Genomic DNA, 60,948 nt, shown 5'->3' with positions numbered 1-60,948 from the left:
CATGTCGATTTATGTCATTGATAAAAATGCCATTAACACTGATTGAAATTCATAGCCTGTTGTTAAATCAATACCAAACAATAAAAACGGAATATAATTAAACATAACGCGATAAACAGCAATTTGATGTTTACTAGAAAAATGAAACATAAATGCAGCACGAGGAGAAAAAAATTGGCGAATCTTTTTAAACGGTTCGTTTAAACGAACCATCCAAACGAATCGAATCGCTAAAATGAATCTAACATCCCAAAGTTAACATTCAACATGTCCAATGACATCTGCCGGCCAAAATGCTTACTGCATGCCACAAATAAAAATAAAACCCTCTGCAAAAAAGGGAATAGTTGCTTTACAAGGCAAACGACGGTTTTCGTAATTCTCTAACACTGTGTAATGAATGAAGTAGTAAGTTCTTCTGCGCCTCTCTTGGGTGGAGACGCGCCGTCACCTTTAAAAACACTAGCACGAGATGTGATTGACAGCTTCAATGTTCTACCGCGGCTGTCCTTAAAGGGCGTTCCCAACTGTCAGTCATCCAATCAGCGTCGAGCGTATTGTCCAGGACGGAACTTGTGACGCAAGCGGCCAAGCACTTTCGTCACCATTCTGTGCGGACAATCAATAACAGCTTCTGCAAAGTGTCAACAAAGCCAGCTATTGAGCATTTTGGAGGATATTTATTACAGATATGGACTCCACATCGGTAAGCGAACATTGTGATGATTCAGAATCGCTCATTTGCCTATTGCAAAGCTTATTGCATTGCTATATTAGCCTGTCGAACTTGGATAAAACATGATAAACTGTGACAAGTGCGTCAAGTTTCTAGAGACCGGCAGCATGCCTAAGCTTCACTTTGTGCTTGTTAAAGCTTTAAGTTATACAGTCATTGTTACTCTAACACTTTAAGATCGCAAGGAAGTGTGCAGTGGGCCTATAGGCATCAGGAAAGCCTCTCGGGACTTCCATCCAAAACATTAGTGATTTTAGATACTTTAGCTGCATGCATTTGCATGAGCTTGTCAAGTGTATATGTATAATAGTCACATAAACACCCACCTAAACAACACTTTTTGTATGTTGAGTGGTTTAAACTGTTCTTTTTAGGTAGTTTTAGAGTTATGCCTTGGCCCACTCACTTTGGACTTGTTTTTAACATGATCTGATAGATAGAAATAAAAATAATAATAATAAAAAAAAAACAAAAACAAGTAATTTGCATTGGAATTGAAGCATGATCTTGTTGCTCAAAATATTCTAGGAATAGGAGCTTATGTAATTTAAGATTAAAATAGGAAAAATTGGTTGTATATAAACTGTCAAACACGGCACTAATGGATGCACCATATGATTACATCAACTGTTACTTTTTTGTAACAATGTATAATAAAAGTTATTATGTACATTAAAATGTGAAAGTTTGATGGCATTCTAACTATTTGATTTTAAGACTAACTATTTTTATTTTTTTTAGACTATTGGGGGGTTCATGAGAACCCTTACTGAGATGGGTTTCAGTGAAGATCAGATTCAATCGGCAATGCAAGCAGGTTTCTTCTCTGTACCAGAAGCAGCTGAATGGTAAATACTTTTAAGACGTCGCATACATATTTTTGCTTTTTATAGCCTACCTAAAATTACTGTTAAGAGGTGGGAATAAGTTTATATAGGTTATATCAGTCTGATTGAAGGCACACAATCTATGTTAATGATCGAAAATTGTATACCCTGCGTTGTATAAATGCTTGAAAATCAAAACAATGCAAGAGCATTCTGTTGGAAGTAATTTTTAATCAAGTTATTACTTTTTCCATTATTAATACTGTATAGCTTGCCTTTAGCATGTACAGTATGCAACATACTCGCCTTTCTAGTTTAATTCAGTGCCTGCAGGACATAATAGCAATGTTAATAGATAGCATTGTGTTTTATAATCAGACAGAACATTCCCTCATTTGTTCGTCCATTTGCTCTGAAGGCTTTTACAGGGTGGGAGTCCACGGCATAAATTAGTCAAGCAGTCTTCACAGCCACTAGAGACGGCGTTCTCCGCGTTCAACCCTCCCAAAGATGCTCAGTGCTCCAGCAACTCACAGTCTGAAACAACAGGTAAAAAAAAAACAAATGCCACACACTTTCAGTACAGTTTGTTGGTTTACTCATTGTTTTTGGATGGCATAGGTCCACTTCTTTTTCACAAGAGGGTCAAACTTCTGCTGGGAAGGAAAATGTGATTACAAATAGCCTCACATGTGACTCAGAAGTCATGTGGCATTACGCAATAGTATACAGTGGATTATTAGGAGTACACTTACGCCAATACTGGATTCTGATAATTATGTAATGCCGAGGAATGCTGTTTATTTATTTTTGGAGGTCCTTCTTTGGTTTTGGCAACCCCCTCTAACACTCCCACAGGAAATGAACGTCCACCCCTGGAAACACGGATCAAACAGGACAAGAGTAACTTCCATGAGCAGCAGAGGCAGCGAGTTGCCCAGGAGGCACGGGCAGAAAGGAGACAGAAAAAACAGGTAAATCTGTGTTAAGTTACACAGTGTATGAAAATCAACAAATGATAACGGAATAGTTTACCCAGGAAATGCAAGCTCTGGGACTACCTCTGTGGGACAGAAAAGGTCAAGAATGTGAAGGTGAAGAATAGTTTAGTTTTTTGAAGAAAAAAAAAAAAAAGAAAAGTGGTCAACCGATATTTGGTATTTTTACAGTGCATCCGGAAAGTATTCACAGCGCTTCACTTTTTCCACATTTTATTATGTTACAGCCTTATTCCAAAATGGATTAAATTCATTATTTTCCTCAATTCTACAAACAATACCCCATAATGACAACGTGAAAGAAGTTTGTTTGAAGTCTTTGCAAATGTATTAAAAATAAAAAAAAACGGGGGAAAAAAAAAAAACATGTGCATAAGTATTCACAGCCTTTGCTCAATACTTTGTTGAAGCACCTTTGGCACCAAATACAGCCTCAAGTCTTTTTGAGTATGATGCTACAAGCTTGGCACACCTATTTTTGGGCAGTTTCTCCCATTCTTCTTTGCAGGACCTCTCAAGCTCCATCAGGTTGGATGGGGAGCTTCGGAGCACAGCCATTTTCAGATCTCTCCAGAGATGTTCAATCGGGTTCAAGTCTGGGCTCTGGCTGGGCCACTCAAGGACATTCACAGAGTTGTCCCGGAGCCACTCCTTTGTTATCTTGGCTGTGTGCTTAGGGTCGTTGTCCTGTTGGAAGATGAACCTTCACCCCAGTCTGAGGTCCAGAGCGCTCTGGAGCAGGTTTTCATCAAGGATGTCTCTGTACATTGCTGCATTCATCTTTCCCTCGATCCTGACTAGTCTCCCAGTTCCTGCCACTGAAAAACATCCCCACAGCATGATGCTGCCACCACCATGCTTCACTGTAGGGATGGTATTGGCCAGGTGATGAGCGGTGCCTGGTTTCCTCCAGACATGACGCTTGCCATTCAGGCCAAAAGAGTTCAGTCTTTGTTTCTCATGGTCTGAGAGTCCTTCAGGTGCCTTTTGGCAAACTCCAGGCGGGCTGTCATGTGCCTTTTACTGAGGAGTGGCTTCCGTCTGGCCACTCTACCATACAGGCCTGATCGGTGGAGTACTGCAGAGATGCTGGAGCTCTGTCAGAGTGACCATCGGGTTCTTGGTCACCTCCCTGACTAAGGCCCTTCTCCCCCGATCGCTCAGTTTGGCCAGGCGGCCAGCTCTAGGAAGAGTCCTGGTGGTTCCAAACTTCTTCCATTTACGGATGATGGAGGCCACTGTGCTCATTGGGACCTTCAATGCTGCAGAAATGTTTCTGTATCCTTCCCCAGATCTGTGCCTTGATACAATCCTGTCTCGGAGGTCTACAGACAATTCCTTGGTCTTCATGGCTTGGTTTGTGCTCTGACATGCACTGTTAACTGTGGGACCTTATATAGACAGGTGTGTGCCTTTCCAAATCATGTCCAATCAACTGAATTTACCACAGGTGGACTCCAATCAAGTTGTAGAAACATCTCAAGGATGATCAGTGGAAACAGGATGCACCTGAGCTCAATTTTGAGTGTCATGGCAAAGGCTGTGAATACTTATGTACATGTGATTTTTTTCGTTTTTATTTTTAATAAATTAGCAAAGATTGCAAACAAATTTCTTTCACGTTGTCATTATGGGGTATTGTTTGTAGAATGTTGAGGAAAATAATGAATTTAATCCATTTTGGAATAAGGCTGTAACATAATAAAATGTGGAAAAAGTGAAGCGCTGTGAATACTTTCCGGATGCACTGTAAATACAATATATTTACCCGTTTGGACGGTAAGTTTTGCGAGCCGTGACGGCACCGAGAAAAGCCTGCTTGCATGTGAAAGAACCATCTGAAACATGTAAACGACATGTAAATAAAACTTTTATAATACAGTATACCATCTAAACAAAATGATTGAATATCTTTTAAAGATTTAATTCACAAACATCACAAGCTTGTGCAGATTTACACAAGTGAGCAAGCAAGCAACTTTGAATTCAAAGCGCAAAAATCTGGTCAAGATTTTCACTAAATAGTAAATAAGATTACAGTTTGTTTCTTACAAACCTTATCATATGCCTTTAGAATAGGGCATGAGATGCATTAAATAATTTATTAGACTTCTGCGTCCTTTTTGAAGTTTGAAGGTGAGGTGGTCACCATCCACTGCCATTGAATGACAGCACTGAGCAGAATACAGAATATGCTATCTACCATCTAAATTTTTTTAATTTTAATTTTAATTTTGAGTAACTATAATGCAAAATAAAAGTGAATTTTATTTCTTGCAATTTTATGTAAATGTTATTTACTATCATATTAAATTGTGTGATTTCATTTACATGTCAACATTATATCAGCCCATCGGCATTGGCCACAAAAAAAATCCACCGGCCGATAACTAGAAAACACTCTTGGCCACTCTTTTATATATGTATATACTGTATAATGGGTAATGAAATTGAATGGGGACTGAGGCTGTCAAGCTATATTCCAAAATGTTGCACTAAAATCCAATATTCAGAAATGTAAGTTGTTATTCACTGAAAATCTTGCCCTCCTCTGTAGCTCTCAGATCAAATATGGACCCATTAGGCACATCACGTTAGGTCTGACGTCAAACATCATTAGTTTGCATATCTTTTGCCACATCCATGATCCATAACACCAACACCCTGCTCTCTCTCTCAGGTTTTATCAGGTTTGAATTTGTTGTCATTTTTAAGCATGACAGCCCCAGTCCCCATTCATTTTCGTTGATTAGAAAAAAAGCTGTGTGGATATTCTGCCTAACATCTTTTTTTTGTGCTCCACAAAAGAACAAATTGCATGGATTTGGAGTAAATGATGACAGAATTTTCATTTTTGGGTGAACTATCCCTTTAAGTGTTTGCTTTGTAATAAGGAGCGTGAGTTGGTGTTGAAGAGGATAGCGGAGGACCGGCGCAGTCAGCAAGAGAAGGCCCATTCTGAAGCCACTGCAGAGACCTCTCCATCCAGTGGACAGGGACAGAGACTTGGTGGACTTGTGGATACAAGCGTGGACAACCACTGTACCCTCATGGTAACTGATAACAGTTTAAGGGTTCTCACGGTCGATATTGCTCTTCTGTAGGAAAACTTGCTGGCAAGCCATAGTGATGTCTGATTTATAAGCAAATTGTTCTTCTGAGTCAATGAATAGGTCAAAATCAAAATGTTTAAAAAAAAATCTGTATCCAGCAATCACAAATGCCTGGAAAAATCATGGAATTTCATTGGTCAAAAAGGGTGGGAACCCTAGTGTATGCATTTTCTTACAACTGTTGCTGCCAGTTACATAAATAAACTGCAGAGTTATTTGGTTTAAAGTCTAACCTGTTTGATTTGTTTGTGTCTGACGTTGTAGATTCGTCTTCCCTCTGGGGAATCTTTACGTGAACGTTTCCCTTCAGACACTCCTCTAAGCCAGGTTGTTGAATACATTGCTGGTCGCCACCCTACTCTTCCTGCCTTCTCCCTCCTGCAAGGATTTCCTCGCAAACGCTTCGGTGAAGCTGAGCTGGCCTGCTCCCTCCGGTCTTTAGGACTAACTCCCAATGCTGCACTATGCATACAGACCACACCCCCTGAAACACCCCAGGACCCGCCCAGTCCAGCCTCCCAATTGGCTGTTGTAGGGCAGCCAGAAGCAGAATTACATGAAGAGCCAGTGGGGCCACCCAATGAACTGCCCCAAGAGGAGGCCAGAGCTTTAGAGGAAATGGTGGTAGCCCCACCCCTGCCTCATCAGCTGTGGGAGGAAGCAGTGGGGTATGCTGGGATCCCTGGTGTTGGACCTCCACTCCCAGGACCTTCTCACTACTGGGGTAAGAATACTTAAAGGAGTAGTTCACCCAAAAATGAAAATTCTCTCACCATTTACTCACCCTCATGCCATCCCAGATGTGTATGACTTTCTTTCTTATGCAGAACACAAATGAAGATTTTTAGAAAAATATTTCAGCTCTGTAGGTCCATAAAATGCAAGTGAATGGTGGCCAGAACTTTGAAGCTCAAAAAAGCACATAAAGGACACCTCCAGTGGTTTCATTAAAGCCTTGTGAAGCGATTGAATCGGTTTTGGGTGAGAACCGACCAAAATATAACTTTTTTCATTATATATCTTGACAGCAGTCTCCTTGGCGATTTCAAGCTCGGTTACACTTCCTAGCACCATCTAGCACTGTGTATGCATGAAGCAAATAAATAGTGTTTAAAAGCAATCAAAAACCAGGTTACATAAAAAAACAGTCTAAAAACTAGCCGTTTTGGTACTAACAGCAGTACCTACTCCCCTCCCTGAACAATTGAGGCCGAGTATATTTGCACTCAAGCAGTGATTGTATAACCTTGTCCATGTACTCAAACACTTGCCGTCCATCTTTTTTCCTAATTTAAATACACAATTTTTCCGCCTTTGCTAATTGGAACAAACCATTTTTTTTAAATAAAATTAACCCTCACCTCCCCATTTTTAAATACGAAATCTTTGAATAAATACATAAGAATTAGTTAAAATGAGAGTTAAAAACAAAACCAATTTATAGTACGGATAACACAACAAAACCCCTATACAACCCCTATACAAAATGGTGAGTAAAACAATAAATAAGTCCATGGAACACAGTAAAATTCCGTGATTGAGACCAATTCACAGGCTCTTCATCACAGATGTATTTAGGATAGTGTGCTTATCACTTTTTAAAGGAATATTCCAGGTTCAGTTCAAGTTAAACTCATTCAGCATTTGTGGCATAATGTTGATTACCACAAAAATTGATTTCGACATGCTTCTTTTCTTTAAAAAACAAAAATCTGGGTTACAGTGAGGCTTTATCTCAATAATCCCCTTTAATTGGACGCTTGCATTCATGAAATACATTAATCATGGCTGACTGCAAATTGCAAATTTCTACAGTGGCATGGGAAACTGAAAGCGTTTTTGCAATATGCATAAACAAAATTTTTTACTGAGTGCACCTTTAAAAACTGGTAATGGGTTTGCCGTTGTGTTGGGTCTCCGCTTGATGAACAATGTAAAACACTGAAGTACTGTAAAATCAGTTGATTGCACTACTCTACACAACTGTTCTTGTCATTTGAAAATTCAAGCGATCTTTTGTTAAAAATAAAATAAAAAAATAGCATACTTTTTTCCCCAAACTAATAGGACGAGGCCAGAAACTGGTGCAAGGTGATGCTGAAGATGAAGAACCTTTGGAAAATGAGGAGCAACCAGAAGAAATTGTTTTACCTCCTTATGATTTCAACGGTAAATACCATTTTCATTTTGACTAGATTTTTACATTTTCGGAAGGAAGTGTGAGTGTTGCTTGCCCAGGCATTACTGTCCACTCACTAAGGTGTATGAGGTTATCATCTTTGGGACTCTAAATAAAAAAAAAAATGTGTACGGGAATGATAATGAATAGACTGTATGCCAAATTTCATTAAGGGCTTGTCATCTAAATTAAAGGATTATTCCCCCAAAAATGAAATTTCCCTCATCATTTACACACCCTCATTACATCCCAGATGTGTATGACTTTCTTCAGCAGAACACAAACAAAGATTTTTAGAAGAATATCTCAGCTCTGCTGGTCTGCACAATGCAAGTGAATGGTGACCAGAATTCAGAAGGTCCAAAAAGGATATAAATTCAGCATAAAAGTAATCCGGATGACTCCAGTGGTTAAATCCATATCTTCAGAAGCGATATGATAAGTGTAGGTGAGAAACAGATAAACATTTAAGTCATTTTTTACTATAAATCTCCACTTTCACTTTTATGTTCTTTTTCTTTTGTTTTTAGCGATTCACATTCTTCATGTATATCTCCACCTGCAGGGCAGGGAGGGGAATTTATAGTAAAAAAGGACTTACCCACATCTATCATGTCACTTCTGAAGATATGGTTTTAACCACTGGAGTTGTATGGATTACTTTTATGCTGCCTTTATGTCCATTTTGAAGCTTAAAGTTCAGGCCACCATTCACTTGCATTGAATGGACCTACAGAGCTGAGATATTCTTCTTAAAATCTTTGTGTTCTGCAGAAGAAAGAAAGTCATCCACATGTGGGATGGCATGAGGGTGAATAGATGATGAGAGAATTTTTATTTTGGGGGGAACTATCTCTTTGTGATCCAGCTAATCATAAAGAATCCTTAAAAACATCCAGAGAACTGCAGGTTTGTGTGCTCTCGCTGAAACTCACGGTTCATAACTCCAAATTAGAAAGAGACTAAACAATTATGGTTTCATTGGAATGGTTTGGTCATGGTTTACTGCTAGTATTGCCTTAGAAAGGCAAAACTACACCAACATTGAAACATGGAAAATGGCAAAAATTAAAATAAATGTTCAACTAAAGTTATTTTAGCTGTGAATATTCACATGGCTTTTGTCAGAGTGACAGAGACAGGCTTTCGTGTCACGGATCATGAAACATTGGGTTATTGATTTCAGAAATATCAATATTGCTGCCATTGCAGATTTGCTATTTCTATACTCAAGTCAGAGTCATAGATCTTTGTTCCATAGTCCCACATAGGACAACACGTGGTTCCTTAGTGAATGACCAAAGTGTGAGAAACCCAGGGAACTCGGGCAGATTGGGAAAGAGGTGAATGCCCTTGCTTGTCCCAGTTTAGACCCTGTTTATAAGTAAAAACCCTTTCACCTCTTTCCAATGACACAACTTGCAACCGGCAAGCGGTAGAAGAACCGTATTGACTCTTTCCATTGGAAAATTAAATCTGGAGATTTCAGATGCTGCCACAGAACATATCTGACTAAAGAAGTGCTTTGGACCTAATTTTAAGATGCTGTGAATTGACAGTGGTGTTCATACGTTAATTTATTTGCAAGAAACTCGAATTATCTGCAGCTGCATTGATTTAGCACACCGTCCTGTAACTATGCTAATATATGGTAATTATCCTCTGTTCTTTCCAAGGCAACTGTTTTCATATTGAGGCTGTGTAATTGAATGCTTGCTTAATTTGCTATCAGCAAGTTTTAATTTATGTGTAATTAGTTTACTTGATGTGCCTTTGGATTGTTCAGGTAAATCTTAATTGTTCTTTAAAATAAATATTTTACATAAATAGCAGTCTAATCTACGTCCCCATTGTAATGGAAAACCTGAACATTTATATTTTAAAATTCATGGAAATTCATAAAATCTTTAAAAATCTTTGAGAAGTTATGGAACTTCTTTAGTCAATATAATGTTTTCTAGTCTTGCTCATCTTTAAAATATTTTATCGGCTAGTATTTGCATTTTTTTTTTTATTTGTGAGTGCAATCTCTTTAATCTCTATGCAGTTTCTATCAGTACATGGTTAAAGGTGTGGTAAACATGTCCCTTGTACCACATTTTTGAGTAAGATAGAATAAATTGTGTATCTTTCGGGGGGTTAAACATATTTTCAGTAAAAATGAAAATGCAATATTAAGAATACTCCATCCACATTGTATAGAATTGTAAAGAGAACTTGTTCTTTCTCTTACTTTGGCAGGACTGCCTCGGTTGCCCTTCTTCTTTGAGAACAGGGTGAGAGGGGGACTGGAGCCGAGACATCACTGGCCAGAACAAGGCAATAGACTCAGGTAAGACTTAAGCCTGAAATTAGAATTGGGCTTTGTGGCTTTAAGTCCTTGTCTGTTAGCTCTGAGGTCATCTAATGCTAGCACACTTCTAAAAGTTGACCAAAAAACTTATCTTGAACTCATAGCATATACACATTTATATAGCAATTAAATGCTCTCTAGAATGAAAAAGTCAATCCCTCTAATACCACCTGCATCTGACTAGTAATACTGTAATAAGTAGCAAATCGTGGTTCATGGCTGTGACGTAAACTTGGCTATTTCAAGGAGATTTTTAAAGAGGACTAATAACATGTATTGATATGTCTAAGGCTCTTTGAAAATTTTTTATTTTTCCATATTCCATTTGTTTGATTTTTGTTTTTTTCCTACATTATTTGTTTTCCATGTAATTTTTTCTGAATTCCATGTTTTAAAGTTCAATTACATTTTATCATCAAAAGGGTGTCTAATCAAATTAATTCACAAAACTTTAATCAAATGAAAATGAAACAATTTTCATTTCAAATTTATCAAAGTGCTTCTTTACAGATCCTCTCCGCACATTCCAAAAAACAACACTCGTGTAATATTTTATTTTATTTTATTTTACTTTACAAAATTGCTGTAAAACAGAGTATTATAAATGAAAACATTGATGAAAACTACTTTTCAGTACAACAGCACACTTGCTTGTGAGATATTGCTTAAATATAGTTATTTATATTAGTATTACATTAAATATAAATTTGACTAAACAGTAGTAATATATTTCTGTCGTAATTTCTGCAATTTCATGGTTAAATCGAGCTTTCATTTTGGCGTAAACTGAGTGAAGACTTTTCACAGGGTTCCAACGCGTCCTAGAAAACCTGGAATTTTGCAATGCAGTTTAGTCATGGAAAATTAGAAAAATACCTAAATGTCCTGGAAAATAATTCTTTGTCTTGGAAAATGTTTAGTATAATAGAACTGTTTGACTGTGTTGCTAACAGGGTTTTTGTGACGTACAAAAACATGGTAACATTTGGGGTTTTGGGATAGGAGTCAAATACACATTCGTATCGTTTTGTCACTACCAGCGGCTGCGCATTGTGAAACGACGTCATCGGTTAACTGTCATGAATGAATCCCTGTCATATACTTTCTCATCTCTGATACTTAGCTCTGATTAAATAGTTTAAGTATTAATATGCTGACTGTAGTACAGAATATTATTTTTTTTCGTTCCAACATTGCTGTTGTATTAACCAGAAAAACATTTGAGTTATAAACTTTCAACAATGATGGCGGTCAGACCACTGATTTTTTTTTAAAAACCAATTCACACCCTGAGTTGTTAGCGTGGTGTTTCAGCTTTCACACCTTGTGATGTGAATCTTTTTTTTTTATTTTGTATTTTTATAATTCAGTGATCGGAGTGTGCTTATACCGCGGTTACCACATGTAGTATGTGGAAAACACGGATGGAATCACAGATCACATTAGCTATATAATGCAGAACTTCATGGAACATGACATACTTGGATGGAAATTAATGTTTGAATGCACAATTAATCAAATTAAAATTGCGATATGTCCTAGTGTGATAATTAAACTGCAAACGTCTGTGATTTAATTGAATAAATAAACTGTATAATCTGCAAGTGATGCGCTCTTCAAAATAAATGTGTGAAGCTGGCCGCTCATACATTGAAAACACCTCATCATGATCATCACACGCGCTCTTGTGTGTATGAGATGACAGAGAGTAGAGCACTCTGAAGTGAGCAGCACATACAGATATGTACTGTCTTTATTTAATTCAATCACAGCTTTACAGGGATTAATAATCACACTGGGCCATGAAGAAAACTGCTGATCTGGAGGTAAGAAACTACCATTAAAAACACACAGAAACGCCAAAGTGAAAGCTCGATTTAAATGGGCACATTAATTTTTGCTTGAATATTACACTTGTTGGGCACATAAAATGGCCTGCAAAAATGTGCCATGAAAAGAGAGTTTCTGTGTGTGGTTGTTTCTCAACTTTGGACAAGTAGTTCCGAGATGACCAAGTGTCATTTTTAACCCTCAAAAGGCTGCAGTTTAATTAAATAAATATAGTCTGCATGTACTGTGTGCTTCATAGTGAACGAACAGCGCCGCTCTGCTCTCTGTCATCTGCTACACATACAAAGAGCATACATGATGCTCATGATGCTGTGTTTTCAGCAAATGAACATCTTCACACATTCACTTTGAAGTGTGCAACACATGCAGAGTATATGTTTAGTTAATTAAAGTGCTGTCTTTTGCTGTTTAATCATCACAGTATGACATATCACAATTTTAATTTATTAATCTGTCAAACTCTGTGTTGTATAGTTAATTTTGTTTATATGACTGGATTCCAAGAGTCTGTCAGCATTTTCTGCATCCTGGAAATCATAGGGCCCTACAGTAAATGTCCCTTCCAAACTTTAAATTTCAATAGGAAGGCGATTTCATGGAGTCTGCTTTGATGCATAATATATTGTACTTTAAATTGTTGTAATTTTTGCATCATTAAAATAATCAAAATTTGAATTCTGATAAGTGTGTAATTGACATTTGTTTAAGCGTCATTACCACTGCATGCTAAACCCTGCATCCGACTGACAATCCACCCACAGTCCAACTGAACCACGTGCTATATGCAGTCACAATATATGAAACAGTAGACCGATCCAGAAGAAATTGTCTATTGTTTAAATTTTCTTAGGTTGAAGCAAACTTATTTGAACAATAAATGAACCAGTGAGTGGATTTGTGAATGTGAATCTTATTGGTTGTGTGCTGAAGGGAGGTGGAGCCTGTTAATCCAGCAGCAGGCCCTGAGGAGGGCCGTGCATTACGAGGGGCTGCAGGTCAAGCTGCAGTGCAGCGTTTACAGAGAGCAGCCCGTCATGATGAGCAGCAGGGGACACATGGGCAGCCCTCACCCCCCAAAAAAGCCTTCAAGACCCCCCGCGTGGCCTCTCTCTGCTCCATGGCAACCAGGGCCACCGTTAACCTCATGACAGGTCAGAAAGAGACTAAATATTGTTTACCAAATTACATAAGTGCTTCCAGGTTCAATACATACTTGTATTAAACCTGGAATATTCCGTCAAGAAATTCCATTGACCATGAGTGTGCATTTCTCAGCTCCCAGCATGCAGTACAGCAGTAGTCTGGCGTGTTTGACCCCAGAGCTGGCTGAACAGTTGTTGGCTCACATGGCCCGTGAGCGTCTCCTCCGACCACGTACACTGGAACTTTTCTTTGGCTGCCCGCTGCAGAAGTTTGTCCTAAACTGCTACCCGTACACCACCAATGAGCTGCTACGGCAACTGAGGGCCTTTTCCTGCCTCAAACATCTCAGCTTTGTCAACTCGCCACTCATCACAGGTGTGTGTGTTTGTGTGTTCATCTTGCACTGTTATTTGAGAATTGCTTAGCAGAGACTCTCTAAATTCTGTTATCAAGTACTCACCCTCATGCCATTCCAAACCAGAACTGAATTTCAACTTTCTTACTTCTGTGCAACACAAAATTAGATATCAGGACGAATTTTGACGCCTGTTCTTTTCCATAAAACAAAAGTAAATGGGTACTGGGGCTGTCAATCTCCAAAAATTACCCAGTATAAAGCACCATAAAAGCAGTCCATACTACTGTTGTGCTTTATTCCAAGTCTTCTGAAGCCGTATGATAGCTTTGTGTAAGGAATTTACAGAAACGTATATTGTTATTATGGTAACATTTTAGTTATTAGAAGAGAACCGGTTCCATTTAAAAAAAACAAAATACCAGAACTGATTTTCATGACTTATAGTTCTGATAACGGTTCTTAAATGTGCATTTTTCCACCGATGCGGATGGAACACCATACTAAAGTACTTTGACCATGTTTCCTACTGTGCTTAGTGGCAGCAGTGACTCTGAATTTACAATGTTAAACACAGCGCAAATGACTCCAATGAGCCAATTCATTTGAATCTACACTGTGACCAGTGTAATCCGATTTTCGAACGAATGACTCTTATGAGCCTGTTCTTTTGAATCTACAGTACAGCCAGACGATTCCCTACCAAATGAATTACTCTTATGACCCGGTTCTTTTCATTGAATCAAAAACACTTCAGTCAGAGAAATTACTGAATTAATAATAATCTCACTAATCTGGAAGTTAAGACTTCCTTCATGCCAAACTTGAAATGAACCAAGAACTGTTACTGTGTTAAAGGAATAGTTCACCCAAAAATGAAAATTCTCTCATCATTTACTCACCCTCTTGTCATCCCAGATGCGTATGACTTTCTTTCTTCTGCAGAACACAAATTAAGATTTTTTTTAGAAGAATATCTCAGCTCTGTTGGTCCTCACAATGCAAGTGAATGGTGATCAGACTTTTGTAGCTCAAGAAATCACATAAAGGCAGCATAAATGTAATCCATAAGACCCCAGTGGTTAAATATATATCTTCTGAAGCAATATAATAGTTCTGAGTGACAAACAGAACAATATTTAAGTCCTTTTTTACTGTAAATCTCTACTTTCACATATCTGAAAGTCACATGTGGTGCCTGTTTAGTTTCACTTACACATCTGAAAGTGAAAGTTAAAAGTGGAGATTTAGAGTCAGAAAGGTCTTAAATATTGTTTTGTTTCTCACCCACACCTATTATATTGCTTTTGAAGATATGGATTTAAACATTGGAGTCTTATGGATTACTTTTATGTTTCTATATGTGATTACAAAGGTCTGATCACCATTCACTTGCATTGTGTTGATCTACAGAGCTGAGATATATTTCTAAATATCTTCATTTGTGTTCTGCAGATGAAAGAAAGTCAAACACATCTGGGATGGCATGAGGGTGAGTAAATGATAAGAGAATTTTCATTTTTCAGTGAACTATCCATTTAATAGGCCTAGAAATACAGTATTACAAGCTTTGTTGTAATCAGTGGAATTTTATTAAAAAATAAATACAAATAAATTCCTTAATGTTTTACATGTAAAGGTGAGAATTCATCATTTGCCCCTTTTTTATTTCTTTTTTTTTTTTTTTTTTCTCAGATGCTGGACTTTGTGTATTGTCCAACCTCTCAAAACTGCAGCATCTCAACCTGTCCTCCTGTAGCAAGCTAACAGACAGCTGCCTACAGCATATCGCAGGTGAGACCTAATAACAGAAACCACATCCAATCGATTATCATGGGACAAAAAGATTTATTCCTTTCTGTCTTTTCTCAGGACTCTGCAGTCTCACGTTCCTGGCTCTGGACCAGACCAAAGTAAGCGACACAGGTCTGTTGATGTTTCTGCAATCAGGCTCCTCTGTGCTCTGCCAGCTCAGTCTGAATCAAACAGCCATCACTGAGAGCACATTGGCAGCGCTGACCACATGTGTACCGCAGCTACGAATGCTCAGCATCAAACACACCAAGGTAATACACAAACATCTGTATGCGTGGATGTAAACCCAGCAATAGTCAGTATGTCTATGCCACACAAATGCCCCCCTCAAAAGCAGCACTCCCTGCCTGTCAGCTTTTACAATCTTAGTGGTGAGGCAGTTATAGCACTTGATTTTAATGTTGTTTAGACTGCAACGATGTGGCGTTTAAATAGAGTGCACTATGCTCTGTTCTATTGCATCCCACGACTGTATATTTAGCTTGTGTATTTTTTGCCTTCAGGTGAGTGATGTGTCTGCACTCGCAGAGCTCCGAAACCTGCAGACGCTTCACCTGGATGGCACAGGTGTGCAGGAAAATTCTCTCCAGTGCCTAGCAACCCACCCCAGCCTGTCAGCTCTCAGTCTGGCTGGCATACCAGTCGCAGATGGAAATCACACGTTAGAGATCATTTCAGGTAATGGCAAACCGAGAGCTGGAAATATGTTTGACTGTGGATTTGTGTGGCTGTTTTTGAAGCAACAGTTTACTCAAAAATGAAAATTCTGTCAGCATTTACTCACTCTCATGGCATTCCAAATCTTTATGATTCCTCAGTGGAACACAAAATTTGATATTTTGAAGAGTGTTCATGCTGCTCTAGTCCATGCAATGAAAGCATATGAAAGTCAAGCTCCAAAAAGGACTAAAAAGCACCATAAAATGTATTCACTGAAAATCTGCCTTTCAGTTTAGCTCTCAAATCTCATTTACACTTCTGCATATTTAAGCTTTTGGTGTTTGAATGTGTGTAAAGTAATATAGGTTTGGAACAACATGAGGGTGAGTAAATGAGGACATAATTTTCATTTTTGGTTGAACTAAGAAAGGAATTGCACTGGAGGGGATTTGTTTACAGTATGTGTGTCTATGCAGTATTTTGGGGGGGCATGCTTAAACTGTTTGTATGTTCTCAGTCCAAATTACAAAAGGCACTTTTGGCTGCTGTATCAACAAACTAGGAGCACTTACCACATTGTTTGATATCTTTTGCAGGCCTGAGGCTTACCCAGTTGACGCTACCTGGCAGACACTCTGTTACAGATAGTGGACTCTTGTTTCTCTGCAGACAAACTTTGCTGTTAGAGCTCGATCTAAAAGATTACACTCAGCTGACTGACCATGGCATTACACAGCTTGCCACCATGACTAGGTAGAGCTTTAATCGGCTTTAGTCAGCTGTTTAAGTTAGTGGTAACACTTTACAGTGAGGTTCTATTTGTTAACATTAGTTAACAACATTAGTCAACATGCTAACAATGAACAATACTTTTTTAAGCATTTGTTAATCTTAGTAAATGTTAATTTCAACATATACTAATTAGGGCTGTCAGTAGATCCAAAAATGTTAATCGCAATTAATCTCGTAATTTTTCATAGTTAATCACAATTAATCTCAGATTTTAATAGTAAAATTTGACTCTATACTTATTTCCTGTCATATTGCATTTATTTGTTCTTTGGAAAGAACATCACAATAGAACAAAACAATACAGTATGTAACAAAAATGCTTTATTAACATTTTCCAAACTACACAGTATAAACTTTTTTTTTTTCTCCCCAGTTTGGAATGCCCAATTCCCAATGCGTTCTAAGTCCTCGTGGTGGCGTAGTGACTCGCCTCAATCCGGGTGGCGGAGGACGAACCTCAGTTGCCTCTGTGTCTGAGACCGTCAATCCGTGCATCTTATCACTTGGCTTGTTGAGTGCGTTACCGCAGAGACATAGTGCATGTGGAGGCTTCACGCTATTCTCTGCGGCATCCACGCACAACTCACCACACGCCTCACTGAGAGCAAACCACATTATAGTGACCACGAGGAGGTTACCCCATGTGACTCTACCCTCCCTAGCAACCGGGCCAATTTGGTTGCTTAGGAGACCTGGCTGGAGTCACTCAGCACACCCTGGATTCGAACTTGCGACTCCAGGGGTGGTAGTCAGCATCTTTACTACCCAGGCCCCCCCAATCTGAGTAACATTAAACATTTCACAAAGTGTAAGTGGGATGTTGACAGATGCGCCTTAAAACCTCATTTAATATTAATCAGTCGGCAGGCTGTCTTTTCACTTTAGATTTGGAATGCACATGATTTGTTTCAGGGCGTCCAGCGCTGCATTGAACTCCATATGAAAAGCGCGTCTTGTTCTGCTTTTAGCGGTGGCACTTCCAATGTAAAGATAATTCATCCGGACTGTCCGGCGATCATTAGCTGACACTTCTAAAGCTCGGTGGCAATGGGTACAAAGTTGAAATTAGATTAAATTTGAGTAGAGCATCAACAGGGAGAAAAACTAGCTGCACAGCGGGCTTGTAAGAATTGACATGCTTATGTGGTAAATTGCTGACTTACACAAGACACGTGAAGGACATCAGTGAAGTTCCACGAAGTACCTTCAGCATTAGTTTTATACGAGGTTCTTTCTCCAGCACTTGATCATTGGCATTCACTGTTGTGTATTCATTTTTAGCGTGGATACGAATGTCCTCACTGGACACATCGCAAAGGCCCCGCCCTCTAACAGTGTTTACAACTCACACGGAGCTGAATAAAATGTCGGAATCTAATATCAAATCGGTACGTGCCTTAATCACGATTAAGAAAAATTAACACGTTAAACATTTTAAATTAAACATGCGTTAACACTGACAGCACTAATACTAATACATTTTTAAATCAAAAGTTGTATTTGTTAAAATTATTTAATGCACTATGAATTAACGTGAATTAACAATGAACAATTGTATTTTGATTAACTAACATTAACAAAGATTAATTAATGCTGTAAAAATATGTAGTTAATTGTTTGTTCATGATACCTAATGCATTAACTAATGTTAATGAATGGAACCTTATTGTAAAGTGTTAAGTTAGTTTAAAACAGCCATGGATTGAATGTTTTCTTTCAGAAATGTGTTAAAAAGGTTATCTGATTAGAACCATAGACAAATGTTTGACTTTTTACGTAAACATTTTTCAGTGTACTATGAAAACACAGTGTAACTTTCCTCCACAGTCCAAAAAGACCATTTGTTAAAACTAAATTGCAAAAACAGCTTGTTCTTAAATCCTTGGAAAACTGAATACATTAAAGGAATATTCCAGGTTCAATTCAAGTTAAGCTCAATTGACAGCATTTGTGGCATAATGATGATTACCACAAAAGTAATTTCGACTCATCCCTCCTTTTCTTGAAAAATAAAAAATAAAGAAATAGCAAAAATCTGGGTTACAGTGAGGCACTTATCATAGAAGTGAATGGGGCCAATCTGTAAACATAAACATACTAACTGTTCCAAAAGTATAGCCACAAGATGTAAACAGTATGGATGTTAACATGATTTTAGTGTGATGAAATCGCTTACTAAACTTTTCTGTGTAAAGTTTTATCAGATTTTTACCATCTTTTTTGCCATGACTACATAATGACGTAAACACCGTAATCCAGCTAAAACAGCGATTTAAGCAACTTTACAGCTCAAATAATACACAAGTTTTAACAGAAGAATTAATGTAAGTGCTTTTATCAAATTATAAGCTTCACATTTCTGCCTTTAAACCCTCCAAAAATTGCCCCCATTCACATCCATTGTAAGTGCCTCACTGTAACCTCGATATTTTTATTTATTTATAATATTCAACCTTTTTCCATTTTAATAAAGAAGGTGATTCGATCCTCTTCCTTGTCTCCTTATAGGTTAAAGAAGCTGTCTCTTAGCAACACTCAGGTGAGTGACACTGGGCTACAGGGATTGGTCAGTCTGAAAGAGCTGCAGGAGCTGTGTCTCGACCGTACTGCCGTCACCAGTAGGGGAGTTGCTGCCCTGGTCACACATTTACCACATCTGCAGGTATGGTCCATTATTTAGGAGTATTGAATGAATATGCAGTGGGGCCAAAAAAAAGTTTGTAATCCAGTTTTTTTCATTAATAATGATATTTTATTATATAAAATCCTAAAAAAAATCTGTAGAAATTGTACTGCATAGAAAATCTATGCAAATATCTCTTTTAAACCAAATTAAATTGACCAGTAGTTTAGCGTTAATTGCATCAGGGAAATAACAAAGATTTTTTTTGAGTGCAATCTGTAGTAATACATAGAAGGTAGGGCTGGGAGATCAGCAGTGACAGAAATACTCAAACCAGCCCATCTGGCACCAACAATCATCCATGGTCCAAATCATTGAGATCACATTTTTACCCATTCTGATGGTTGATGTGAACATTAACTGAAGCTCCTGACCCATATCTGAATTATTTTATGCAATTCACTGCTGCCACATGATTGGCTGATTAGATAATTGCATGGATGATTGTTGGTGCCAGACAGGCTGGTTTGAGTATTTCTGTAACTGCTGATGTCCTGGGATTTTCACACACAACAGTCTCTAGAATTTACTCCGAATGGAGCCAAAAACAAAAACATCCTGTGAGCGACAGTTCTGTGGATGGAAATGCCTTGTTGATGAGAGAGGTCAACAGAGAATGGCCAGACTGGTTCGAACTGACAAAGTCTACGGTAACTCAGATAACCGCTCTGTACGATTGTGGTGAGAAAAATAGCATCTCAGAATGCTATTCTGAGATACGGGTTGGCGCTGTTTTGGTAGCACGAGGGGGACCTGCACAGTACTAGGCTGGTGGTTTTAATGTTGTGGCTGATCGGTGTATATACAGTACTGTGCAAAAGTCTTAGGCACAATAGATGTTTTACAAAAAGATTTGTCTTTAGACAGTTATTTTATATCTGCTTGAGGGTGTCAGTAAGAAATATCAATTTTAGATTTCAACATTCCTTTTGCGAATAGAATAGAATAGAATAGAATAGAAGAACATGGAGCCCTGCAACAGATGGCATGGACCCCACAGACACCCAAACATCCTATCATCCTAAGCTTGGAACATCCTATCTGCCAACAACCAGTTCCAGGTGTACCTAGGAGAATTGGTGCTGTTTTGATAGCAAGGGTGGTCACACAAAATATTAATTTAGCTTTTTTTATGTTTACTGGACTGTGCATGACATTAATTGATAAAAACTATTAATGGCATTATTTAAAAAAAAATGCCATTAATAAAAAAAAAAATATATATATATACATATACAAACAATATACGATGCAATTTCAAGACATGTTTATTGATGGAACACATGGATTAGTAAATTTTTAAATTGCTAAAAATTTGAAAAAAATAATCATCATAAAATAAAATTGGAAAAATTATTATTTTTGTAATCTACCTAGTAATATGGTCCCCTGTATAATTAACAGCATTAGCAGAGAGAAAATTTCTTTCATTTGTTAAAAAAAGAAATGGCCATTTTAAAGGGATAGTTCACCCAAAAATGAAAATTCTCTCATCGTTTACTCACCCTCATTCCATCCCAGATGTGTATGACTTCTTTCTTCTGCAAAACACAAATAAAGAATTTTAGAAGAATATTTCAACTTTGTAGGTCCATACAATGCAAGTGAATGGTGGCCAGAACTTTGAATATCCAAAAATCACATAAAGCCAGCATAAAAATAATCTATATGACTCCAGTGGTTTAATCCATGTCTTCAGAAGCAATGTGATAGGTGTGGGTGAGAAACAGATCAATATTTAAGTCTTTTTTTACTAACAGTCTCCACTTTCACATTCTTCTTCTTTTGCTTTTTGGTGATTTGCATTCTTCGTGCATATCGCCACCTTCTGGCTGGACAAAAGTGGAGATTTCTAGTAAATAAGGAATTGTTGATCTGTTTCTCACCCATCGCTTCAGAAGAAATGGATTAAACCACTAGAGTCGTATGGTTTACTTTTATGCTGCCTTTGTGTGATTTTTGCAGAATCAAAGATCTGGCCACCATTCATTTGCATTGTGAGGACCAACAGAGCTGAGATAATCTTCTAAAAATCTTAATTTGTGTTCTACAGAAGAAAGTCATATACATCTGGGATGGTGTTAGGGTGAGTAAATGATAAGAGAATTTTCATTTTTGAGTGAACTATCCCTAAATGAAATATACCCATATGAATTGGAATTGAACTGAATCTGGAAATATGTATCAATACCCAGCCCTAATAGAAAGGAAGCATGTTTGGGATGAATAGAGTTACAATAACACTAATTTAAATTCGACACAGCACTATTTCAGCATTGATTGTGCCTGCTTAAACTGGCTTCCAGATGATAAATGAATAAGACACAGGTTTTTGCACTGAAATACAGCATGCAAAAGTGAATACACTCCTCTTGTTTATTAAGCATTTATGCCAATGCATGATTATGGTTACGTTCAGTGTTTGAATGCTTCAACTATTGTGGTTATTTTCTAGGTGATGGGTTTGGCTAGTACACAAGTGGGTGACACAGTGATCAGACGGGGTTTAGTTCACTGTCCACAGCTGCTTAAACTCAACCTCAGCAGAACCAGAATCACAGATCATGGTACGATTGCAGACACACAATGCAATTCCCTCCATAAACCCTAATTTTTCAGTAGGCCTCTATAAAAGAACTGTTTTCTAACATGATGTATTTTTATTAGGTCTGAAGTTCCTGTGTCGTATGCAGTTAAGTCAAGTGAATCTAGATGGCACAGGTGTAACTCTAGTTGGCATTGCCAACCTGATCTCCGCCTGCCCTCATCTTACCAGCGTACGAGCCAGTCATACCCGTGCCATACCGCCAGAGCAACAGTCTGATGATGATAATGACAATGACAGCAGTGTCAACAATCACCCACGATCCTAGTCTTTCCTTTGAACATCTTACTTTTTTTGCATCTCAGCGGAAAGATTCTTTCAAACTTCCTTTGTTTTGGAGAAAAGTGGTTTATACTCCTTTATCCATAAAGTAGCACTACAATCTCACTTGAGTTCGACAATCAAGTTGAAAAACTTAGTTGAATGTTATTACAAAAAAAACTATTGTTAGCGTTACGAACAAAGTGTTCATATTTAAGCTGCATTTTTGTCTGTAAAAGAACATTTCAGTGTGCCATTGATGTGCACATTTTTGCAACATTTTGCATTTTTTTGTAAAGCAATCTTAATGATTTATCAAAATATTAAAAAATATTGACCACTTGTAATACAATAATAATAAAAAGACATTAAATGGACATTAAGAGACTAAGGCATTCTAGTTGCCATGTGTGGCAATAGTTTATTAATAATGAAGCTGTTTATTCTGTCTCACCCAAATATTGAAAATTAACTTTTTGCATGACAGATGTAGAAATAAATTTTGTACATGGAATATTGCTGGGAATTTGTGCATGACCACTTTAATTCTATAAGGATATTATATATATATATATATATATATAAAGAATGAAAAGTGAATGAAAATAGATGTTAATTAACTACACTGTTTGATTTGATGTGAATATATTTTGAATACATTCATCTGTATGATTGAAGAACTAACTGGAAAGTTATTTTAAACTTGTTTGTGCACACATTTGCAATGAAAGTAGAATTGTTTAAATGTAGTTTAAAATGTTTAATTTACATAGTTCAGGGAATACATGCCAGGCTATATGTATGTATGTACTATTTTATTTTATTCACATTTAAATTTAGACGTTATTAGTCTAATGGCATCAACTAAATCCAGATTTATATTAGTTTGTTAACTTAAAGTACATCTGTCCTTATCCTACACAGCTTATATCTAGTTAAAACCTTGATTATGATATGTTCAGTTGCCAAATTGACACAATGTAATTAATCAACCGTACAGTTATGAAGCAAATGGTTGTTGAAATGGTACTTGGGAAAAACAAATGAATAGTATAATCACAGGCATATCAAAGCACTGGCATTCGACTGTTTTTGTAGATGGTATAAAGGCTTGCGTTTATGCATTTATGTGCTGTTGAAAATATGAAAAAAAAAAAAAAACCTCTCTGGAAGAATTATCTATGCATTAAAATATATTTGATCAGTTTCTAAATTCCACACATGAACATACTTGGACTGCACCTCGTTTCTCTGTTTATATTGAAGCTGTCATGTTAGATATAATTCATGATATTATTGATAGAATTTGATCCAAAGTCAAGTTTAGTTATAGCTGTATGCCTTTATGCATAATATATATATATATATATATATATATATATATATATATATATATATATATATATTAGAAATACACTGTTTTTATGAACAGTCTTTTACATATTCAGAACTCAGAAGCCAGTTAATGACACAACATAAACATGATTTAAAGCATGGTCACAATGTCACTAATTTCCTTACATATAATTTGTGACTTTGAAATTAATTTCACAGCATTGCATTGCTATAAATTATAAAACTTTGTTTAATCAAGGTTTAAAAAAATCATTACATTTATTTAGCATGTTTTGGGTTCACGCAATTATAGTAGGCTATTTTGATAATTATATACTCACAAATTGTACAAATAGTCACATGCTTTACCGCTAAAAGAGATTCATGGACTAACGCATGTCGAGAAAATATAACTGTCCTTTATGACCTCATGTGGAATCTTATGCGTAAATGCATGATGACATCAACGCATGTAGTCTATATAAAGGAGCGTTCAGCAGCGTTGTAAAGACAGTTGAAGAGATTGATTATTTGCCTGCTGAGAAAGGTACGATCAAAAACCACTACTATTCAGAAAACACTGTTGAAAATCTCTAGGTCTATTATCAAGAAGCGTTTGGACAATTAAATAATAATAATAATTATCTTATAAATTTGCTAATCACCAAAATTGTTGCTGTGTAGTTACACACTGGTGGCCAAAAGTTTGGAATAATGTACAGATTTTGCTCTTATGGAAAAATTTGTTATTGTAAAAAATTTGTACTTTTATTCACCAAAGTGGCATTCAGCTGATCACAATGTATAGTCAGGACATTAATAATGTGAAAAATTACTATTACAATTTGAAAAAAAAATTCAGATATTCTTAAACTACTTCAAAGAGTTCTCATCAAAACATCCTCCATGTGCAGCAATGACAGCTTTGCAGATCTTTGGCATTCTAGCTGTCAGTTTGTCCAGATACTCAGGTGACATTTCACCCCACACTTCCTGTAGCACTTGCCATAGAAGATGTAGGCCAAAGTTCAAGTGATAAAAACACACACTTATACAGTATTAATTAACAGGCTTAGAGCTAATCAAAGCTGGCATTTCACTTCATTAGATATTGGGGAAGGCATATAGTATTAATCAAAGAAAATAGTTTTTCTATTTTTTTATGTATAAAAAGTAGATATCTCACTTGTGCAATGACAGAGATCAAAGATTATATCAAAGATCAAAGGTAATTTGAAAGGATCCTTAGTGGAACCAGTACATTTCAAATGTAAAAAATTACTTAAAGGGATAGTTCACCCACAAAAGAAAATCCTCTCATTATTTATTCACCCTCATGATATCCCAGGTGTGTGTGACTTTCATTCTTCACCAGAACACATTTGAAGAAAAACAGACAAATATTTTAGCTCAGTAGGTCCTTAAAATACAAGTGAATAGAGATTTCTCTTTTGAAGCTCCAAAAATCACAGATAGTCAGCATAAACGTCATCCATACGACACCAGCTGTTAAATTAATGTCTTCTTAAGCTACGCGATTGCTTTTGGTGTAAAAAAATAAATATTTAGTACTTTTTTAAACTCTAAATCATGCTTTCGGTCAGGAGCAGTACGCGCGTGTGATTTAATCGCATTAGTATTTGAAACATGCGAGAACTGATGCATGTGCATCACAGCTGGAAGAGCAGCGCTGTTTACAAGTGAGGAGGAGGAACGCTGTACAGTAGCTTGGTTGGTTTTGGTTTAGATATGTTATTATCTGTTCTTTACTCACAATGGTGTGTTTGTGTACTCATCCTGGATGTCTCAACTGAGTGGAGAAATTGAGATTACCTCTGTATCATGGCAACGCAAATACATCAAACGAGAGACCGCTTGAACTACAGCTCTCCACCTGTGGTTATAAGCATAGTTCCTGATTAGTTTGCTGTGAGGACATCATTTGACATCCACTCTGTCAAGGCTTTGACCACATTTACATGCATTTAAGAAAATGATTTATTGCGGGGTTTTGCAGAAAGCGGCGTTCTGAAACATTACGTAAACACAAATGCAGCCGTTTAAAGGGATAGTTCACCCCAAAATGAAAATTCTCTCATCATTTATTCACCCTCATGATATCCCAGGTATGTATGACTTTCTTTCTTCACAGAAAACTAAGAAATGAAAATGAGAGAAAAAATTGTTTAATATTATCTATGAGTGTATTTTTTTTTTTTTTTTTTTTTGAATGTCTACTGTGTTTCTGCATCGCAGATGGTCCCTGGGTGGTGTGCTTAGGGGGTCAGTGAGTACTATAAAATGGGCACTGAAAATGTCAGAGGTGACTGAGAGGGTTCTGACCAATGAAGAAGGCATCCTAAACCTCTTATATGCCTATACTGTATGTCTACAGAGCAAGAAATGATCACATTCCGATAGTCTGTTTGAAAGCCAGGAAATGTTTATAGTGCGTTATTGATGCAGGCTGTTTCACATCCTATCTTTCAGCACCTGCAGTTGGTCCCAGGGCAGTTCACTCACTGTACAGTTCCAATGAAGATAGTTTTGGTACGGCTTTGTATCACTGTGTGTATCTACTACCACCGAGGTCACCGAAACAGTAATAATTTCCTGCATCTTCAGGTTGGACTCCACTGATGATAAGCTGGAAACTACTACCGGATCCACTTCCACTAAATCGAGATGGGATAGAGGAAAATCGGAGAGTTGCTCCATAGATGAGGAGTTTAGGAGCTTCCCCTGGTTTCTTGAGGTACCAACTTAGACAGTATCTACTATTACACCACTTGCCAACATTAGGACTGGTTTTACATGTTATTTCAACTCTTTTTCCTGGTTCAGTAATCTGCATGGATGGCGTCTGAATCACACTGACTTGTGCACAGGAGTCTGTTATATTTATTATATATACATTACATTACACATTTCTTTAAACAAATAATATATATCTAAACAAATAGTATATTAATAATATAATAATATATTGTATTATTATATTCTAAAGAGTGTATATATATATATAGTGTATACACTACCGGTCAAAAGTTTTGAAACACTTGACTGAAATGTTTCTCATGATCTTAAAAATCTTTTGATCTGAAGGCGTATGCTTAAAAGTTTGAAATTAGATTTGTAGACAAAAATATAATTGTGCCACCATATTAATTTATTTCATCATAAAACTAAAATGTAATAAGTTTTTTAAATTGATGACTTGGACCAAATAATAAAGAAAAGCATCCAATAAGTGCCCAACATAGATGGGAACTCCTTCAATACTGTTTAAAAAGCATCCCAGGGTGATACCTCAAGAAGTTGGTTGAGAAAATGTCAAAAGTACATGTCTGCAAATTCTAGGCAAAGGGTGACTACTTTGAAGATGCTAAAATATAACATAGTTTTGATTTATTTTGGATTTTGTTTAGTCACAACATAATTCCCATAGTTCCATTTATGTTATTCCATAGTTTTGATGACTTTACTATTATTCTAAAATGTGAAAAAATTTATAATAAAGAATGAGTGTTTCAAAACTTTTGACCGGTACTGTATATATATATATATATATATATATATATATATATATATATATATATATATATATATATATATAGATATATATATATAGTGAATGCCCCAATGAGATTATAAACCTGTTATAATTTTTTAATGGCACACATACAGTGCCATCATTCAATGATCTGTAATTTTTATAATTACAAATACATTTAATTACTAGACCAATATAATGCACAGTACATAATAAATGGACACATATCAACCAGAATGATATTTAGCAGCAAATTCATGCTGCTAAGTTTTCAATCACATTATATGGAAAAGACACAATAAACTAAACAATCTGAATTTTGTTAATATCTCCTTAATTGTACGAGAACCTTTCAATGTGCTGTTTTGCTACTTTCCCATCAGCACCTGCAGTGTGCATCAGTGCAGTCATTGTGAATTTGACTCAGGGAGGTTTTTGTACGAATCTTTATCAGTGTGTGAACTCATACTTGTTTTCTATCTTGTGTTGAGTCATACAGTAATATTCTCCTTCATCTTCTTTCTGGACTCCACTGATGGTCAGAGTGAAGTCGGTGTGAGCACCACTGCCACTGAATCTAGCTGGAACGTTTGAATGAAGTTTGCTTATGTAATAAATGAGGAGTTTGGGGACTTGTCCAGGTTTTTTCTGGTACCAGAACACACAGTTTCTCCAGAGAGAACAGTCAGCAACAGGTGAGTTAGTTATGCAGTTTATTTTGACCGTTTCATCACTTTGAGAGAATTTGACTTCAGGAGTCTGAGTTACAGTCACTTGTCCATCTGTGCCTGTCATTGAAAGATAGACAGCGACTAGTGAGAAATCTCTCTTGAAAGCAAATATGCAGTCTATCAATAAAAGAATCCATAATTTCATGAAACCTACCTTGAATACAGATAGTAAATGTGCAGATGGCAATGTAGAAAAACATTGTTGTGTCTGCTGATTCTACTGTCATGAAGAGTAGTTCTTATGAAATGTGAAACTAACAAGATTATAAAGATGGATAAAGTATCGGAACCTGGTCTGCCAATGCAAATGATCTTGTCAATGTAAATCTTTTTCTAACTGAGCTGCACAGGAAGCATTTCCATGCAGACAAAGATCAATGTGTGCCTTTAAGATTAGAGATCAAAGTGTATCTCAAAGGCCAAAAGTCATCCGACAGGATCCTTATTGAAAAGTAACATTTTACATGTAAAGAAGTACTGAAAGGGGAGTACAGGGTAGAAGAATAAATGATGTGTTTAATTAACAAATGCCTACAAACCCAAGAGCCTTCTGATACTGCACATATTTTGATTAGGTGCTGTTTTTATTCACTTGAATTCATTTTGTAATTAGATAATATGAATAATATAAATGTTATGGTGTTGTCAGGATAACAAGCTATTTTTTCTGAGTATATAAATCATGAACAGATATTAGGAAAGAGTAATTTAATAGATAAATAATGAATAAATAAAAATCAATTCAAATAAATATAATTTAGTTGTATTTAAATGTAGTTGAATATTTTTCTCAATATATATATATATATATATATATTTTTTTTTTTTGTACAGCTCAACATTTATGATTTGTTAAAGCTGCAAAAATATCTACAGCATCAGCATTTTTTTTTTCAACATAATTAGTCTAGTTTCATGTTTCTGTTAGTTTACTACAAAACTTTATATGTCACTGTTAACTTAGGCAGCCAATCTTCAATAATAATAATAATAATTATAATAATAATATATTTAGTTTTCAAATAGAAAATACAATTATTATTATTATTATTATTATTATCATCATCATTATTATTATATAATATCTCATTATAATTGTTCTATACAAATTGTTTTAGTAAACTTTGTTGCCATGATGGCATAATGCCGTAAATCATGTAATCCTGCAAAAAATTTATTCAAGCAACTTTAAAGCTCAAATAAAACACGTTTTAATAAAGGAATTAATGTAAGTGCTTTTATCAAATTAAAAGCTTCATATTTTTGCCTTTAAACCCTCCAAAAATTGGCTATATTCACTTCTATTGTAAGTGCCTCACTGTAACCTCAATTTAAAAAAAAAAAAAATTATTTAATGTAATTTTTTTAAAGGTGGGACTATTCAAAATAATTTTTTTGTGGTAATCAACATTATGCCCCAAATTCTGTCAATTGAGCTTATCTTGAATCCGGAATATTCCTTAAAGCATTATCAAATTCCACATTTTATGACTGGTTGTATTTTTAACTATGTAACTGGACTATAATGTTAATACATTTTTAATACAATTAATTGTAACAGCACAATTAATGTTGAAATGAAGAAATAAAAATAAGACAAAAGAAGAGATAAGTGTTAATAGTCTATGTGAATCCATTTGTTTATTTTTAAAGGTCTGCTTTTGCTTCCTCTCCAGTGAAGTGTTCAGTGTTTTGCTGCATCTTTGTTCGGGTTAACAGGGGCAATTGGTAAGTTGTACAGACCGAACATATGAGAGGTAAGTGATCATTGTAGAAAGTGTGCAGAGTTGGTGATTTAGTTACAATAACCACCCAAACCTCAGTACAGAGAGCTGTATGACCAACATTATTATACTCAAAGAATCTGTTTTAAAGTCAGAAAATCCTGGTGCTTCCTCAAGCCCTGCTCACCTGGGAATGATGCAGAAACTGAATCCCCCATTACAGGTACAGTACACGGAGAATAATTTATTTATGAATCTAAAATTAATTAAACTCCCGTTGGGACAGTGAGCATCTGGTAAACGTGCTGTTCTATTCTGGGACTAACAGAATCACTCCACCCTGCCTATGCAAATATGAGTTTCACTTCTGATTTTTATTTATTTTTCTGTTTTACAGTATTTTTGATTAAAATGGATTGAAATGAAACAAATGTATTGGTTTCATTGGTTTTATAGAGTTAAACTGAATTAGTTTTGATGACTTTGACTTTTTCAGTACACCTCATGAATGAAACCAATGACCTACACTACCGGTCAATTCTTTATTATAATCTTTTTATAATCAGTTTTCAGTCACATTATATGGAAAAGACACAATAAACTAAACAATCTGAATTTTGTTAATATCTCCTTAATTGTACGAGAACCTTTCAATGTGCTGTTTTGCTACTTCCCCATCAGCACCTGCAGTGTGCATCAGTGCAGTCATTGTGAATTTGACTCAGGGAGGTTTTTGTACGAATCTTTATCAGTGTGTGAACACATACTTGTTTTCTATCTTGTGTTGAGTCATACAGTAATATTCTCCTTCATCTTCTTTCTGGACTCCACTGATGGTCAGAGTGAAGTCGGTGTGAGCACCACTGCCACTGAATCTAGCTGGAACGTTTGAATGAAGTTTGCTTATGTAATAAATGAGGAGTTTGGGGACTTGTCCAGGTTTTTTCTGGTACCAGAACACACAGTTTCTCCAGAGAGAACAGTCAGCAACAGGTGAGTTAGTTATGCAGTTTATTTTGACCGTTTCATCACTTTGAGAGAATTTGACTTCAGGAGTCTGAGTTACAGTCACTTGTCCATCTGTGCCTGTCATTGAAAGATAGACAGCGACTAGTGAGAAATCTCTCTTGAAAGCAAATATGCAGTCTATAAATAAAAGAATCCATAATTTCATGAAACCTACCTTGAATACAGATAGTAAATGTGCAGATGGCAATGTAGAAAAACATTGTTGTGTCTGCTGATTCTACTGTCATGAAGAGTAGTTCTTATGAAATGTGAAACTAACAAGATTATAAAGATTGATAAAGTATCGGAACCTGGTCTGCCAATGCAAATGATCTTGTCAATGTAAATCTTTTTCTAACTGAGCTGCACAGGAAGCATTTCCATGCAGACAAAGATCAATGTGTCCCTTTAAGATTAGAGATCAAAGTGTATCTCAAAGGCCAAAAGTCATCCGACAGGATCCTTATTGAAAAGTAACATTTTACATGTAAAGAAGTACTGAAAGGGGAGTACAGGGTAGAAGAATAAATGATGTGTTTAATAAACAAATGCCTACAAACCCAAGAGCCTTTTGATACTGCATATATTTTGATTAGGTGCTGTTTTTATTCACTTTAATTCATTTTGTAATTAGATAATATGAATAATATAAATGTTATGGTGTTGTCAGGATAACAAGCTATTTTTTCTGAGTATATAAATCATGAACAGATATTAGGAAAGAGTAATTTAATAAATAAATAATGAATAAATAAAAATCAATTCAAATAAATATAATTTAGTTGTATTTAAATGTAGTTGAATATTTTTCTCAATATATATATATATATATATATATTTTTTTTTGTACAGCTCAACATTTATGATTTGTTAAAGCTGCAAAAATATCTACAGCATCAGCATTTTTTTTTTCAACATAATTAGTCTAGTTTCATGTTTCTGTTAGTTTACTACAAAACTTTATATGTCACTGTTAACTTAGGCAGCCAATCTTCAATTATAATAATAATAATTATAATAATAATATATTTAGTTTTCAAATAGAAAATACAATTATTATTATTATTATTATTATTATCATCATCATTATTATTATATAATATCTCATTATAATTGTTCTATACAAATTGTTTTAGTAAACTTTGTTGCCATGATGGCATAATGCCGTAAATCATGTAATCCTGCAACTTTAAAGCTCAAATAAAACTCGTTTTAATAAAGGAATTAATGTAAGTGCTTTTATCAAATTAAAAGCTTCATATTTTTGCCTTTAAACCCTCCAAAAATTGGCTATATTCACTTCTATTGTAAGTGCCTCACTGTAACCTCAATTTTTTTTATTTATTTTTTATTTAATGTAATTTTTTTAAAGGTGGGACTATTCAAAATATTTTTTTTTTTTTTTTTGTGGTAATCAACATTATGCCCCAAATTCTGTCAATTGAGCTTATCTTGAATCCGGAATATTCCTTAAAGCATTATCAAATTCCACATTTTATGACTGGTTGTATTTTTAACTATGTAACTGGACTATAATGTTGATACATTTTTAATACAATTAATTGTAACAGCACAATTAATGTTGAAATGAAGAAATAAAAATAGGACAAAAGAAGAGATAAGTGTTAATAGTCTATGTGAATCCATTTGTTTATTTTTAAAGGTCTGCTTTTGCTTCCTCTCCAGTGAAGTGTTCAGTGTTTTGCTGCATCTTTGTTCGGGTTAACAGGGGCAATTGGTAAGTTGTACAGACCGAACATATGAGAGGTAAGTGATCATTGTAGAAAGTGTGCAGAGTTGGTGATTTAGTTGCAATAGCCACCCAAACCTCAGTACAGAGAGCTGTATGACCAACATTATTATACTCAAAGAATCTGTTTTAAAGTCAGAAAATCCTGGTGCTTCCTCAAGCCCTGCTCACCTGGGAATGATGCAGAAACTGAATCCCCCATTACAGGTACAGTACACGGAGAATAATTTATTTATGAATCTAAAATTAATTAAACTCCCGCTGGGACAGTGAGCATCTGGTAAACGTGCTGTTCTATTCTGGGACTAACAGAATCACTCCACCCTGCCTATGCAAATATGAGTTTCACTTCTGATTTTTATTTATTTTTCTGTTTTACAGTATTGTTGATTAAAATGGATTGAAATGAAACAAATTTGTTGGCTACACTGGTTTTATAGAGTTAAACTGAATTAGTTTTGATGACTTTGACTTTTTCAGTACACCTCATGAAATAAAGCAATGACCTATATATAAAATATTGTAGGAGACAGTACCATTCTACTGAGCTGTGGTTGTGTACTGAAAGTTTTAGCAAATACAGCATTTCATGAGGACATTAAATGAGCATGTCTAGTCACCATACAGTGTGAGTGAACCAGTATATGTTTTGGTTCAGTTAACTGTATCACCAGCTTAAAAAAAAAGTGCAGCTTTAATATTACACTTAGCTAATGTTCTTTAAAAACAATTACAAAATGTTACATTAAAGTTTATGTTGACATACAGTATATTGTGTAAAAGCTCAGTAGCAATATATAATGGAGAAAATGTTGAAAAAACAAATTTAATTTTATATGATTTTATACTGTTTTGTTGTAATTATTCAGTTTATTTAGATAAGAAAATGCTTGCAATAACCGTATTGGTTTTTGAACTGTTAAAGATGAAGCCTCATAATTACATTGTATTTATAGGGCCTGTATGTCCCAAGGAGACAATGTCCAGACCCAAATGAAATGAAGAAATGCACAAAACTTACATTACATGCATTCTTCAAGGAAAGCAGGCAGGATAACTAGGTTTATTGCCACTAGATGGCAGTAGAATAAAGAATTCCACAGTCTCCATCTCCATGGCAACTGCTCTTTTTTGTAACATTGTTTACATCCTTCTAATATGAACACATTTGTCTTCTCACATTCAATAGCAACTTGGTTGTTAATTTGGACTTGCTAGTGACTTTTCCCCATGCAATATTTTTTCAAAGCTTTCACTGATCTTTACACTGTGAAGCATAATTTTGAATATTCTTAGCTGCCTCTCTTCATCCTGAAATTGTTTAAATCTTATTTAAGGGATTTAGATATATTGTACACTATAGAATGTCTCAATGACTGTTATTGGCATAGCTGGTTTATGCTGTATGTGTAGACAACAATGTACATTACATTCATGGATGATCATCCTATTAACCTATATAAGGTAAAACATATTTCTGTGGAGTTTCTTATTTGTTTGTTTGTTTTAAAATAAAGAACTTACATTTCAAGACACATTTGTCGTGTTGTTGCCAAAGGTGTCAGTGAATGATTATTTCATTTCTTGAAATAGAAAATGCTAAATACAAATTCAAAATAATTGGAGGATAATCGATATAAACTAAAGCTAACAATACATTAACTGGCATTTATTTAAATTATTTTCTCACTTGGGACTTAACCTGTGTAAAAGGCTTCCAGGAGACACAGCGGCATAAATGTGTAAACTCGAATCCCTTAAATGTTCCCAGAGTGAAAAATCAATAAACATTTCAAATCATTTACCTTCAAGACCACATACATCTGAAACAAACGTCCAGATAATGTGCACAAGTCTGCATTAATGTCTGCTTTATCTGCGGGCCATGTGAATTTTATGGAAGGCAAATTCACGGTCTACCCTATATGCTTTTTAAATGCCACTGCAGGCAATAAGGTAAAAATCTTTGTTTGTGTTCTGCTGAAGAAAGAAAGTCATACACATCTATGATGGCATGAAGGTGAGTAAATGATGAGAGAATTTTCATTTTTGGGTGAACTATCACTTTAAATCTCTTTGGGATGGGAGAATTGAACTGCTGAAAATGCCCTTGATTGATCAGAGTGAGATTTGACACTATATTTTACATAAAGAAAATGAAGCCTACATTCAGGACTATTGAGAGTTTTTGCAATGTGACATTATTTTCAGTACAGCTATGTACAGTTTACCCCCAAATTCTCATTTCCGCAATGCACCCAGATGTTTTAATTTCACTATCCCCATTGTTTTGAATAATGATTCTCATTACCATAACATAGTAATTTCATAGTGTATTACAGTAAAAAGATGCTGTCGTACAGACATTTTCTAAATTAAAACCAGCAAAAATGCAAGGCAGTGCCAAGTGAGTCCTACTATGATGTATGAATATCATAATGAACATGTTTTTTTTGTTTTTTTTATGCTGTGGTAATGAAAATGTGTGTAGCTGTCATGAAATAGGCTTAATTTTCTATCATTTTGTATTTGTTTCTTTAAAAAAAAAAAATTCGAATAAAGAAGGACCAGGATATTTTCCTGACAGGTTTCGTGAGAATCACCCACTCCTCAGTATATTTTTAGTAGAATCCTGACAGTGTCAAAATAATTATTTTGGTATGATCATTAGAAAGTATTTTTTTTATCAGCCTGTAGATGGCAAAGGTGAGCCTCTAGGCATGCTGCATATAAGACCAATTGCATATGTGCATGCACTCAGTAGGGCAATTAAAAAGATAATAAATATGTGGGTAACTACCTTGACTTTATTTCTGACTTCATTCAAACCCTACCTTCCCTTTTTCTTTTTCTTTCCATTGTAAGTGCCTCACTGTAACCAGAGATGATTTAGCAGAGATGGGCCACTTCTATTAAAATGAAGGAGCTCTGAGCGCCTAAAGGTCCAAAGGGATGTAGGAATTAATTCTTGCCTTACAGTTAAAAGAGCCAACCACCTTTTACATAAAGACATCACCTGTCACCTATCAACTCTAGAATGCGCATGCGGGAAAAATGAATTATATTTTTTTAGCGTAATATGAGGTAAAGAATCACAATTTAATATTCCAGTATAATCTTGACTAACTGTTTTTAAGATTTTGGCCTTTCTCCAGTCAGGTAGATAGGAGCTGCACTGTCATGACTGGAAATAGCCTCCCGAGAGCATTCCATAGATGGCCGATAGTGGACAGACTTGCTAGAAAGACTTGTAACCCAGATGTTTGCTTTTGTTAAAGAAAAGGATGGAGAACTCAAAATGAATTTTTGTGGTAATCAGCATTATTCCACAAATGCTGTATATTGATCTTAACTTGTATTGAACCTAGAATGTTCCTTTAATATCAGGGATTTGAACAGACCCCATAACCCTAAGCATTAAACTTTCATATGTAACATTCCCTGCTCCATTTATGATGTGCACATAAATGATACTTCAAATCATGCAGCTTATTTAGGAGAGGTGCGCTATTACTTTTCTAAAAGTGTCTTTACACTGCTGAGATAAGGCTACTCTGTGCCTGCTCAAAATGCAAAGATGCAATGCTGCTTAAAAGCCAGACTACTTATGCCTGCTCAAACCTACCTCAGCCCCTAGAATCAAAAGCAGTTCTGTTGCTGCTTTGGTTCTGTTAATTAAATGCAGCATCAGAGCAGACTTAAGCTATTTTGTTATCATGATAGAGCATACATTAATTTTGTTTAATATTTAAAAGTATAATTTCATTTTTTCATTTATTTCATTTTTATTTTCATAACTTTATATTGAAAACTAATTAATCTTATAACATTATTTGTGGAATTGTAATTGCAGTGTACAGTAAATGCATTTATAGCACCTCTGAGCAGCATTAAACAGTCTGTAAATACACCTAAATGCTCTTCACACTCTCTGAATTTCTGATTAAGCTGATGGGCCAGTTTAATTCTTAAATATAACACACATGTCAATAAGAAATATAAGCATAATCAAGACTGTCACTGATGATCATAATGATTTTTCTCTATGAGAAAATATATGAGAGTATTAGCATGTGATTATGCAAATTGTCCCTATCAGTGATGCTCTAATCATAATTATATATGTCTTTAATAATCATATATAATTCCCTAATGTTTTGAGATTGTGAAAGTGACCACTAATGGTTGAAATTGGTTGACAGGACTGAAAAAAATAAATAAATCCAAATACTTCTAAAAAAAGTGTCTGTTTTACAATGTGCAAACAAAGACAAAAGACTACACATGTACTATGTATAGCAATTCATTGCACTGTGTCTCAGTGGTTAGCTGCAGCGGGTACATTTTCTGAGACACAAACAGCCAATTACCACTTCATTGAGATGTAAAAAAAGCATAGCTATGTTCATCAGCCACTGCTTTTATTTAAACAGAAGTTAAACGAAAGATTTAGAGAGTACAAAAATGTTCAGAAGCATTCTAAGGGATACACAGATATGAATGGCGGCACTGTGAATGAGGTAATTAAAATTCCATTAATGAGTCAATAATGAGCACTCTGTCACAGTGTGTCAGAAGACACCCAATGGGCAAATAAGAAACTGTCAATTAAGTACTGTTGTTTAAACGGGGAGCATTTTTCTTGATGTTAAAAAGCATTTTAATTCGAAATTAGGTGGCAAAATTGATCGCTCACTTAATTTTCCTGCATGTTATGTGATAAGAAAGAGAGAACTTTACACTTTTAAATGGACATTTTGCAAATTAAGAAAATCATCAACATCAAAATTGTAATTCTCTATCATAATGTGCATTGCTAATGTATACAATACAACTCATGGTCCTTAATAATGCAATCAAATATAGCTAATATTTCAGAATATTGCTCTGTACCAATGATTATTGTACTGTGAATCATAAAATGCTAATGCTCAATAATAATGCTGCATAATGCCGCTAAAGACTCATGAGGTTTGCTTCAACAATTTCCATAAGACCTAAATTAACACCTGCCTACACGGATAACAGTTGAGAGGAGGTAGGAAGTATGTGAAATTAAACCAATATGCCTCTAGACAGACAGATAGATAGATAGATAGACACAGACAGACAGACAGACAGACAGACAGACAGACAGACAGATACAGTAGATAAAATTTTTATATATATAAAATTATTTTCTTCTTTATTTAGTTTCAGTGTAGTTAGCTACTTTTTGTAAATAGCTTGTAGTGTAGTTAACTACTTTTATTTTTTTAAAAGAGTAGCTTGACTTGTAGCGTTGGAAGCTATTGTTTCAAAATAACTTCCCCGAAACTGTTCATCAAACGTCATGTTATAGGAATATCCGGGTTCATTAAAAGTTAAGCTCAGTTGACAGTATTTGATTACAACAAAAATTAATTTTGACTCCTCTCTCCTTTTCTTTAAAAAAAGCTAAAATCTTGGTTCCAGTGAGGCAATATAAAATAGCCTATTTGAAACTTGCTATTTCAAAAGCATAGCCACAATATGTAAACAAAATACGTGTTAACATGATTTTAGTGTGATAAAATCACTTACTAAACTTTTCTGTGTAAAGCTTTAGACAATTTTACAACTTTGTTGCCGCGGCGATGCGGACGTCAACAAACCCTAAAACGACTGTAAAAATGCTCAAATAAGACAAATCTTCTTAACAGAAGAATGAATCTAAGTGCTTTTATTAAATTATAAACTTCACATTTTTGCATTTTAACTCTCCAAAAATTTGTCCCCATTCACTTCTTTTGTAAGTGCCCCACTGTACCCTTGATTTTTGCTTTTTTAAAGAAAAGGAGTGACGAGACTAATTCAATTTTTGTGGTAATCAACAGTATGCCACAAATGCTGTCATTTGAGCTTCATTTGGGTTGAACCCGGAATATTACTTTAATAATGTTGGGCATTTGCTGTTCATGTATATTGCCGAATTTCATTGTTGGATTTAAGGACATTTTCGTACATTTTTACTCAAAACATGACCTGGGTCCTAAGGCAAAACCAGTTCAGAACCACTGAGAGATCATTCTATTGTCTAGATATTATATAAATAGCCTATTATTGTCTAGAAAACAGCTGAATTATCCATTATAGTAGCTACAAACAAGTGCTATACCGAAAACACTCACACATATCCATTAGCCTCTCCCACATCACTAATAATACATTACACATTGCAACATTTCCAAACATTCCCAGCTTGAGTATTGCACTGTGATGAGATTTGCTTTTAAAAATTTAAAGCATCCATCGTTTGCTCTTAGATCTCCTAAAGAAGTGCTCAAATCTCTGTCTCTTTCTGTTCCCTCTCTGGATTTACCGCAGTACCTCTCTGGCACTTACTGTCAACAAGCGACACCTTTTTACAGGGCTTCTACACACTCTCACATTACAGGACCTGGATACTGGGCTGAATTTATGAGTCTTCCAATCCTTAACCACACAATCTTTCGCTCTCTGCACTCCCTACATTGGCATTTCATTCAGCACAACCAAAAACTGCCAAGACACTTTGTTACAGAACTGCAACTCAAGAGTGGTTTCAAAAGACCGATCGCTGAATACCAAACTGCCAAATTGTGTCCGAAGCTCTTCTTTAAATGTTAAAACAAGTAAGAAATATCAATTACACTGTCACTTGTGTGGAAGGGGGGCAGATCTTTTCCTGACTAATTTGTAGGAAAATGCACCTTGTGGATCCTCCCTTGACACAGTATTTATTCAGCAGAAATAATTGGTAATGCCTGAGAGTGATAATAGCTGAGAGGTAACGAGAGCAGAATGATCATTGACACTTTTCATATGTATGCCTGTGCCAGTAACGTCTCATGCATTTTTATGCAGTACAGGAGTGGTATTGGAACCGATAATGTTCAGTAATTAAAGGAGCATGAACAGATGAAATGGAGCCTGTTCTAAAAACGTATTGCTCAGTTTCTTGCAGTGTGAATGTGTGTGTGTTTCAAAGTCTCAAAACTAAAATCTCCTTTATCCCTGAACTCTTGAAAAAAGCTCTCTGATGTTTTTTCCCCCTCTTTACAGAGCACAACAGTGCAGGGATCTGCCCTTAGTTTTGTTTTCTTGACTTTGTGGCAGAGCCCTGACACTTATGTGTTGTTTGTTTCTGTCTCGTGTCTGGATTCAGCCACTTCGGTTGGTTTGGTTTTATTTACTTAGTGGCTGAGTCCAGGTACCTGTGTTTTGTCTCGTACCATGTGCATTCATGTCTTGTCTGGTCTTTGTCTTGTGTGAAAATACATGGCTTGCCTTTTTGGTCTTATCATGTGTTCTTGTGTTGTTGTTTTTATGTCATCCTGGCAGCATGCACTCATGTCTATTGTTTGTGTCTGTCATTTGTGTGAGTGTGTGCCTTTGTTTTGGGTTCTGATTGCCACACACTCCTCTGTCTTGAGAGATAACCCTGCCCCCTCGTTTGCCCTGTCATCTTGTTATTAGTTCCACCTGCCTCCCTTGTTACCCTTCTTGTTTGCTCCCTTATTTAATCTCCCTTTGTGCTTTGTCTGGTGCCATGTGGAATGTTTGCTGTGTGTTCGTTCTCTGTTAGATCCCTGTCAGTCATGTTCTCTGCTTTGTGGATGTCTGTCGGTTTTCCTGCTCCATCCCATCAACGTGTTTGTCGCCCCCCCTTGGGGTAGTTTTTGTTATTTTGATAAATAAAAGCCCATTATTTGCCATCCTGCATTTGGGTCCTCTCTCCTCACTGCTAGTGATCTTGACAAACAGTGTGGTTGCAGAAGAAAAAATGTCATTCAAAATGCAAAATGAATTTTTAGCAATAACAAACCTTTTAAGCTACCACGTGAACAAAGGTTGTTAAATGGTGTATGCAAATTGTCATCTTGTGTTTTAAATAAGTTTTCAACATTCCAACTTTTAATTGGTGAATTCCCAGTGAATTACTACATGACCCATAATCCTGTAGTGAGATCTACCAATCACAAAGTCGCTGTTACCATGGAAATGGCAATCATGGCAATCTCCCCAGTTTTTATTTCTGTAATATGATGTGATGTTTCAGAATAAAACAGGATGTTCAACAAGAATGAAATGTAGGGTGAGATTCGAATCACTGACAACTATACCTGGAATATGTAAAAGAAAGTAAACAGAGTCCATTTTGATTTTATGTTGTGATATTTATGTATGCAACCATTGTTTTTTGTTTTTTTTGTTTTTTTGATTTTGAAACCATTTCTTGGTTTAAATTAAATGTTGTAACATTGTGATTCATCTTGGAGCTGGTTGGTTTGGTTCAAGGGTTAAAATTCATTATTTAAGAATTTTCTGAAATGTCTAGAGAAAATGAATGCAAAATATAGGCCATCTTCCAAAATCCAGACTGCTAAAAAAGTGGGTGGTTACTGTTGAGCTCGAAAATGTCCATTTCCTCTGGAGAAAAGATTGCATGATTGATGGTCATGAATTTTATTATCGTAATTTGAATTTGATGATCATAATTTAGACATTTATGGCAACTCAACCTACATCCTACTGCCAGTCCAAAATGATGTGCTTGATCTGGGGCGATTTCTTTCCAATCTCAAGGATTCAACTCTTAGTTAGTGATCCTAAAATAATGGGAGTTGTCGTGGACAAAAGGAGGAGACAAAATAAATCCACAGAATCCATGCGATTCAGGGCTGCTGCTCCAGATCACATCAGGGTATTTTTCCTCCATCTGACATTAGTACAGTAAATCCAGGCCATGTCTGATGTTTACTGCTGCTGTCCACATTTCCTGTCTGATCCATTTATGTAAACAATGCCCTGCTGTCTCAGGCAGCTTGGAACATGTTCAGTTCTGCCAACACTGCATAAATGAAGAGAAAGAAAGAAACAACAAAGTTCAGCTTCTCTGGTTCTCATGAGTGGATCCAGATTTTATTTATTTGTGTTTCTTGTAGGGTTGTGCCCCAATCCATAATTGATTTGATAATGCCTTTTAAATTGCAATTCAATTTCTCAAATTGAATCGACAGGGTACAGAAATGATCATTTTGAATTAGACAGAAATTAAAATGGAATTTTAAAATTGAATGAACTTCCAGACAATTATTATGACTGCTGTAGTTTTTTTTTAAAATTATACCATATTATTTATTTGTTTATATCTTTCTTTCTTTTTAAAAGTATGATTTACCCCTTAATATGTTATCATACACACAAAATATAGGGCAATGGAAATGACAGTGGTAGAATTACCATTTCTGGAGAAAAACAAAATGGTATCTTCATCTTGTTAAGGCTAATTTCATAGCTACAGTAGATAAAAAATATAAAAATAATAAAATAAAATTGTTAAAAAAACAGACAGTTTTAATGTCACCTTCTTGTAACCAAAAGAAAAAAGTTGCAGTCTGTTTAAATAAAAATCAATCTCTGTGACATAAAAGTGCCCGTAGTGAAAAAACACCAACATACTGTTAATCACTAGTTTTCTAGCTTGTCATTCTTATATCGGTGAATGTTTGGTGGAAATCCATCCTCTTACTTGTTGTGATCAATGCTCGAATGATCCATCTACTGTACTGCAGATATAGAATGTCAATTGTTATGGCTTTTCCTGTGGTCTGTTGTTAGTATTCCTGCTGGATCCTGGTTTTTCATCCATGCAATCCCATTCTGCCATAATCAGCCCAGGATTTCATTTAATCAATGCTCTTATTATTTTTTTCTCTCTTGCTGTCTTTTCACTTTTTCTGAAAGGGCTCTTGTGGGGTTTTGGCTTACGCGCCTCGGATTTTATATAGTTATCATTTGACATATTTTTTTTATTTATTCATTGTCAGAATGTTTTGATTCTGATGAAGAGAAAACTGTGCTTTGAATATATGTGAATGAAATCACATCCGTTGTAGGAAATCTACTGCGCTTAGAGCCTTCAGTGGCTTTGCTGTCAACAACAAATTTTATGCAAATAGTTATGCATTGCTTGGATGCAAAACCTAGTGAGCCTTCTAAGGCAGCATCTTAAGTGAGATGGAGCCTCATAAGTGATCGACTTGGAACACTATACATAGGCAGCACCTCAGTGTGGCATACGTGAAACTTGCAGGAGACACAACTCACATTTGATTTCAATAGAGCACAACAGTTGGGTCATGGATTTAAAATCTCATTTATTTTTATTCATAGGAGAACTGATTTTTAACAATAGCTTATAAAAAAAAAATAGCTGGTTGGTTTTGTTAATGGCTAGGATTGTTTTTATGAAAATGTTTGAAATCCCTATGTAAAAAAGGAATGGGGGAAAACACTTCTGGACAGCAGAAAGAGTGGGCGGGCACTAGTGCGCTCTATATACTGTAGTTTGGCATCAGCATGTTGCTAAGCTAGAAACAATACTCTAGTAAGCATAAAAATATAAATCACACACAAATATTGGGTAAAATGGTCAATTTTTAATAAGATTCAACTATTTTTTATCAATGCTTTTTTGTTTTGTAGGGGTGTGCAGCGAAGCAGCAAAGCTGTATTTGTCTCTGTTACTATAACAAAATTATCTGTATCTGTCTCTGTATTCGGAAAGAACTGGATGTGGGCGTGGCTTACACCGGAAGTGTCTCAAAAATAATTGTATTATTAATTCTAATAATAATAATAATTATTATTATTTAATTATATTTTTTCGCATTTTCATTCACAAGGTTTACACTGTAGTAATATTGGCTTCCCAGACTCATCATTGCTTTGTAATTTTGGATATGTTTATTTAAAATATCGCTTAATACCTGTGCTCGTTAGATGATCAGTCTTGCGAATATTTTTTGTATTATTCAGATGAAATCGTTATTAGTTTCGAAGTCATTATTCGTGCCATTCCAAATAAGGTATTCGGCTTCGGGCACATCCCTATTGTATTGAACGAATTTTATTGTTCATCCGCCATCTTCAATTTTGTTTTTTTGTTTTTTTGCAAAGCTTCCACAATCTATTACCATACGTTTCTACAGGCTCAGAAAAAAATCCGCGACTACAGTTGGAAAGATGCCAGCTTTGTTTTTGAATGCCCACACTGTACAACCACTGTTTATTTATTACACTTTTGCTTACCCCGCCAAAGTATTGCCACAATTATTTAAAAAGTCAAAAAGTCTGTTTGAAGTCAGAAATATACATGATGATGTGATTAAAGCACTGAATCCAGCAGAAACTCCAGCATTAAAGGCATATTTTAAGTGCTTATGATAGTCATCACTGCTTTTAGCAAACAGTGATTGGCTGCCGCCCGCCATTTTTCGTTCCTCATTTGAATAAAGCTGAGAATTCTCAACTTTTTTGATGCTCTCGACTGCCCTCAACTCTTTCTCCGCACCGCTGTCAATCCCACAATCCACCTCAAGAGCGTGGTGTTCAGCTTCCATAGAAATGCATTAAAAATGCTTGCTCACCTTCGCTCACAATGCGCCAGTGGAAACGTACGGTTATGGGTTGCCTTCTTTGTGAGTGTTACAATGCTGCCTCAGAATTTAGCCAATTCAAAGTATTTTAAAAAACAGCATAATTATGCTGCCTACAGTACTTTTTGGAACAAGGCTACATGTCAAGAGCATGCCTTAAAATGCTCCCTATGAAGGTAGCTCACTAGGTTCTGGAACAGAGCCCATAAGAAACTTTCTGAATCATATTCAGATCAAATCAAATATAAATATGCAATGAGAGATGAGAGACAGTAGAGGTAGTGAAGTGATCCTACCTTTATAGACTGGAGATGAACAAAGATATTTCCACTCACAAACACCCGAAAAACTTTATATTGGACTAAGTACGAGTGAATGCCAAGTAAACAGGCAACAGTTGTTTTTTTTCATAAGTCTAGCTGTTTCAGTCAACATCTGAAGATTTCATGAATTTAAGTACCTTTCAAACTCTAAAGGGGTCACTGGGGATAAAGGTAGCACATGGCAGATGCAGCCTCAATAAAACATTTGTGCAGTGCATTGTGAGAAATATCACTGGGAAAAGTAGCACTGGCTTCTGTCAAACCAATACCAGAAAAGCATTCGGATAATAACTTCACAACTAAAAGACAGACGTGATCCTTCTTTTCAGGTAAATAATAAAAAAGGAAGAAAGAAAATAACTAGGGATTTAGTCCCATGATGACTCATTATTTTAGTCTGGCAGGTTTGCTTTTCGCCCTTTGCATTTTAAGCATCATTATGAAATTTACATGTCTGTCCACAGCCGTTTTAAAGAGCCCATATTATGCTCATTTACAGGTTCATAATTTTATTTTGGGGGTCTACTAGAGTAGGTTTACATGCTTTAATGTTCAAAAAACACATTATGTTCCTCATACTGTACATTGCTGCAGCAACTCTTTTCACCCTCTGTCTGAAACGCTCTGTTTTACCTGCTGTCTCTTTCAAGCCCCCCAAAGCCCAGTCTGCTCTGATTGGTCAGCTGGCCCAGTCTGTTGTGATGGGTAAACCGCTTAGAGCGTGTGTTGGAAATGTAACGCCCCTTACCATAACCAAGTTTCAGCTTAAAGTAGCCCTTAGGCAGGCATTATACAAATGTGTTACATAGTGACACAGCTAAGTCACAGAAGTAATGGCTGGACTGCAAACTAGGTGTTTCAGGCAGTTCAGGAGCAGTGTTTTCTGTGGGAGAGAGTAACTCCCTTTGGTGTGGACTTTGTGCTTTCTAACTTTGCAGACCTTTTACATGCACAAACAGCTATATTACAGACTAAAGGAAAGGTAAAATCTCAAAAAGCATAATTGGGCCTCTTTAAATAAAAACTTTCAGTAACAAAGTGGAAAAAACAAATAAAAGAAAACATCTGAAAGATATTATCACACCTCACAGACAGCAATCTTCTGTCTCAGGTTTTTTCAAGTTTAAATTACATCTCTAGCCATGTGTGAACGATTCAAAGTATTAATTAAGCAATTTCTAGAATGACTGAACATTATAATTATTCTATGGCTGAATGCAGATTAGTGACTTTCAGACGCACAGTAATCACAAAACCTTTGACACTTAACAACCCCTGGAGTCATTGTCTACAGTACGACCTATAATAACCCCTGATAGAAGGGGAAACATACTACCCAGTTTTCTAGGTGTATTGAATTAGACAGAGTGCTAAATTTAGCCTGAGAAGATAAGCAGAATAGTTATATTCACATTCATTTGTCTGATCTGCAGACCAACCTGTCTTGAAACAATCCTGAACATTTATTTTGTATTTGCGTAGTTTCTTTTAGTTTTGTTGAACCCTGTTTTTGTGCCACTGAAGACACTAGAGCATGTGTGATCTGTCTCCAGTGAGATACTGCAACTGATTATTATCATTTGCATTTCATATGCATCTGACATTGGTGAACAAAGATCATGGATTCTTCTTAATATTACTGCTTTTCTGCATTATGCTGGATTTCTCTTTTTAAATCTGAGCCAGCGTTAAATTCTTTGGTTATTTGAATCTAGCCTTGACTCTGTGTAGTTCTTTGTTAATTGCATCATAATAGAGTAAGTCGATGTCATCGATCCAGTCTGCGTAAATAGGGATGGTATTACTTTTCATTTATGAGTGATTATACACAATATCCATTGGATAACAACTCTTTATTTAAAGCAAAGACAATTGCCTCTTGCAAATTCACTAAACAGCTGCGCTTTTGCCTGCAGTAGGCCTACTTCACTGCAAAAACCTTATTCTTAGAGTTATTCTTAAAGTATGCCAGACAGCAATAGTTTTCTGCATCTACACAACCAAGTACTAAGATCCGACCTGGCCTGCAAAATGGGGAAATATTCCATTCAAATTGCTATCAACACAGATTTTTGGGGTGTATTTGCATCGTTACCAGATGTACATGATTTCTTTAGTGAATCTGGTGCTAAAATTGGGCAGACAGCATGTACAAATAAATGGCACAATACATTTGAAGTGAATTCCACCCATAGCATGTTCAGAATAGCCTACTGTAAGGAATATTGCACATTAAATATTCAGCGTGTCATGCTTATATGGCTTGTCGTCATACTTGTGTGCATAATGCATTCCAGTCTCCTCAATTCTTACTGACTGAATATGATATATGTAACAGTGTGGTACTTTCTCATATCATCATAGTGCATAAATGAAGTACTGAAACTTGGAAGAAAGACTCCTCCATCACATAGCATCAGTCTAATATCTGGACCTCTTTTGAGTTATCAGTGCAGTACAGCATTTTCAGCTGGTCATTCTATTTTCTGATTTACATATTGATAGAGTCACCACAAGTGGGAACTCATTTCAACTTTGAAGATTCAGCTTAGACTGAAAGTTAATTAATTTAGATTCCCATTCTAGCACTCATAAGTTCAGGATGCCCCTTGACCAACCTAAAGCAAGAGTGAGTACAGACTCATGTCACGATGATTATGTTCAGCAAAATAGCACTCAATAAAGAAAAGAAAGTGAAATGTAAAATACAATAAAGGGCCTCTCATACTGTACATTTAAAGTGATAGAAAAAAAAACATAGATGACATGGATTTGAGAATTTATTGAACATTTGGTTAAAAGAGAAGAAAGAGCTCTCTCTGAAGCAAGATTTTCACATTACCTAAATAACAGTGTTTCTATTTCATTGTTCCAGACCACCAGAGATGGTTTAACATAGTGAAAGGAGTCCAGCGCTCCAGCGCTCACGCGTTTTGTCACGTGACCCTGACCGATGACGTGTCGGAAGCCATATACTGTATGTTTCCTTTCACGTCATGGTCTGCCTCTTTGTCATTCTCGCCGAAGAGTTCTCGCTCGAGCATGCACAGATTTTTCCCCACTATAGCTGTGTCTCTGGAAAACATAGGATTTAAAACATTGAATTTAAACATTGCTGGAATTTGGACGCGAGCCTCAAAGGGATTTGGCTGCGTGGATCTTTACCTGAATAAAGACCCCATTGGTTATCCAGGGTGCCTCATCAGTGGCATTCACTTACCAGCAGTATTAAGGTGAGTGTTAGTGTTCAGGAACTCTGTGGTTAACCAGGGTTCTTATTAATACCTTTTTACAATATTTAGCTGTTGTTTACATACTGTTATTATACCCTGCCTGACAAATACTCACTGGTTGACCAGAATCTCATTCAGTGTAACGTGCGGTTGCTGCGGGTACGAGCTCAACCGCTAAACATTGCTACTTGGTTGTTTGTAGCTTATAATACTCCAATATTACCAGTTGTCAACCCATTGGTTGACCAGGGTTCTCCATTTATTGATATAGGTCAGTTATGACTGCCTCATGCTCTATCTGCTCTGGGCCTATGGATCATATGGACGTCCATATCCAATGCCCCAACTGTCTGGGCATTGAACACCTCAGAGGGGCTTAGTAGAATGTAGTTTAATGCCACTGGAGGTAAGGCAGCATCGGCTTTCAAAGTTGGACCCTAATTTTCAGCACATCCCTCCACCAACCAAGACTTCAGCTCTTCTGTTCAGCAACAAATGCCCACCAAGTAGCTGAGTTCGTGAACACTGTTCAAGGTCTTCAGGCCTTATTGGCAGTCTCTCTTCCTGCCACCAAACAGGATGTGGGTGAGGGTACTGGTGTGTGCAGCCCTATCTCTCCCTTGCCCAGGTGTGAGTCGGTATCCAGGGAGGACTTTGACACTGTGTCCCTCAGACTCCCTAGTTGCAGCTGAACAGGACAAAGGCATATATATATATATATATATATACATACATATTGCTATTTGCACCTCTGGTTAGATACTAACTGCATTTCATTGGCTCTGTACCAGTACTCTGCACAATGACAATAAAGTTGAATCTTGAATCTAATCTAATCTAATCTAGAGCCATGTATTTCTTCCTTGGTAGTGTCCCTGGATGAGGCCCTCAGACAAAACCTCCACTGCCCCAGCCCGGAATGCAGGCATACAGATGACCTGTTGGTCAGGATATATAACACCTACTCAGGCTTGAGTCGGGTGGGAAATTCCATGGCCCACCTGTTGCTGGCACTCCACTCCTCACTGGACGGCACATGGATTCACAGCATGATGGATTCACTCTCCCACTCTGGTCCAAAGCTGGGGGAATGGTGTCTCCACAAAGCAGTTGTTCAGTTGATTTGGGAAATATACGGGACAGCATCAGTGGACCCCTTTGCCACCATGATGAAAACACATTGTCCGCTGTGGTTTGCATCACAGAAGGAACAAGGGGTATTAGGTCAGGATGCCCTGGCTCAGGAGTGGCCAAATATTCTACTGTATGCTTTTCCTCCCCTTCCACTTCTCTGGGCCGTCCTGAACTGTGTACAGGAGAGGCACCACAGGCTTCTCCTAATAGCCCCCTGCTGGCCGGCAATGCCTTGGTTCCCTCTCCTGTTAGCCCTCATGACTGGTCAACTGCAATCATTGCTGATTCGGAGGGACCTATTGTCCCAGATGAACGGGGTGCTATGACATCCATCCCCGGAGAGGTTGAGGCTGTGTGTCTGGCCCCTGGGGTTGAGCAGACACTCTCACAATGCTCGGCAGGAGTCAGGAATACTGTCATGAATGCCAGAGCTCCTTCAACGCATATTACACATGCCAGTATGTGGAAATTGTTCATTTCATTGTGTGCTGATCGGGCTCTTAATCCATTTGACTGTCCTATCGGCTCAGTGCTGGGCTTTCTGCAGCACTTTCTGGATCCTGGGCACTCCCCAGCCATGCTAAGGGTGTTTGTGGCAGCTATAGCAGCTCATCGGGTCCCTGTAGGAGATATGTGTTAATTGGTACAAATAAACTTTTGGTGACATTTCTTAAGGGAGCTATATGCCTTAATCCACCGGTGCACAGAGCACATCCTCAGTGGGACCTGCAGGTGGTGCTTAATAGCCTGCGTTTGGTGCCTTATGAGCCTCTTGAGCAGGCTGATATTAAGGATCTTTCTATGAAGACTGCTTTTCTCTTGGCTATAACATCAGCTAGGAGGTTGAGCGAGTTACATACCCTCTCAATAAGTCCTCAATACATCAGGTGGGGGCCCGAGAACAGTCTGGTCACTCTCTGGCCGAACCCGTCTTTTTAACTCAAGGTGTTGATAGCACAGTTCGCTAACCATCCTATTCACCCTGCTGCCTTTTTCTCCAAGGGCGATGCTTCTCATGTAGCCCTGTGTCCAGTACGGACATTGCGGCAGTATGTGTCAAGGACTGATTCATGGCATACCACCGATCAGTTGTTTATTCGTTTTGGTGCCTGCCGGAAAGGTGCATCCTTATCCAAGCAACATCTGGCTCATTGGGTGGTGGACACCATTTCCTACGCATACTATTAGGTAGGTCGTCCAGTCCCTGCATCTGTGAAGTATCATTCAGCTTGTGCTGTTGACACTTCAGGGATGTCACCTTGCACATTCTCAAGATTTTATGGATTAAATGTGGCCTCCATTCCTTTAGTTGGCTCTGCTGTCCTTCTGGACAATGTTTAAGACTGTGCAAATAGTCCTTGTGACTTGGTTGTATTCATATTCCACTATGTTAAACCATCTCTGGCAGTCTGGAACAATAAAATAGAATGCTGGTGGCTCCTGCATGAGATGCTGAAAAAACAACGGACGCAGCACCATAGTGAATGACACCATGTAGTGTATGTTCACATAAAAAACAACAACTGAAAATCAGAACAGATGGATGGAAAAACACCTTAAATGTATAAGGGATGTAGACAGCTGTGTCTACCTTGTTGTGGTCTTGTTTGTTATCTTTGACGGTCTACTGAAAGGGATAGTTCACCCAAAAATGAAATTTCTCTCATCATTTACTCACCTTCATGCCATCTCAGATGTGTATGACTTTCTTTCTTCTGCTGAACACACACAAAGATTTTTTAGAAGAATATTTCAGCTCTTTTGGTCCATACAATGCAAGTGAATGGTGGCCAAAATTTTGAAGCTCCAAAATGCACAAACACAGCATAATTTTGGGTTAACTATCCTTATATTGCTGCTGTTCTTTCAAATGGTTCTGAACTGAGAGAAGAGTACATGCGAGGGCTATGATGTTGAATCACAGCTTGCCAATAACTAGGAACCTGAGTCCTTTATTGGGTCTTTAGCAAATGTAACCTATATATCTCTTTATAAACTAGTCCATTTAGCTACTTACCTAATCAGGTGTCAACACTGTTTACTTTTCAAAACATATGGAAAAACTAACCCTAATGTCCTGAACCAACAAACTGGTAACCTTCTCTTGCGTACTGCACAGAGAACAAAATATTTATATACTGTAAATATACATATTTACAGTTTAGGCCTCGACATCAACATTTATTGAATATCTAAAAGGATTGCAGCATTGCACTGATAAATGACTTTTGATAGTGTAGTGAACATACAAATAGTTTTGATCTAGTTTCCATACCCTGGGCTGTACATTTTTTATCTTTTCAAACTTTGGAGTTTTTCAAACTCTCTCAGCATGGGTGAATTTATTAATTATTTATAAGTCTTTGGATTTCACTGACTGTCAAAGTGAATCTGAAATACCTGCAAATGTAATGCATCATTGAATCATATTCAAATGCAAACAAAGGGAAACATGCATATGTAAATTGATCTAAAAATTTACCCAGTGTTGTGTAGGCTCATCGAATGTGGCAGATGGAATTGAAAAGCCTTCAGTTTTACTATGCTAAGCAGCTTACTGCTAATTATGGAAAATTATTTTCTTTACTTTTGTTTGGTTCCATAACGCAGCCAGACTGATTTGAGTTAATTGATTTATGGGTTTGCATAGTGCATGGACATGGAGACCAAAGTTATTGTCAGGTAAGGATTTTCTGATTTTCTTATTTAGAAAGAATGATTAGCAGCTTCTGGCCACCTCTGAGCACCAGAATGTTGATGTATTTGCAGCATAATCTCAATAAATGATCTTGCTGTAGTTATGAGTTGAGTTTTCAAAGTTAAAGTATGTCTCTACATAGTACACTGAACTCAGAAAAAATAAAAACAGTTTTCCATGATACAGTATGTCCCCTTTCAAAGTCACAGGTCACCGACGTGCACAGAACGGGGGCTACAGAGGCACAAGCCTTTCGTTCACAAATCTATTACTATTATTTTGAATGGCCATGGAAGATTTTTTATTTGTATTTTTTAAAGAAAAGGAGGGAGAAGTCGAAATACATTTTTGTGGTAATTTTCATCATGCCAGAAATACTGTCAATTGAGCTCAACTTGTTATAAATCCGGATATTCTGGTGGATCTTTTCCCTAGGATCATGGTAAATAAAGAGTAAAGAAACAGATACAAATTCAGATCTAAAACAAAACCAACCAAGCTTCTGTACAGCATTCCTCCTACTCAGTTGTAAACAGCGCTGCTCCTCCGGGTTTGTCCCATGTGCCTCAGTTCTCACGTGCCAACATGATGTAATGCACGCATACTGCTGCTGACCAGAAGCGATGGTTTACAGTTAAAAAGTGCTTAAATATTGATCTTTTTCACACCAAAAGTTATTTAGAAGACATTAGTTTAACAGCTGGAGTCGTATGGATGATGTTTATGCTGACTGTCTTTAAAAGTCAGATCACCATCCACCATACCTATCAACATCGGATTGTGAAAAATAGGGAGATTTTTTGAGGGGTGGATGGGGATACGTGATTCATATGTGCAAGGAACGGCAGCCGGTGGAGTTTCTGGTGCCCCCCTAGGGTAAGATGTGCCCCCATAGGGAGTAGGTGCACTATGCAGACTGCATAATACAGTATGCATATAGGGAGCGGGAGTACCGGTCAGTAATACTACAATGAAGATGAATAATACCAAGAAATGTATTCAAATGATCCTTTACCACATCCTTCACAGTTTAAGCAATAAATGCTTTTTGAGTTATTAATAATAAAAAGTGTATATCCTTTCTTAAATGCTGAGAACTTTCATGACCCATGACTTATACAAAATAGAATTATTTTATTTCTTCAATTATTTATCTTCTTTATCTTCTTTATGTAGGGTGACCGTATTCTGGTTTTCCAGAAAGAGGACACTTTTTTTGGCCGGGGGGGGGGGAGGTGGAATAATAGGGTTCAGTGTTAATATGAATGCAAACTTTAATACAGTGAAAAAGACACTCTATTAGCATAACATAAATATATATAAATAAATAAAAATGTCCAACATACTTTTGAATGTCCATGAGTGTACCTTCATTTACTATTACTATTATTTTGAATGGTCATGGAAAATGAAGCAATGTGATAACAATTTTACCTGATCGCAAAAAGTAGTCTGTTAATTTACCTGATGAAGTTTCACCTTTTGCTAACCCTTTATGCTTCGCAGAGCTAATGTGTGCTTCTAAATCACTTGCACCTTTATTAGCAACTGACACATAAGTGCCAGCTTTACATGTCATACATTCTGCTTTCCACTGATCTCGACCTGGATGAAAGCATGAGAATTTTTTGTGCAAATCTTCTGTAAATTTGCACTTTCGTTTGGGCATTGTTTCCACTCAGCTGTCATTTGCTGAGCATCAAGCAACTGTTTGATGCTGAACAGAACAGCGCTTCGCGTGTTTTCGGAGAGATTGACAGGCACTAATTTGGCCAATAGTTGCTGCAAGCCTCTTATAATCAACCAATTGGTGTGCGAGAAGGCGGGACTTACAAAGAGGGGTTAAAGCAATGCAAATATGCATGCACACACAATGAAGTATTAGACCAGATGCACATCATAATGCAACTAAAGCCGAATCCCGGACATTTTCGCAAATTTATAAATCCAGGCCGGACGCTTTTTTAAGGTCCGAAAAAGAGGACATGTCCGGGAAAAAAAGGACGTGTGGTCACCCTACTTTAAGTATACACCGATCAGCCACAACATTAAAACCACCTGCCTAATATTGTGTAGGTCCCCCTCATGCTGCCAAAACAACACCAACCCGCATCTCAGAATAGCATTCTGAGATAATATTCTTCTCACCACAATTGTACCAATCTGGCCATTCTCCACTGACCTCTCTCATCAACAAGGCGTTTCCATCCAAAGAACTGCCCCTCACTGGATGTTTTTTGTTTTTGGCACCATTCGGAGTAAATTCTAGAGACTGTTGTGTGTGAAAATCCCAGGAGATCAGCAGTTACAGAAATACTCAAACCAGCCCATCTGGCACCAACAATTTTATAAAAAAATTAATTATAAAAAAAAAAAAAGGATTTTTACTTTCGGAACTAGACTGTACAGCAAACACTGACATACATAGGTAGCTACGAATTCCATTGCTTGTTTGGGCACAATAGCACGATTTTGAAACGTGTGCAAATAGACAGGTTGCCTGTAACTTTGAAGAAAATATTTTTCATCTCAAATTTGCAAAAATCTTCAGAGAAGATTGTCAATAACTGACAGTACATAGTTGGCAATAACTCTTTCTCTGTCTGCACTCTCTTGCTGCACTTTATTTCTGCATAGTTTTATCTCTATATAAAATGTTGTAGTGTTTACAGGTCACACAGCACTTGGTCTGAACCCAGGGGCAGATCTACCGGGGTGACATCGGGTGGCAAATGCCACCCTTAGAAAAAGCATTGCCACCCCATCTGCCATCCCAGCATTAGTATCCCTATATATAAAAATAAATGTACATTGTGTAGGGGTTTATTCATTTCGAACTGACTTAACTGAGCCCACAACACAGACCTATTGAGTGAGTGACCACAGCAGTGGCCAAGCACATGATAGATTACATCAGCTGCCAATTGCATGATAGATTACTTCAGCACCCAATCGTGTGATAGATTACATCAGTGGCCAATCATGGATGTGCTGTGCAGCTGCAGCGCGTGTACAGTGTTTGAGCACCCACACACACCACAACAATGACAACATGGACAGATACATGGAAAAAAAGAGGTAAAATATTAATATCTCAGTTGTTTCTAAGTCGTCACTGAATGATTATTAGACACATATCTTTCAGTTATGGGTGCAGATGGATGAGACATGTCCTCAACACTTTTGTCAGGTATGTGTATAATCCAGTTGAAACATCTCCAGTTCTTGAGTAGGAGTTTCTATTTAATCTTATCTGTGTGTGTTTTGACTGGTGATCTGGCATTGGAATGTGTTATTTTGAATGTTAAGATGAATGTTGTTGCGGCTGTTATTAGTGTCATTTAGTGTCAGCCGTTTTTCCGCAGCTCGTGCTCTTTTCCGTTGGAATAGAAAAGCAAAATGTGTTCCACATATCTGATGTACAGATGTAGATGCAATATTGGTTTGTTATATATAAAAAGTTATATTTGGGCGAAATTATATGTATTACAAACAGATCAACATACCAAAAATGTCATCAGGCATCAGATAGCCAGCTAGACAGTGTGTAGGGTCCTATAGGTGTAACGAATGCTAGTGAGACAAACAGACCCAGTTCAAAGGATTTATTAACAGTAATAATGAGCAGTCACTGGATTGAGGAATGTAGAAAATCCCGACACTGGCTGCAGCAGCGGGAAGCGATATAGAGTGGCATGCAAATCGTAGTCACACAAGGGGCAATCTGTGAAGAGTGTGTTCGTAGATGAGTTTGTGCATTGTGGAAGTCAGGAACAGATTAGTAGAATCCTCCATTGAAGCTAGTGAGATGTAAAACAACGGCCAGCAGAGATGAGCAGACTTAACTCTAGAAATGCGGGCAGAGACGAGATATCCTCCGTGGAAGACCAGCTAACATTCTGCAATACTGGAAGGCAACCACACACCCGACACGCGGGCAATCAACAGATACACGAGACAGGACCAACTAGGCAGAGAAAGTGAGGTTAGTACTCAACATCAAACAACAATCTATCAAAGATACTGAGAACACGACGGGCTTAAAAAGGGAATGAATTAGAGGAGAATAGGTGTTGCTCCGCACACTAATCAGTGGCATGATCAGCGTTTCCCCGGGAACAATCAATGTTCCCATGGAAACGGCAATCATTCATGCCGGCCGCGCCAGTGAGACATGAGGGAGAGAAAATGTAAAAACATACAAAACAAACCGACAAACTCACCGGAGTCGTGACAACAGGTTGCCATGGAAATGTGTGTAGTAGTTTGACAACTGAGGGGAAAATTATAAGTGCTTTTTTTGTATATGAACAGATCGGATGGAAAAAAAAAAACATCAACCATTACGTTATCTCCTCGTAAACACCTTTTTATTAAAAGTGTGCAATAGTATATATGCATACGTCAAGCTGTAAGGTAGCTAATAGTTAACATAAGTGTCTGAACTGAACATATAGTTTAGCCTGGAATACCTGTAACTGCAGGCGGCTCCCTCTCCTCTTGCAGCCACTTGACCATATGCCTACGGATGGCAATGGGATCCGGCGTGCAGGGGGGTGGATTCCATCATGTCATTTCACTCCAATTTAAGTAAGATTGTTGTTGATACGTTGCGTTGTTGAGCAGAGTGACACAGTAAACAAACATCAGTTCAAGTGCATTCTGTGTTTGGGTCTTTTAATGTGAGTCAGGCAGAACATCACATCTTAAAATTGAGCCACTGCGCCTTTTCAGTGCAGAGCCACCGAGCTTCACACCTGCTGTATTTCCTACAGACACCTTTTATAAATCATGTGGAGAGCGACTAGTCGATTACAGGCTGACAGCATCAACTATGTTAGTTGTAGTAAACTAGTCTATGCAACCCCTAGGGAAAATTAGAACCTGAAACCTATAAAAACTAGAGGGAAAAAGTCACCACCCGACCAGTCAGTCATGTTCTTAATTACAGTGCTTATCTATGTGTTCATCTACTGAATAACAAAATCCCAGTACTGATAGTGGCAGTTGTAGAGATGAAATTACTATATGATGTGAAATATTTATTTGAGTGCTTGAATCGGTCAGAATGACTGTTTATCAAAACAGGTAATTTAAAATAATCTTTTACTGTGCATAACATAATTAATATTCACGAGTTTCGCAGCACTGCCCCCCACAGTACAATTGTCATACAGTTTTTATTTGATTAGGCTTAACTTTGTGTTAATTTTCACTTTCAAATGGCTTATTCCAGCTGTTCAAAGGTGATAGGTCTACAGGACTTTATAAGCAGAATAACATGGGATATGCATGCACACTCCGTCCATGAGTACACATAACTAAATTTGGCCTGCATAAGGTGACTTTAAGTTCAGACTGCCAGTTCTACATGTCAAGCTAAGGAACATTTAGAATTGTTTAATGTGTTTAATAGAGATTTAATAGAGATTGGTACCTTAATCCATAAGAACTAGGCATGGGCTCTTTCTTTGTTGTTGTCACCCCTAATAGTCTTTATGCTAGCCCCTTGCCACCCCATGAAAGCATTTCTAGATCTGCCCCGTCTCAACTAGAAATTGCTCAAATCAAACAAACCCAAGTTTAACAGGGGAAGAGATGAAGTCTGATAAGATGAACATAACAGTTATTTCTTACAAAACCCTCTCCAGTGTAATCCTCTATAAAATCCACCCACTGTCCTGTGGCTGGTACAGACTGTCAGTACATCATGGACTGTATGGACTGCGGTAAGGACTGTATGGTTGTGGTTCAGTTAGGGATTAATCTTAGGAAAAAAAAAATTATACCCCAACCCTACACTCAGTGTAGTAAAAATAACATTTTAGAATGAAAACGCACCTCCGAATCGCACTCACCATTGTATGTGAACGATTACTTTCTGGTTCCCAGGAGACCAGAATCCATGTCTTGGAGGTTGTTTGTACAATGCGTTGTCCATGGCACTAGAGAAAAAGACAATCACTTTTGAATTGATCCAATAATGTCTGATGGGAGATGCCACTTGTCGTAATTTGGCAGAATGATTTTAGGGTACATGAACTTTCGGAAACAACATGTTGATTTCTCATGTGATCATGTTGTAGGGTTAGGGATTTATCAAAACCCCAAACCCTAAGTATGAGCAATAGTAATAGTGGTCACAACAGATTTTGCATTTATTGCACCAGATCCTTTTTGGTTTAGTTCAAGGTTAAACAGAGAAGTTTAGGTTCTGTGGAAATTCAAGCATTCATTTTTTTTTCAGTATTTTAACACAAATTTGATGATGAGAATCACTGCCAGGAATCAATAACATGTTTTCAAGTGCCTTTGAGCACAAGGGTGAGAACGGACGAACACATCAAAGATGAGGGGCCGAAGGCGGATGCGTGCTCAGCCCGCCTGCACATAAATTCTGCATGGGCCTGAGAAAAGAGCATCTCAGAGGACTGGCATCATGAAAAGTTGATGTAGTAAAAGACAGAAGGAGCACTAATAAGAGAGAAAAAAAATACAGCGAGGGGGAAGCAGAGAACGTGAAACTGCAGGCAGAAAGGAGAATAAAAAGAGATGTGGAACAGACGAGAAAACCAGCGGCCGTGAAAACTTTTGGCAAGTCTGAATCCTGTCTGATCACAAGTACAGAGTTTGTGAGACAATTTTGATCAACTGAATGCTGATAGGCAGGGTATTCTCTTGTGGCCAATCTTAAAAAGCAACATTTCTGCTGGTAAACATTTGGGCATAGTGGAACCTGGTAAACATTTTCTTTTGCCTACAAACCTGTATACGTGGAATCTCCTTAACACTGTTAGGGGGCCGTTCACACATGTAATTTTGCCTAGGTAAAGATGCTCTAGAGACATGTTTGACCATTATGCCATGTTTTGCTACTTTTTTTCCGTTTTATCTTCATATAGCTTTTTTTTTTAACACAAGAATGCATCCTATGTGAACTCCCCTTAGGCTCATTAGTGAATAGCGAAAGTAATTCACTGCCAATCAAAGTGGTGTAATACTGTCGAGGCTGATTTCTTCTTGATATGTGGTAACATGCAGTGCAAACCTGAAACAATTGTTTTCGTTCAGGGTTACAAACCTCAGAAATGAGGTTGAAAACAAAGACGGACCATATTAATTGGCCTGCAAACTTCCTTAAGGAGAAAGAATGATGCATTGCAGTAATTAGGTGAATCCTTTGGCACTGATACACACACAAGCACACTCTTTTCCCCCTCTGTTCAGGTGTCTGTGCATCCAAATGAGCTGATAGATTTAGAGAGATGGCAGACGAATGCGGTCAGACTGCATGAGGCTGTTGGATTGTAGTGCGTTATCTTCAACAAACATATCTTTCAGTCCAATTACACTCCTGCTGCAAATGGAGCATCTGACTCCCCACCACACACCCACCACATTGCTATCACTCACCAAACCTTCACTCACCATCAGTTCAGGCCATGCCCACACATACACCTGCAAACACAAAATAATACACATACACAACAACACAGGCAGAAAATTGTTAGCTCTCACAGCAGGTGAAAATGTTTTAAGTAATAGGTTAAAGGTGCAATATGTAAAAACATTTTTTGCCAATGTGTGAACGGCTTGTAACGCAACTTAAAAAATGAAAAAATGCTTGCCTCAGACAGTAATAGATTCTCTTCTGCTATTCAACTGCAACACTAGGTAACGCTATCTTAGAGATGGAATCCAGCAAATGGCTGGCTCCCAGTACAACACCAACTCCTACACAAACTCCGAAAAAAACAAAAAACATTTACCTACTGAATCCCGTCTGGCTAAGCGGGAATGTGATCGTGGTCGAGTGAAAACTAGTGTGAACATCGGCAGGGCATTTGATTCTTGGAGGGACCCTCGTTCGGTTTTGGGGATCAAAACCGACCCTGAATTGGCGTTCTTCTTATTGGACAGGTAAGCTTACATAACTGCAAAGCATGTGAAATGTAGTGCCATAAGGATTGATCTGTGTAATTTTAGCTAACTTGACCTTGCCTGCTAACGCTGACGAATTGCAAGTTACCTTGCTTCGTAACTTTCAAGTAATTTCAATAATCTTCTCTTTATACTAAAAGTCAGGTATGGTGATTCACAGTAACATAAACAATGTTAATCTGTAATTATTCAGCAAGGTAAACTACAATAACACATGAAATGAATGCTAGACAATGTTCAGGATAATGCATAAAGACCCATTCATTAGTGTAACGTAACTTGGTTATACAGAAAATATATACATTCTATTACTATAAAACAATAGCGCATCGATATATCAAAATGACAGTTGTGTTGGTATCACATCAATACTGAATTGTGTCAACATATTTATAATGTACAGTCTATTTTATAAACAGCTACTGTCATCATCCACCAAATTTAGCAAACAGCTATTGATAAAGCTGGCTAGCTAGCTAACGCCGACATAGGCTATTGTATAAATACAGTCAATGTATCATGCAAAGAAAAGTGATTACTTCAAACTACAGTCTCGCATATTCAGACCTATATCCACACTTTGTTTTAGCCCTGATGCAGCACTGGAGAGTCAAATATAATATACAGTCTCAAAGTTTGTAGTAAAACAATCATAACTGTGTCATTTTAATTATGCTACCTCATCTGTCAGCATGATGCCGGTGAATCACGTTCAGTCTCTTTGTACGTTACGTCATTGTTTTGGCCGATGCTCGCTCGCGTTCCTATGGAGTGTATGCATGAGCGCGAGCACGAGCACAAGCAACAGGTAGCTGGCTGCAGTTCACTTAACGGCCACAGGTGTCATTAATAACAAGAATCTTACATTCTGCACCTTTAAGTTTTTTTTTTTTTTTTTTCACTGCACAACAATTGAAAAAATTAAATAAAAAAATCACTATTATTACTGCTCATACTTCAGGTTAGGGTTCTGAACAAACACTTAACCCTGCATTTTGCACATCAGTTTGCATTTAGTCCTGGACCACTTGTGCTACAGACATGAATGATACCTCAAATTATGGCACTTGTGTAGTAGTGAGTTTTGCATAAGCAGGTGGGTCCATGACATGATGCTTATTTTTTATTTTTTTTGTCCAAATCTATTAAATTATTAAAAAAATACATTACACATGGAATTCACACAAAACAAGTACTTAAATAAACCTTTTCGAGTTAAAAGTCATTTTGATGGGTTTTTTTCACCCTTTTTTTTCTGGGGCTTAAAGTAAAAAATGCCATGTGGTGTAACCATCCGGAGAGTGTAAAAAAAAAAAAAAAAATACACTGATGACCCAAAAAGATATGACCACCCACAGGTGAAGCGAATAATGTTGATCATCTCCTTACAAGGCCACATTTCAAGGTCTGGGTAGATTAAATGGTTAGCGAACAATCAGTTCTCATAGTCAGCGTGTTGAATGCAGGAGAAATGGGCAGGAGTAAAGACATGAGTGACTTTGACAAGGGCCAAATTGTTATGGCCGGATGACTGGGTCAGAGTATCTGTGAAACTGCAAGGCTTGTGTGGTGCTCCCGGTCAACAGTGGTGACGACCTACCGACAGTGGTCCAAGGAGGGACAAATCACAAACCAGCGACAGGGTGATGTCGACTAGGGCAGCGAAGGCTATCTAGTCTGGTCCGAACTGACAGAAGGTCTACTGT

At 37.0% G+C, this 60,948-nt stretch overlaps 1 protein-coding gene and 2 long non-coding RNA genes across 5 annotated transcripts; 2 read left to right on the top strand and 1 right to left on the bottom strand.

Moving 5' to 3' along the window:
• Positions 1–578: 578 nt before the first annotated feature.
• On the top strand, positions 579–23,679 carry LOC127434637 (uncharacterized). Of its 3 annotated transcripts, none has more exons than XM_051687516.1 (17): positions 579–706; positions 1,478–1,584; positions 1,982–2,112; positions 2,380–2,537; positions 5,456–5,614; positions 5,939–6,398; positions 7,742–7,843; positions 10,095–10,185; positions 12,988–13,208; positions 13,333–13,575; positions 15,251–15,349; positions 15,428–15,621; positions 15,874–16,048; positions 16,627–16,783; positions 19,331–19,484; positions 21,961–22,072; positions 22,173–23,679. In XM_051687516.1, the coding sequence occupies exons 1-17, from the start codon at positions 692–694 to the stop codon at positions 22,376–22,378; spliced, it is 2,784 nt and encodes a 927-aa protein (XP_051543476.1). In that variant the 5' UTR covers positions 579–691; the 3' UTR covers positions 22,379–23,679. The 3 variants fall into 3 exon arrangements, with proteins under 3 accessions (XP_051543476.1, XP_051543477.1, XP_051543478.1); XM_051687517.1 differs by having other exon boundaries at positions 2,422–2,537; positions 22,173–23,677; XM_051687518.1 differs by lacking the exons at positions 16,627–16,783; positions 21,961–22,072; positions 22,173–23,679 and having other exon boundaries at positions 19,331–19,474.
• A 323-nt stretch (positions 23,680–24,002) lies between these two features.
• On the bottom strand, positions 24,003–31,498 carry LOC127434654 (uncharacterized). The gene is made up of 3 exons (XR_007896069.1): positions 30,898–31,498; positions 30,362–30,800; positions 24,003–27,608 (listed from the first exon to the last, which is right to left on the bottom strand). It is a non-coding gene; the product is annotated as an uncharacterized LOC127434654 (long non-coding RNA).
• Positions 30,559–33,353, top strand: LOC127434655 (uncharacterized). Its single transcript, XR_007896070.1, has 2 exons — positions 30,559–30,707; positions 32,409–33,353. It is a non-coding gene; the product is annotated as an uncharacterized LOC127434655 (long non-coding RNA).
• Positions 33,354–60,948: the final 27,595 nt, after the last annotated feature.

The sequence above is a fragment of the Myxocyprinus asiaticus genome, chromosome 44, assembly GCF_019703515.2.
Source record: "Myxocyprinus asiaticus isolate MX2 ecotype Aquarium Trade chromosome 44, UBuf_Myxa_2, whole genome shotgun sequence".
NCBI classification, from domain to species: Eukaryota; Metazoa; Chordata; class Actinopteri; order Cypriniformes; family Catostomidae; genus Myxocyprinus; species Myxocyprinus asiaticus.
The sequence above is the reverse complement of the archived record's forward strand: the minus strand, read 5'-3'. Positions and strand labels throughout refer to the sequence as shown.

Excerpts from the sequence above, each read along its gene's own strand:
- LOC127434637 (XM_051687516.1), top strand. Across the intron at positions 6,399-7,741 it reads AGGACCTTCTCACTACTGGG|GACGAGGCCAGAAACTGGTG; the intron begins GTAAGAATACTT and ends CCAAACTAATAG. Across the intron at positions 10,186-12,987 it reads GAACAAGGCAATAGACTCAG|GGAGGTGGAGCCTGTTAATC; the intron begins GTAAGACTTAAG and ends TGTGTGCTGAAG.